The sequence below is a fragment of the Sorex fumeus genome, unplaced genomic scaffold, assembly GCF_029834395.1.
Source record: "Sorex fumeus unplaced genomic scaffold, SorFum_2.1 ptg000006l, whole genome shotgun sequence".
NCBI classification, from domain to species: domain Eukaryota; kingdom Metazoa; phylum Chordata; class Mammalia; order Eulipotyphla; family Soricidae; genus Sorex; species Sorex fumeus.
The window spans coordinates 36,843,750-36,915,556 of record NW_026606063.1 but is presented as its reverse complement, the minus strand read 5'-3'; the positions used below and the strand labels follow the sequence as shown (position 1 = coordinate 36,915,556).

At 43.5% G+C, this 71,807-nt stretch overlaps 2 protein-coding genes and 1 non-coding gene across 3 annotated transcripts in view; 1 reads left to right on the top strand and 2 right to left on the bottom strand.

Moving 5' to 3' along the window:
* Positions 1-16,561, bottom strand: part of MOB1A (MOB kinase activator 1A) — an 18,502-nt gene extending 1,941 nt beyond the window's left edge. The window contains exons 1-6 of the mRNA XM_056127456.1: positions 16,375-16,561; positions 11,907-12,073; positions 6,898-6,991; positions 5,855-5,988; positions 3,367-3,530; positions 1-2,177 (exon numbers count right to left, since the gene is read on the bottom strand). The exon at positions 1-2,177 is cut by the window's left edge and continues 1,941 nt beyond it. Coding sequence (XP_055983431.1) covers positions 2,100-2,177; positions 3,367-3,530; positions 5,855-5,988; positions 6,898-6,991; positions 11,907-12,073; positions 16,375-16,388 — 651 coding nt within the window. The 5' untranslated portion in view covers positions 16,389-16,561 and the 3' untranslated portion in view covers positions 1-2,099. The remainder of the gene's footprint in view (positions 2,178-3,366; positions 3,531-5,854; positions 5,989-6,897; positions 6,992-11,906; positions 12,074-16,374) is intronic.
* A 13,258-nt stretch (positions 16,562-29,819) lies between these two features.
* Positions 29,820-49,568, top strand: MTHFD2 (methylenetetrahydrofolate dehydrogenase (NADP+ dependent) 2, methenyltetrahydrofolate cyclohydrolase). The gene is made up of 8 exons (XM_056124474.1): positions 29,820-29,969; positions 35,445-35,629; positions 37,890-38,012; positions 38,886-39,038; positions 40,290-40,397; positions 42,733-42,825; positions 47,191-47,316; positions 49,279-49,568. Exons 1-8 carry the CDS (start codon positions 29,869-29,871, stop codon positions 49,440-49,442), a joined length of 1,053 nt encoding a protein of 350 aa, XP_055980449.1. The 5' UTR covers positions 29,820-29,868; the 3' UTR covers positions 49,443-49,568.
* On the bottom strand, positions 36,385-36,490 carry LOC130038731 (U6 spliceosomal RNA). Its single transcript, XR_008794779.1, has one exon. It is a non-coding gene; the product is annotated as a U6 spliceosomal RNA (small nuclear RNA).
* Positions 49,569-71,807: the final 22,239 nt, after the last annotated feature.

The following is a 71,807-nucleotide window of genomic DNA, read 5'->3' as shown; positions in this document are numbered from 1 at the left end:
AGTTAACATTTTAGGTGGCACATGGCGTCTGCTTCCTTGTTTGCAAATTATCAACATAAACAAGCAAATGCTGTACAGGGAACTGTTTAATATGCTTCAAGATAGACTGTGCAATATTTCAGAGGCTTTTCTTTTTCATAGTGATCCCACTCTTTATTACTTAAAGAATGATGCATGGTTTCAGTGTAAATTAGATATTTACTTTCTTTAAAGTTTGGTTTACATATTTAACAATTTATGAAATTGAGTTTAAAAATGAAGTTTTTATTTTCATGATATTCTAACAGAAAAAAAATAACAACCATCAAAAAAACTTTGAAACCTGACAACCCTTTCTCTCACTGGGATTGGAGGTCAGTGGTAGAGTGCTAAGCTTGTATGTGTGGGCCTTGGTTTCAACTCCCAGCATCACAAAATGAAAACAAACCAAACAAACCCAAAACACCCCCCACAAGCTATCAAAGTTATTCATCAAAGTCACCAGGAAGTTGGTAGACACTGCACAATCACAGCTCTAAAAAAGAGAACGCTGCTGTGCTGAAAGCTTTGTCAGTAGAGCAAGTCTTCAGTATACTTATGCCTTAATACATTTTAACTAGAGCTAGAATTTACTAAATCTTAGAAAGTAAAAATCAGATCAATTTTTTTGTTTTATCTCCCCCCCCCTATTTTGGGGCCACACTCAGTAATGCTTATGTGGCTTACTCATGGCTCTGTGCTCAGGAATTATTTCTGATGGTACTTGTGGAACCATATGGGGTGCTGGAGATCGAATCCAATCTGGGCTGGTTGTGTGCAAGGAAAATTGCCCTATCCATTGTACTACCACTCCAGTCCTAAGTTCTGTTCTTCACTAACAGTGGAGATCATTTTTTTTTTTTTAATCCCAAAAGAAACAGAATAAATTCAAGTTTTGGTATGAAAACAATCTAAAACCAGGGAAAAAGCCCAAATGGAAACTCAATCTGTCATCTGATTAATAAAAACGAGGCTTTCAGAAGTTTATTCTTCCCATTTTGTCTCATGTAAACACAGGTAAACACACTCATAAACAGGTAGCACACCAAAACTTTTAGCTGTTACATAAGTGTACACCCTTCAAGGGTTTTTTTTTTTTATTATTGTGGGTCTCCAGTCTTATGCATTATTCATGCATTTCTAAGCTACTCTTAATTCTCAAGTCACCATAAAAACAGAATAAAACTGAGTACTTTTGAGTATCTTTTTATATTCTCTTACATAAAATTTCAAGCTGGCTAAAAACCACTGTGCAAGAAAACAATGGTTTTGAGACCTAAATCTATCATAATTGGGAAAAAGTTTTCTTTTCATTTTTTTCCAGCCAAAGGCTACACATAAAATTAATCTGAATGAAACCATTTCAAAATAAAATTCTCACATGATCATTTTCACATGACTTAAAAATTATTTTACATACACACACACACACCTAAAAATTTAGACAGGTTTATGTGGGTAAGTCATTTTAGAAATAACTTCAGTTACTCCCATACTGTGTATTCATAAGATGATTTAAACAGCAATCAGGGATTTTGAAAAAATATACATATATTTTCTTAACTATAAAACCATAACATACAAATTTTAAACTAAAAGATCATCCAAAGTAACATAAATGTTCTTTACCTTAACGAAACTTAAAAATACCTATCTTATTTGTAAAATAAAAACAAGAGTAAAACAATCTGTGTTATCAGGAAAAATGCTCTGGAAACTTACTAATAAATTATTGGTGGAAATTCTTAATATTCACCTAAAACAGACTTTATCGTCTTTCTCAATAAAGAAATAAGTAAACTAATAAAGTATAGATCAGTTATTATATTTCACAACCAGGCACGACTGTGTCAGTAACAGGTGTGGTCACACAGTACCTCATACTCTTGGCTGTGTCCTCAATTTCTCTCTCTGAAGGCATTAGGCTTACCTACCTTTGAGACAACTTTATAGGCAGCCATAGACATTAAGTGTCTCTTTATCTTTCTGTAAAGTTTGTATCACTAGTCTATAACAGATTGCAATGAGATAGTTCTAGCAGTGAGTGAAGCAAGAAGATAACTGAGTTCTGGAAGAAACATTTATCTGTCTTTAGATCCAAGCTTCTCGATTAACTCCTGAAGCGGTGCCAATTCACGCCTATCAATGAGATTAAATTCCTGGGGAAAAAAAAATTTAAATCAATCTAAAATCACAATTTTGTAAATGTCATTTAGGGAAGGAACTCCGATTTTTCTGAAATCCAAATTTAGTTTTCTGAATAAGATGTAGTCTGTATTTTTTTTTCTTTTTCTAGTGAAACACCATGAGGCACAGGTGCAGACCCACAAACCCCTGTGCTTGGGCTTCCTTCACACAATGATCGAGTGCCCATCCCTCCACCAGTGCCCATCCTCCACCCCCACTAATCCCAGTATCCCTCCCACCCCCCCCCATCCCACCCTGCCTCTGTGGCAGGGCAACCCCCCCCCCCCCCCCATCTCTCCCTCCTCCTGGGTGCCTCGGCCCGCAAAAGAGGCATCAAGGAGCAATCACGTTCGGTCCACAGTCCACTCCCAGCATGCCTCTCCCATCCTGGGGGGATCCTCAACACCCTCCATCTGGTGCTCCCCTGTATATCTGGGCTGCATTTATCCCTAGAGTGTGAAGCTATGGCCTATATTTTAAAATAAGATTAACTATTACCTCCTTCACTAAAACCTGAGAATTTTAAAGCTAAGAAACTGTATGTCAGCATGTTCCTCACTTTGCTAACTTAAGTGATGCTTGAATTTATATAGAAATTACTTGAAAACTACTAATTCTAAACTTAGGCTAAAGTTGGAGCCATACCAGCTGTGCTCAAGACTTACCCCCGACTTAGCACTGAGGAATCACTCCTGGCAATGCTCAGGAGACATACAGGGTATTAAGACTGAACCCAGGCTGGCCGCATTCAAGGTAAGCACCCTGCTTGCTGTTCTATCTCTGGTAACTCAACCTGAAATAAGCCACCAATGAGGTATTCCAAATTTCTTTTCCTGGCAAAGACTTTCATGAAATAATCCAACTGCAAACATCTTCCCAAATGATTACTTTACCCAGCAGTTGCAATGAAACAGAGAAGCTAAGGTGTCCAGAGGCAGAAGGCCCAAAATATGGGCAACAGTTTTCTAGGCTGCTTTGCAAACCAATGAAATAAACATCATGCAAAGGACAAGAAAATAGAAGAGAATCCTGCTTATATTTTTCTGCATTGAACTCTACATCTAAAATTAAGACATTGCTCTTTAATTACGTTACCAAAATTAGATCTGGTCTAAGTAAGACCAAATCTAAGGCTGCAAAAGTTAACATGGTACAACATACCTGAACAAAAAAGATAAAGTGCTTAAAGGAGGTGTTGAGGTGGGCCTCCTCCTGCAGCTGCATCACAGAGTCAAAGTGCTGGTGATAAATATGAGCATAAACCCTAAAGAGACGCTTTAGGATGGTCTTTGCCACAGACATGAAGTTTTTGGGAAACGGGACACCTGTAATCAAATGTACACACACACACACACTGATTAGTCTTTAATTATACAAAAACACGTTCAGACTCTGCCACATGCAACTCCAACAATAAACTCACTCCACAAATACAGACCTGTTTTCATTTTTGTTTTGGGGCCGGCCCTGGTAGTGCTCAGGGCTTACTTCTGGCTCCATGCGTGCAACACAAACACCCTAGTCTCTGGCCCTTCTATCTCTTAAAGATAAGGAGGGCTGGGGAGATAGCTTAACATGCTGACCTGGTCCTGCAACTGGTGTTAGTTAAATCACATTCAAGTAAGCCACTGCTGGAACGTGCTGAAGTTAACATTGGAGTGCATGCTCTGCATACCACAGACCTGGGTTTGATCTCCAGCACTGCATGGTCTCCTGAGCACCACTGGGAGTGCAAACTACCAGAAATGTCTCCCTTCCCCCCATCTCCGAGGTGTGGGTCAACACATTTAAAAAAATAAAAGTAGGATTCTATCCCCTGTACCACATATGGTTCCCTGAGTTCCACCAGGAGTAATCCCTAAGCACAGAGCCAGAAGCTATGAGCACTGCTGGGTGTGACCCCCAAATCAAAATATATAAGTAAAGAGAATTCTTTCTTTTCCTTAATCTTTTTAAAAATGAAGTTATTTTCTCTCAATTTTATTTCTCTACCAGTCTCTAATAGTTTGAAATGCAGTTAATTTTACTCTTGTAAGTCGGTTTTTATGGCTTTCTCTCCAGTCTTGAGTAGTTCATCTTTTAACACATTATATTTCAGTGCTTATGGGGCCAATTCTCTGGACTGGGTCTTATATTTATGTATAGAAAAGTCTGTACATTATTTTTAGTTTTTTTTTCTTTTTGGGTCACACCTGGCAATGCACACGGGTTACTCCTGGCTCTGCACTCAAAAATTATCCCTGGCGGTGCTCAGGGGACCATATGGGATGCTGGGAATCAAACCCGGGTTGGCTGCGTGCAAGGCAAATGCCCTACCCGCTTGCACGTTATTTTTAAATGAAACTCCTTTCACTTTGGGTGCCTTATTTTTTGTAGCACTGTAGTACTGTCCTCCCATTGTTCATCAATTTGCTCGAGCAGGCCCAGTAACGTCTCTTATGAGACTTGTTACTGTGTTTGGCATATCGAGATGCTCTTGGTAGCTTGCTGGGCTCTCCGAGAGGGGTGAAGGAATCAAACCTGGGTCGGTCGCATGCAAGGCAAACACCCGATGGCTGTGCTATCGCTCCAGCCCCCTTATTTTTATAAAAGGAAAAAAAAAAGAATAGTAATAACTTGTATGAGTCTGGGGAGACAGCTAAAAAGCCTGACTATGACCTCTAGAACAGCAATAACGCTCCAAAAAACAAGCCAGGAGAAGCCCCTTTCCAGTACCACCACTAGGTATGCCTCCCACCCAAGCAACAAAATCTAAACTTTAAATAAATAAATAAAATACACACACACACACACACACACAATAACAGTTCATTACCAAGAATAATCTGTGCTAGGGTCTGCAGAGATAGTACAGGGACTAAGGAGCAGGCCCTACATGCAGTCTCCCTGGTTCAACACCCTGCTCTACATGGTCCCCCGAGCATCACTGTGTACAGCCCTGCAGATCCTGAGCTCTGCCTGGGGAATTCCCTGAGCACTGCATTCTTAGGCCCTGGCACTGGACACTAGTCTAGTTGGCTGACAATTGCAGGGAAGAGCCCCAGGACCCTGAGCACCACATGGAAGGCCCCTGTCACCTGTTGTGCATATACAGGAGGCCCAGGATCAACCCTTGGCACCACACAGTGCCCCCAGCCTGCTAGGTGTGGCCTCCCATCCCAAAGCAAACAATTTAAATGCTCATATTCTTCCACAAGGGGGAGATTTTTAATATATAGAGAAATGCATGTTTGCATCTGAACACTTTTCCAAGTTATTTAGGTTCAAACATTATTTCTGTATGTTTTGTCATAGAATACAGACTCAAAATACAATATAGACGTCAATGTACAATAAAGTTTTGGTATACTGCATTACTGTATGCTTTTGTATTTTGTATATTTTATATTTCATCATACAATATGCCATAGAGACTTTCTGAGAAAGAAAGTGAAAGGTTTAATAATAAAATTAAAAAATTGACCAAAGTGAAAACAGTATGATAGGAAAAAATGTCTGAAGTCACTTTTCCATTACAGAGAAACCCTTGTTCTCCCTTGAACATAGATCTCTCTCTCCCCTCACATTCTCTAAATAAATTCCTTAAAACTATTTTACTTCATTTAAAAAGAAAAAAAGGAAACAAGAAAAACTATCTACATCAACTTACCAATCTTAGAAGGAAAAAGAGTTTCATCATCAAGTTGATCCTGAACCCAAGTCATCAAATAGTCAATGTATTTTGGTGCAGAACACTTGATTGGCTTTTTAATATTAGTACCATCTGCCCAGTGATATTCATACCTGGAGAAAGAAAAGTTTGCTGATAAGGTTTTCTAAAATATTAACAAATGTGCAATGTATAATCAAAAACAGATTCAGAGTTTCTACTCTGTTTCACTTCTGAGTGTCCCACAGAAATTACCTAGAACTAGAAAATTAAAATTCTTCTCAAGACTAGTAACAGCTCCCTTGCAGTAGTCTAAATTCTGATGGCTATAATTAGAAGAGAAATGACCAAGGATATAATTCAGTGCTGGAATGCATGCCTCACATGGATGAGTTCCATTAATCCCTCCCTGGTATCTTCCTCCTCAAATAAATTAATTGAAAAATAACTGGAAAAGAAAAGGATGAAAACAGAGGAACACTGTTTACAACAGTCCTGGGAAAGAGACAGGGACTGCATTCCTGTCTTGTCAGGCAGAAGGTGGTGAGGACTGTGTTAGAGGCTGATGAATGCCACACACCGAGATCCCTGGTTATCAAGTCATCACCAATACAGTCACAATGAAAGTTCTATTTCTTGGAGATGGTGTTAATAAAACACCCTCAGATCATTCCCCCAGACCTCACCTTTGCTGAGCTAGAATGACTAACATGATTTACGCTAAACTTTACTGTGTAAAGAATTTAAGTAGGTATAATGTTCCTCCTTGTTTTAAGTGTTCTAAGGAATTTAATTTCTGGGCCCAGAGGATAAGGCGCTTGCTTTACATGCAGCTGGCCCAGGTTAAAACCCTTGCATCCCCGATGATCCCCAAGCCCTGCCAGGACTAATCCCTGAGTGCAGAGCTAGGAGTAACCACTAAGCACTACTGCTGTAGCCCCAAAGTCCCCCTGCTCCAAAGAAAAACAAAATATTTATAATTTTATTTATATCAATAACAAGTTTTTTTTCAATATCTCAAACCCCTATGGTAGTATATATACCGTGGCCCCGCAGACATGACTGGGCAGCTCGCTTCAGTGCAGAATTCTGTAATGGTTCCATATAGCATGTTGATTTGGTTGAAGAAATCCACAGCTAGAAAGGTAACAAGAAAACTGCAGTAAACTTTTTAAAATGCATTAAAATCGTAGCAAATATAACAATTCTTCAGACCTCCCAGTTGAAGGAAAAATGGACAATGCATGCAATCAAGTTCTTGGGTACATCCTTAGGTAATTCAACAACTCCGAAATAATGTAAATTTTATTTAAGTTGCTGCATTAAGTTAACTGTTTATAGTCACTAATAATACAGTAAGATTTTAACCAGTCTAAAACAGCATGAGAAATGAGATGTTAGATAACTAAATGATTATTACATCATTAGAATAAATGATTTTATTACATCTAAGAGAGTTGAAAAAAATCCCACAGCATTTTACAAATATGGACAGATAGCAGCATTTGTGTTAATAAAGAGAAATGTTATAAAATAAACTAAAGGGAGGAACATCAGTTATATCAAAAGGTTTTTTGTTTTGTTTTGGGGCTACACCTGCTCTGGCCCTCAAAAGATATTTTTAAAAATCTACTTCAGGGTGGCGGGAGAAATAGTACAGTGGGTAAGGTGCTTGCTTTGTACACACGGGACCTGAGTTAGATCCTCAGTATTCCATGTGGTCCCCCAAGCACCATTAAAAGTTAATTCCTAAGTGCAAATCCAGGAGTGACCTCTGAGGGTCACTGGGTAGGACTCAAAAACTTAAAACACAACACAACACAAGACAAAAAAACTACTTCAGGGGGCTGGAGAGAGAGTACAATGGATAGGGCAATTGCCTTGCACGTAGCCAAGCCCGGTCTGATTCCTTGGCACCTCTATCCTCCCCCAGCACAGCCAGGAGCAATTCCTGAGAATAAAACCAGGAATAACCCCTGAGCATCATCAGGTATGGCCCCAAACAAAAGAGAACAAAACAAAGAGAGAGAAAAAATTTGAGGTCTAATGTATACTGAAGCACATAAAAAGGCCACTGGGAAAAAAATGCTCCTTCTCTTGGGAGTCTCCAGCTGAAGGAGGGACAAAATTCAAAGAGATAAATCTTAAGACAGGATTCAAATGTGAATAGTAAGTGCTAAAGACTTAGAGAAAAGGCAACAAATTTCCAAGATCAGACAGTCATATAGAGTTTTTTTTTTTCTTTTTGGGTCACACCTGGCGATGTTCAGGGGTGACTCCTGGCTCTGCACTCAAAAATCACTCCTGGCGGTGCTCAGGGGACCATATGGGATGCTGGGAATCCAACCTGGGTTGGCCCCATGCAAGGCAAATGCCCTATTCCCTGTGCTACTGCTCCAGCCCCAGTCAGAGAGTTCTCAAAGAGCTTCATTAAGGTAAGTAATAAAAAGGAAGAGGGCAGGCAATTAACTGAATAAACCATATTACTCAGCAGAGAACTACAAACCCTTAAACTATATAAACTACATAAACGTTTTCATAAAATGAAAAGTTTTAATATATGTTTTAGTTTCTGTTTACAGAATACATAAAGTCCTCACCAGATAAATCTCTGTGTGTGTGGAGGGTAATCCAGCCCACCCAAGGAGAAATACATAAAATCAACGGAACTTTGCACAGTTTCTTAGAAATTAGAGAAACTTCCATCTTGTCAAAAAGGATTTAATACAGATCTCTTCATAAACAACTTTCCTCTTAATCACGTTTTGTTTTTAATTTGGTATTTTGGAATTTGAAAATTTGAAATTATTACATATAACGTACAAAACAAAAAGCTCTATGTGGGGGGAGAAACGTTTAAAAATTTGGGAAGGGGGTTTCATCTATACTTGGTGATGCTGGAGTCTTTCCCGGGAAACACACTCAGGGTCATTACTACCAGTGCTTAGGGGATAAAACCCAAGGCTCCTTCTTGTAAAACATGCAACTCCAGCCCTCTGCATGATCCTCTGACCTCTCATGTTTCTCAATTTTTAACTAATGAAATCCTAAAACCATCAAGTTTGACAAGAGTTAATGTAGAGTAATAAATCTCAAAGAAAATCTTTTTAAAAAAGATTCAAAGAAAAGGCTGAAGGCCTACAAATGCTTTCAGAATAACATAATTGGGGCTGGAGCGATAGCACAGTGGGTAGGGCATTTGCCTTGCATGTGGCCGACCCGGGTTCTATTCCCAGCATCCCATATGGTCTCCTGAGCACTGCCAGGAGTAATTCCTGAGCGCAGAGCCAGGAGTAACCCCTGAGCATCGCCAGGTGTGACCCAAAAAGAAAAAAAAAACCCACAAAAAAACCCCCATAAAAAACCAACAACCAGAATAGCATAGCACAGTGGGTAGGGCGTTCGCCTTGCATGCAACAACATATCCGACCCAAGTTCGATTCTTCCGCCCCTCTTGGAGAGCCCGGCAAGCTACCGAGAGTCTCTCGCTTGCACAGCAAACCCTGGCAAGCTCCCCGTGACGTATTCGATATGCCAAACACAGTAACAACAAAGTCTCACGATGGAGATGTTACTGGGCCTGCTCAAGAAAATTGATGAACAATGGGAGGACAGTGACAAATACAATTTTAAAAACAGGAGAAGTGGGGGGCTGGAGCGACAGTACATCAAGTAAGACATTGACCTTGCACGTGACCTTGCACCTTGGGTTCTATCCCTGGCATCCCATCTGGGTCCCCTAAGCAATGCCAGGACTAATTCCTCAGTGCAGAGCCAGGAGAAACCCTTGAGCATCGCCAGGTGTGACTCAAAAAGCAAAATAATAAATAGAATCTTAAAAAAAAAAAAAGCGACACGGGGCCAGAGTGGTGATAGTAAAATGGGTAGGGTGCTTGCCTTGCACATGGCGAACCCAGGTTTGATCCCCAGTACCCCATAAGATTCCTAGAGCTTTGCCAGAAGTGATCTCTGAGTGCAAAGCCAGGAGTAAGTCCTAAGCACAGCTGGGTGGGCATAGCACCCCTCTCCACAAAAAAAAAAAAAAAAAAATTTAAGCGCCACAGTGCAGATACAGAACATTTACCTGATTGCAGAAAGTTATATTAGACAGTGTTGTTTCAGAGCTAATAATTATAGGAAATAAAGGGGGGAGGGTGGGCTGATCAGTAATAGATGCCTTGGGGGATACTATCAGCAAAATTCCTATGTGGTAAACAAACATTAACCACAACAAAATAGAAAGACTTATGGAGACCGGGGTACTCAGGAGACAGTGCCTGCTCTGTGAGCCATGAGGTGGGAGTTTCATCTCTGCCACCACTCCACATGTCAAGTGCTAACCCAGTGGCAACGCTGTTTATAGTCCCTGGCAGGGCATCAAAGGATATAATCTATGGAGCACAATAACAAAAATATGCAATTCACCTACAAAGTGTATGACGCCCCCTCCCACACCCTGCAATGAGGACCACAAACAAGTGTGTGACAACTAGAAAGGATGGGGAATGAAGGGAGGGTGTGAAGAAAAGCAAAAGACTGTGATGGGAGATCTGTAAATTCAAGAAAAATTATGTACAGGCCTTACTAGGTCTTGAACAAACCACAAATTTGTTTAAGAGGAACATCTATAAGACATCAGAGAAACTATGAACATTGTGCATTTGCTGACATTAAAAAAAGGCACATATTGTCTTTTTTTTTTTTTTTGCTTTTTGGGTCACACCCAGCGTCGCTCCAGCCCCCATTATTATCTTTAAAAGGGGGAGTTCCTATCTTAAAGAGATATTAAATGCTTAAAAGATAAAAAATATATATGGAATTCTACAGGAAGATAGATTGGCCATTAATTGATCATTGTTATAGAATAGGGATATCTGGAAATTCATTGTGCTAGTCTCTCTACTTTTTTACGGTTCAAAAATTTCATTAAGTTGAAAAATAATTCCTAGGGGCTGGAGAAATAGTACAGCAAGTAGGGCGTTTTCCTTGCACGTGGCCAACTCAGGTTGGATTCCCAGCATCCCATATGGTCCCCTGAGCACCACCAGGAGTAATTCCTGAGTGCAGAGCCAGGAATAATTCCTGTACATCACCAGGTGTGACCCCCCCCAAAAAAAAATTCCTACTAAATTATGTAAAATTCCTAAAAGATTTAAACCTTATTTCCCAGATCTGAATTCATTTCAGAAAAGAGAGACTTAGGGCCAGAGCAACAGCATAGTGGGTAGAGTGCTTGCCCAGCAGGCAGGTGACCTGGATTTGATCCCTCAGCATCCCTTGAACACTGCCAGGAGTAATTCCCAGTGCAAAGCCAGGAGTAACCCCTGAGCACTGCTGGATGTGGCCCAAAATTTTAAAAAATCAAAAAACAAAAATAAAAAGTGAAAGACTTAACCGAGACAAAAATGTCTAGCCTCAGCATATGTCTATGCTGACTTCACTTCCTGAAAGTCAGAGTAACTTTCAGTTGAAGGAACCCTCTGTTTCCTCCCAATCTCTCTCAATTTCCTCTGACTACTCATCAGTCACAATCATCAAGTAACTAACCAGGTACATTACAAATGAACTTTTCTCTCTATGTAGGCAGATCGAAGGACCAGGAGCAGAGACTCTACTCTGAAGACAGATGATTCTGATCAACAATTTTTTTTTTTTGGTCACACCTGGTGATGCACAGGGGTTACTCCTGGCGGTGCTCAGGGGACCATATGGGATGCTGGGAATCGAACCTGGGTTGGCTGCGTGCAAGGCAAACGCCCTAACCACTGTGCTGTATCTCCAGCTCCTCATCAACAATTCTTAGCAGTATCTGCAGAAACTGTCCCGAAGTATTTACTATTTTTCCTCAGGTCTTGACCACATAAGCTACAAATACTCTGAAGAGAGCAACAATCAGAAATGTATTTGTAAAATACTCTATAGTTAATGTTACATTATCATGCTATACTATTATCAGAAATAACTCATCCCTGTAAAAGAAAATTCATTAAAAATATGCCAGAAGAATATGGTTCTCGTAATTCAGCAAAGTTGAATATTATTAAAAACTTACTGTTAACGGCGATCCATTCATTGAGGTCCTCTCCCTCCGGCAACATAACAGCCTGTCTCAGATTCCCGCTTCCTAGAGTTGCTTCTGCATGTTTCAAGAGTTCATACTGATGAGATCCTTCAGGGATATTCTTCTTTGGTTTGAATGTTTTAGAAGAGCGGCTGCTGCTGTTAGGTTAAAAGTTGGGGGTGGGGGAGATATATCAATATTTAGGACAAAGGCAGAATGGCTTATTTTAGGCATCTAACTTTTTCTGATACTAAAAATTCCACATAAAAAGTGCCAGGATGGTGGGGACTGGGGGTGGGTTGAAAGAAAGAGAGATGGCCACAGTAAAAGAATGCTTTAAAATGTTCTTTCCTCACAGAGAAGCAACAATCAACCCAACTGCACACAGGAGATGATTTGACTATGTTTCATGAAATAATTTACTGTAATAGAAAGGTGACTTTAAACAAAAGAAGGAAAAACCAGGATTCTAGTTCTTCTACCAAAAAAAAAAAGCTTGATTTTAAATCTGCCTCTAACTCCATGACTATGTGAGAAACCTAATCCAGTTTAGGTTTCAATTCCAACTACCAAAAAGGGTGAGGGAGATAGCCCTAGGGGTCTCACAGCCATGCCAACAAAGCAAACTACAAAAGTAACACTAACACGGGGAAAATAAAAGAAAGGGAAAATAAATGAGAAGATTAGTGATAGGAGGAAAATATGTTTTTTTTTTTTAACTTCGTTCTGGTGGGGTTGGCATTTGAACCTAGGTTCTCAATCATGCAAGGAATGCTCTCTACCGCTGAGATACTACCTCTGTCCTAAGTTTTTACTCTTATTATTATTATTTTTGCTTTTTGTGCTCAGGGGTTACTCCTGGCTCTGCACTCAGGAATTACTCCTGGTGGTGCTTGGGGGACCATATGGGATGTCGGGGATTGAACCCAGGTTGGCTGCGTGCAAGGCAAATGCCCTACCCGCTATGCTATCGCTCAGGCCCCCTAATCTCATGCTATCCACAAGGAAAATCGTCCTAACACACCACCCAGAAAAAAAAATGTATCTATAAAGCTTCCTTAACAGTGCAGAGACATCTAACAAGGAAACCACTTACAACATACATTACAAAAAATTAACTGTATAATACTCTAATCTATTAAGGAAAAAGGAGGAGCCTGAGCCACACAGCAGCAGGGAGTATGCCTTCCATGTTGCTGACCCAGGTTCAATCCCCAGAACCCTATATGGTTCCCCAAGCCCTGCCAGGAGTAACCCCTTAGCACAGAGCCAGGAGTAAGCCCTGAGCATTGCTAGGTGTGGCCAGAGAAGCAACAATCAACAATTGGCCAAAAGCAAACAAAACAAGAAAGGACACTTGAGAAAAAGGGGCAAAGGAAGAAATAGGAAACTCTTAAAAACATAATGAGTGAGGACCATCTGAAAGGTAGTCAATTAAAATTGTATTTATTGTTCCTCAATCTGAGTATCAGAAATTAAAACAAGTGTGGGTCAAGGGATAGTCTTTATATACCCTGACCCTTTAATATGTTGAGTGCATAATATTTAGGAAAATTAGTCCTCCTATATGGGTAAGAGGATACGTCTCCTATATGGATAAGAGGATGTTTTAAAAGTTTTTGTTTGTTTGGTTTGGGGTCAAGTTTAATGCTTAGGGGTTCATGTGTGCGGAGGATCAAACCCAGGCCTCCTGCATGCAAAGCAAATCGGCCCAGAGTTTTCTCTTCAGAATCTTAAGATTGTTTTAATGATGAAAAACCTGAAAACAAACCCAAAGGTGATTAGTAGAGAAATGAACTGTGACTCAGTCTCATAATGAACTACTGTCTAGTTGTGAAGAAGACATGCAGTGACACGGAAAAAGCTTAAAACACTGGACTAGGAGAAAGAGTGTAATGAGTTAGAATGTCTGCCTCCTAAGCACATGGTCTTGAGTTCAAATCCTTAGTCTCTTTTACTGTGTTAAACAAGATCCTGGCAGCTCTGCTGCCTGCGATCCTTCACGCTATAAGAGACGCCAGACGCACCATAACCAGAAGTGCGCAAGCTCCACAAAAAGGGGCATGACCCCCAGCATATGCTATGTGAGTCAGTGAGTGTGACCACTGGTGAGCTCACGAAGCATCTCAGCACCCTCCACTGTAAAAAGGAATAAGGGGATGCAGAGGGATCTAGGGCTCGATACTCAGTACACTCGTCCTTCCTGAACACATCCAGGAATAGCCTGGGGGTCACTAGCACCCCAGAGGCGGCCCTGAAACAAACCCAAATAAGCTTTCAGACAGCACAGAGTTCTTAAAACCAAAACCAAAAAGACAATCCAACTACAACATGGTGAAAGGGAGAAAGGGCCAGAGAGATAGGGTACATGGTTTGTGTAAGCAGACCTGTGTTTCATCCCCAGCACCCAATATGGTCCCCTGGGTCTCCCAGTAGTGATCCTTGGGCAAGAGCCAGAACCAAGTCCTGAGCACAGCTGGGTATGGCCAAAACCTCCCCCCACCACAACCATCCCCTCCAATAAATCACAGCAATCCTTTGCTTGCTTTGCATGACAGAGGTCTGGGTTTGATCCCTGTACCCACACCAGAAGTAGGCTCTTCAGCATTAAGCAATGCTGAATATGCTCCTAAAACAAAACAAAAAATTATCCAACAAGGATTTGGACAGACGCTACTCGAATGTAGATCTACAGTTGGCTAACAGGCACGCACGCACACACACACACACACACACACACACAAAGATGCTCAACATCATTAATCACTATGAAAATGTAAATTAAAATGTTTGGGTGACTATAACTGAAAAGACAATGATCACTTTCATCAAACACAAATGTCGTACATCTGAAACATATCTGCTATGTTATGTACCTTAAAAAAATACGACTGTGACTGCACCTTAAGGAGGGTTGAGAAACTAAAACTCTCATAGTGCTGCTGGAACTGAAAAATGGCGTGGGACTTGAAAAAAATTCAGTACTTCAAAACAGTATTAACCAAATAAACCTGCAATTCCATTTTTATGTATGTACAAAAGAAATAAACATACACATTCATTAAAAAACCTGTACATAATAGTTCACAGCAGCAGTATCCATAAGAGCCAAAGAGCAGAAACTCAAACTGTTCCTCAACAAAACAAGCACTGAAAGAAATAATACTTGGGTTTCCCAAATGCAACCACGCACCCACAGGCAAACCAGTAACTAAACATTAAGGCACTTTAAGGATAGACTGGGTGAGCACGTCATTGTTCTAGTTAACATGCACACCTGCAACTAAAATCTAAACTGCACAATCTCCTGGACAGGGGGTAGGACATGGTAAGGCTGTGCGTGTCCTTAAGAATCCAAGAGACGCTCTAATGGCAAAATACCATCAAGAATTCAAGTCTCACAATGAAAAAAAAAAAAAACGGACAGCTAAATTCTGGCTACGAACATGTCAAGTATGGGGCCACAGAGAGGGTTCAAAATTCGGGGATTGGACGGCGGGGCACATGCTTTGCATGCAGGACACCTGGAACCAAAGCCCCCCCGCACTGCATAGTCCCCCACCCAGCACAGCCAACAGCAGTCCCCACCTCCAGGCGTGGAAGAACCCCTGGGCACCGCGTGGGCTGCGGCTCCCTAACCAAACCTAATCAAGCGCGTGGGTGTCGCCGAAAACTTTTCAGTGGAAATAATGCAACGCATTTAAGCAACAAGCAACCAGAGAGGAAACAATACAAGGGGAAGAAGAGAGGCAAGAGCCAAGCTTTTTCCAATCTGTTTTTTTTTTGCGTGTGCTCCAGAAATCATCAGAGGCATCGGGACGGAGCACAGCGCGGTGGAGTGACTTGCCTTGCGGGAGGGAGGCCCTGGGGTTCGAGCCCCAGCGCAAAAAAAAAAAAAAAAAAAAAAAGGGGAGAAAAGAAGATAAAGAAACCATCAGAGAAAATTCACAAACGTTTCCAGTCTAATCGTATTGGAGGACCAGGAGTGAGAGATGATCAGAGTTATAGACAAAAGTGATTCACCGCAGGACACCCCACAGGGCGGCTTGCAGGCGCCCACGGTGGAACTGCACTTGGTGCTCCCGAGTCGGACTTTCCCGTGGGGGTCGTGGGGTCGGGGGGGAAACACTGACCGCGGACGTTCCCAAAACAGGACCCCCCCCCCAGTGGAGGGAAAGGCTCCGAGCGCCCTGAAAACCCCGGGCTCCGCCCCCCACGCCTGCCCCCCGCCCTCCGGGGCGCCCGGGCGGAAAAGTTTGGAGGCGCGGCCGGTCCCCGGGCCTGGCCGCCCCGCCGCCTTCCCGCCGCCTCCCTTCTCCCGCGACCTTCACCTCCGTCGGCCTCGGGCTCGCCCCCGCCCCGGCCCCTGGCCCCGGCCCCGCCCCCCACCCCAAGTCGGGGCCCAAGGAGCGCGCGCGACACCGCGACCCCGCAGTGGAGGCCCCCCCGCCGCACTCACAAGAGGAAGCTCATGGTCTACACTCGCAGGGGCGGGGCCGCTAACGCCCCCCCCCGCCGTCAGGGTCCCGCGAGTGGGCGCGGGAAGCAGCAGCAGCAGCAGCAGCGGCGGCGGCGGCGGAGACACTCGGGTCGCTTCGGCGCTCGGAGCTGCCACACCGGAGTCGCCGCGCCCGCCCGACCCGCCTCTCCCCCACCTCGCCGGCCCGAAATGAGGAACCAGCCAAATCTCGCGAGCGGAGGCCGGGCGCGGCTCCGCCCCCTTCCCGGGCTGGTAAGCCCCGCCCACCTGACAGCTCAGCCAATGAGCAGTCTCTAAGAAGAGACTTCCTTCTCCCGGAGGGCGGGGTCGGAGCCCCGGGCTCCGCGGTCCTCCCTCCCCCAAATCGGCCCCGCCCTGGGTCCGGTTGGCGGCTCAGGGTCTTTTCTGCCCCTGCCTCTTTGCAGGGGAGCGCATCTCTAGGAGCATGGCAACTTTTTGAACGTTTTCGTCTGACTCTGAAATTGAGATACCATTCATGGAGAATAGAGATTCACTTTTTTTTTTCCCCTTTACTTTTTTATTGAACCCTTTCAAAGCAGTTCATGATTGGATTTCAGTCATACAGTGTTTCAACACCCATGCCTTCTCTAGTGCACATTTCCCAGCACCAGTGTCCCCAAGTTCTCTCCCAACACTCCCCACCCCCTGCCTGCCTCTATGGCAGGCGCTTTTCACTTTCAAAGAACAGCTCCCTGGACTGTGGATGTGGCCCAGGGGTAGAGCACTTGCCTTGCAGCTGAGATCCTGGGCTTGTTTTTTCACACTGAAAAATAAGCATTAAAAACATTATATAATAATAATTATATATATATAAATATATGGGTAGATCTATATACGGCCTAGGTTCGATCCCCACACCACTTGGTGCCATGAGCACTGTCTAGGGTTACCATGGTACAGAGGCCAGAATACCACTGCAACCCACCTTCACTCGCCCAGCACTTGATCACTTGACTTCCCGTTAATCGTCGATTTGCTCGAGCGGGCGACAGTAACGTCTCCATTTGTCCCTGTCACGTGCTTGTGTAGCCCAATGGTTTCTGTTTGCTACGCGGTCTTTTGCCATCCTGTGGAATCCAGTCGGCAACAGCTCTAGTCCAGCGGTCGTCTTTAAATCTCATTACATGACCAGCCCATCTGATTTTTGACACCTTGGCAAATGAGACAGCGTCCCTGATTCTTGATCGTCGTCGGAGGTCGGAACTCCGGATTCTTTCTCTCATTTGAGTGAACCGTGATATTCCAAGCATAGCTCTTTCAATTCCTCTTTGGGAGACCCGAATAGCGTTCTCATCCTGTTTGCGTAGGACCCAGGTCGCTGAGGCATATGTTAATATGCCCAGCACAAACTTTAAAAAAAGAAGAAAATATAATATATCCCCAGTGCTTTTTCCTTATAGTTTCAGAGTCGTGCAAACATCGTCATTACCTAATTCTTAGAACATTGTCATCACCAAAGAAACCCAATAGCGGTCACTCCCACTTCCTTTTTTCCAACAGTTGGCAACAACTGTCTAGCTTCTTTTATTATGGGATTTGCATAACCATTATATAAATGGACTCACAAAGTGTATAATCTTGTCTTTATTTTCTTTTTTGTGTTGGGGGCTGGGCCGAGGGTTTTGCGTTCACATTCAGTCACTGGACCATACGGTAACTATATGCTTACATTTTTGAGAATCTTCCAACAGACTGTTTTCCAACCAGCAGAACTATTTTACATTTCCACTAGCAAATGGCTGCAACTTCGGATATTGCCACAGCTTCTGTAGCATTCTCTATTGTCTATCATTTTGATTATAATCATGCTAGTGGATGTGAAGTGGTACATTGTAAAATCTTAGCACACCGAAGGTTGTGTGTTCGTGGGCTCACTGGATGGCACTGTCTCACTGCCGCGTTTGGTGCTCTTGAGCTGCTGTGTGTGGCCTGGATCAGGATGGCTGTTGGCCAAGGGCAGATAGAAGAAGAAACGAGGGCCAGGCTGGTCAACATCAGTAGTAGTTTATTCCAGTCCTCTTCACTCCTATCTCTTCTCTGACTCCTTCTTTCCTGGGCCCCAATCTGGAACCTTTCTCCTTCTGGCTCTGACTCTGGATCTCTGGAGCCCGAGCTCTCTCACTTCTGACTCCACTCTCCCAGCTTAGTTTATATAGCTTAGTTTATATAGCAATCACGTAAGGCGGTGACACAAAGGTGGGTTGAATATTGACAAATCAACAACGAGAGGTAAGACCTCTCATTCAGGAGATTAACTCAAGGATAAAATCTCATCTAAAGAGATTACTCCAGATTACTAGGAGATCCGCTCAAGGGTGGGATCCTAACAAGGGTGTGTTCTTTCCTCAGCTAGTAATCTACTTAAATAGTTGTAGTAAATCTACTTCTAATATTTCTAGCAATGTTATTCTGTGTGAGCACCGTAACAGATATAAACATCTCATTCTACATTCCGCAGTCCTCAGGCCAGGTTAGTCTTCCTAGCCCCAGCAGGGTCCTAGTCTCCTTGTTACTTTTGGATCATGACAGCATTTGTCCATGATCATGCCCTCAAGTTATAGTTGAGTATTGTGGAGCTTTGGCCTGGCCCATTTTGATGCCAGGGTAGCTCACCGCTTGCCCTGGGTCCATTCAGTTCTTTGTCGGGACCCTGCTTTTGGGGTGCTAGGAACTAAGGGCAACTGAATCAAAAAAGCAGATTCCCAGGAGTAAATATTATTTGGAGTCATTCAACTCCCAAGTTACAAAGCATAATATTAACTGTCTTCCTGTGTCCATATAGAAAGGACATTGCTTACAATACAAGTTCAGTGTCCTTAGATGGGTGTGACCCGATAAACCTAAGCTACCTAAGGAAGGATAAAACCGTGTTATCCTATAGTACATCTTTGAGATTTTTTATTTCCCCATTGGTTGGTATTGAGAGCTTTTCATATATATGTATAGTTATACATATATATATATATATTTTTGATTTTTCGGTCACACCCTGCAATGCACTGGGATTACTCCTGGTTCATTCACTCAGGAATTATTTCTGGGTGCTCAGGGGACCATATGGAATGCTGGGAATCGAACCCAGGTGTGCCGTGTGCAAGGCAAATACCCTACCCGCTGTGCTATAGCTCCAGCACAGGTTTTCCTATATTTTTGACTCTTTAAACTTCCTTTAAGTTACCTTGGGCCTTTAAAGGACCATATACCTCAGAGAGGAGTTCTGGACTAGTAATAATCTTCATTTGTTCTCTCTCTAGGATACCAACAACCATTAGGTCCGCCACACACATCTGTCCAGATTCTGCAACCCATCCCCGTCCAAGAGAAATTTGTCTCACTGTGCTTAACAGTGTCTTTATTTCTAAATCCACTGGGAATCTTTCAGCCCTTATTTTATTTGCCACTTAGTTCGATTTGGCACATCTTCTCACACACCTTGTTGATCACAAATGACTTTATTTTTTGAGACTTTTTTTGTACTCCCTTATAGAAGATGGAAGTAGGGAACACTTAATAGCCACATGATCTTGAGTATTTTCACAACCTTCACCTCATTTTTCTCACATGTAAAATAGTGGCAAACTTCTAGGAGTGTGACAGTTCAGTGAGTGAATATATCAAATGCACAAATAGTTATCTGCTTAACATTTGCTTTTTAAAAAGAAAGAAAATTTGTCATGTCTTAATAGATTACCAGCTTCCTGAAAGCAAACCCCTGACTTATTTATTTATTTATTTAGGTTTTTGGGACACAACAAGTGCTACTTAGGGGTTACTCCTGGCTCTGCACTCAGGAATCATTCCTGGAAATGCTAGGGGGACCCTACAAACACTGTGGATTGAATTCGGGTCAGTCGCGTGCAAGGCAAGCATCCTACTTGCTGTACTACCACTCCAGTCCCCTTACTTATTTATCTGTATGCCTTGATTTAGGGGAGATATTCAGCAAATGTTTGTTTAATAAATTTCTTTTCACGATATTTTTCTTCAACCTGAAATATCAATGAGGATATGAAAGGCAAGGTATTTATTAGGAAAACTTTATTTATTTTTTGAGGAAAACATTTGGAGAGCAGAGGTGCTTCTCCAAAGGGCTGGAAGATTTAATGCAAGGGCCAGAGGTACTGCCAGGGATTACCCAGGCTACCTTGGTGGTGCATGGTGACATATCCAGGATCAGACCTGGTGGTAATGCTCAGGAGACCACAGGGAGGGTGCTGAGGTTGAAAGGGGGATGAAGCATGTCAGATACTCCTAAATCTCTGTACCTTTTCTCCACCTTATATCAGGGAAACATGGCAGTTAGACTTGGGGGGGGGGGGAAGCTTTTGGGATTAGGAAACCCTGCCGGGGAGTGTGTGTATGTATGTGTGTGAGGAGTGGTCTTGGGGAGGATGTCTCCAGGCAGTGCTTGGAGCCTGTGACCTCTTGCAGTGATTCTCAGTCAACTCGGCCAGCAGTTCAATGCAAAGGCCCAAGGATGTGGTGCTACTCAGGTGCTGCAGTTCTGGAGCTTACCTGGCCATCCTGGCAGTGCTCAGGGGACCAAAATTGGTACTAGGAACCAAATATCAGTTGACCTTATGCAAGGCATGCATCCTAACTCTGTGCTACACAGAGCTTAGCACTGGAGCACAACTCAGCATCCAGGCCCAGTGATGACGTCCTGGTCTTAGAGAGGCACCAGTTGCATTGTCATGTGGTACCCTAGCATGGGCAAAGCATGCACCTCAGTGTTAAGAGCTATCACTGAGGCTGGAGCAATAGTACAGCAGGTAGGGTGTGTGCCTTGCACGCGGTCCTACCTGGGTCTGATTCCTAGCATCCATATGGTCACCCGAGCACCACCTGGAGTAGTTCCTGCGTGCAGAGCCAGGAGTAACCCCTGAACATGGCCGGGTGTGACCCAAAATAATAATAATAAAAAAAGAACTATCCCTCTCACTTTCTTAGGCCACTTTTTCAACAGAATATCAGTACAGTGTCATGAGAGAACCAGATAAGACCTGAGAGAGGTAAAAAGAGAATGAGACAGAGATAGAGCTGAAATGAAGGGGTAATGGTGAGGGTGGGGGGTGGGAGGAGAGAGATAAGATAGAGCATACTAATTATTGCATAGTGATTTATTCTTCTCCAGACATAGTCTATACTTTCTCAAACAGGGGAAGCATTACGCCTTTCCGTCTTGGCTCAGTGGGCTAGAGAGATCACTGCTCACCATCTGGTCACAGCAGATGTGAAAGCTAAGTAGCAAATTATAAAGCACCATTTGTGCCTTTTCTGAACTTCTCTTCCTCACAACCCCCTCCACCACCACTCTTCACCCAGTTCCCCTTTCTCTGCTCCCTATAGCAGGATTTGCAAGCTAGCATTTTCATTCTGTGTAAGCGTTCTGTCTCACCACTTGCAAAATTCCACTTTAATAGTAATAAACCTCCTTCACCATTCTGCCTTTCCCTGCTAACTAGTTCTCTTGAGGACGCTTGTGTTTTAGCTCCTGTCACAAGTGGATGAAAAAAGATTGTCACGTTGTTAAGCTGCCCCTGCCTGTTATCTCAGGACTCAGAAGGCAGACCTTGAAAGAGAACATCTGACTTATCAGACGCTGAAAACTCAGCCAGCGAAGAAGCCAAAGCAAAGTTTCCACTTCAAAAAATGTCAAGGGCAGACCTATGCAGTCACATACACTGATGATAAAATGTATGGCCTCTGCCCTCCTTGAATTCATATTCAGTTGGAGAAGATAAGTATTCCTCTATAATTCTAGTTTCTACTAGGAGGCAAAGTATGGAAGCGATGAGAGCATTTAGAGAGGGTAGAAGGAGAGAACAGAGAGCCTGAGGCTTGGGAGACATCACTGAAGCCAACACTTCAGGAGATGAGGAAAAAAGGAAGAGGCTCTGGTCGGAGTCAAAAGCATGTGCAAAGGTTTTGTTGCAGAAATGTGTTGCTTTGCTCAAGGAACTGAAAGAAGCCAGCTTGAGAATGGAGCAGACAAGAGTGAAAGGGAAGGGAGGTGAAACCAGCCACCAAGAATCTTCGCTCTGATTGAAGTAACAAGCCCATCTCCCGAAAGGTGTGAGGATACACCCGCTGCCCAGAGTTTTTCAACATTTCACACCTATGGACCAGCAGTTGTCCTGTATATCAGTCAAAAAAAAAAAAAAAGCAAAAAAACAGAAGTTATAACCAAGGTAGTAGACCAGGGGTTTTCAACCTTTCTATACCTGCATGCCAGTACCAGTTTGTAGACTGATGCTTGAAGAGCACTGTCCTAATGCTGAGGCCACACCAAGAGATGACTCAGTGCTAGTGTAGCTGTCATGCAGCCAGGAGGATAGAGATTTAATTGCCAGCGCTGATTACATTGCCCAGCGTGATCTCTTGCTGCACAGCCAGCAACACAAGTGCGCCCTCTCTGTGCATCACAGCCAAGAGAGTGAGCACTGCAACCCAACCCCTGCTCACCGCAATGACAAATAATAACAATGGCAAAGGGGAGGACAAAAATAAAACTCAGAAGCAGTCAAGAGTCTATTAGCATTGTCTGATCAAGAGTTGAACTTGCCCTCGACTTGATTACCTGAGAGAGGTGGGTGGAACTCACGCCTTTGCCTGGGAAGGAGCAAACGGGTCTCAGTGTAGAGCTGGGAGTGAGTCAAGGCACAGTCCTGTGTTTCCAGCCTGTATGACTGCTAGCATGTTGCTCCCAGTTACTGAGATGGAAAAAGACAGAGGAAGAGCAGCTTCGGGCATAGTCACGAGGTCTGTTTTGAACGTATTGAATCTGAAAAGCCAGTCTTACAGATATACACAGATCTGGAGCTCAGAGGAGAGACCAGAATGAAGATAAACTTAGGAGCTAGCAGCATAGAGATCGTTGTAGTCACGACAGTGGATGAAATAGCCGAGGGCAGGTGCTGAGCAAGAGGTGACAGGATAGACCTAAGGAATCCTGATGCTTAAAGGCCACATAGAAAAGAAAAAAAAAACTGGCAAAGGGGATAGAAAAGGAGCGGGCAGAGATATTGGAAGGAAACTAGGTGGGAGTGTGATAAAAGCAAGAAAAGAGAGTTTAGGAAGAAGAGCGGGTGGTGGAGGGCGGGGGTAGGTGATCAAGTCTATTAAATGACCTGGAAAGTTCCAGTAAGATGAGGACTGGAGAGTAAGTTTATGAAAGTGGAGCTCAGGGGGAAATTTGACAGCGTCATTGTGCTCCTCTGTGGTGACTAAAGAGAAGCCTTTTAAAAGTCATTCATGTGGGGGAAGGGACTCAGGCAGGAACCAGATGTACTGATGAAAACCTTTGTCACCCAGCCAAGTCCTGTGGTTCACCCTGAGTGAAGACTTCTCTAAAAGAGAGCTCTTTTTTTAAATTTAAATTTTATTTATTTTTAATTTATTATTTATTTATTTATTTGTTTCGAATACCCATCTCTCCACCAGTGCCCATTTCCCACCACCATGGATCCCAGTATCCCTCCCACCCCCCATCTCCCCCATCCCACCCTGCCTCTGTGGCAGGGCATTCCCCTCTGCTCTCAAAAAGAGAGCTCTTTTTAACATTTATTTTTAATTGAATCACCATGGGATACACAAAGTTATTCATGATTGGGTTTCAGTCATACAATGTTCCAACACTCATCACTTCACCAGTGTACGTTTCCTGCCACCAATGTTCTAGTTTTCCTCCCCACCCCCACCAGCCTGACTCTATTGCAGATACTTTTCTTCTCTCTCTCCTTCTCTATCTCTATCTCTGTCTCTCTCCTTTCTCTTCCTTTAGGCTCTGTGGTTTGCAACACTGTTACCGAAAGGTTATCATGTATATCCTCTCTGCATTCAGTTCTTGTTCAGAATGATCGCTTCCAATTATCACTGGAAGAGTGCTCTTGAGTGAGAAATGGTGGGGATACTGGGCTCCTATTGCCCTCAGTCATGGAGAGACCCTAAGGAGTAAATAAATGGGGAAGGGGATACATAGTAGAGCTCTTAGACTGTGAGAAACTGTGAGTTTCATTTTCTTCTTGCCCAACCTGTGACTCCCTGTTCCTTTTCTGATCCTGCCAATTAAGGCCTCTTCTTGACATCAGGAGAAAACTGAGTTACATCTTTTTGGAGTCATAGACAACTCCCCACAGAGCCAGAGGAGTCTTTTCTTAAACAGAAGACACCACCAATTCAAAAGACAAAAGAGGAAAGCTTCGCATGCATGGGAACTGGTTCAATCTCCAGCACACCCTCTCTCTCCCAAAAAGGACAAGGGAAGACCTGGAGAAGAAACCTAAATCCTGACTTTGATGGTGTGTGCAGCATCTTACATGTGCAGAGGTGTAAAGTTCTACCCTTGAAATTCTATAGTATTGGAAACAATGATAAAACCTTTAAAATATTATTTTAAAAAGAGGAACCTACCTACACTTAAAAAGAAACAATAACCAGAATAAAAAGACACCCACACAAGGAAGAAAATATTTGCCCACCACTCATTTGATGGAGTTGATGTTCAAAACATATAATGCACTGATAGAATTTTATAATAATCAAGTAACCAATCTTATCAAAAAATGGGTGGAAGAGATGAACAGAAACTTCCTCAAAGAAGACCTACCGAGGGTTAAGAGGTATACAAGATAAAAAGTTTTACATCACTTTATTATCAGGGTGCCAAAACTAAAAAATTATTACAATTAAAGAAAGGAGCCTAAGTCTCCAAGATTTAAGGCCAATATTTTTCAAATGGAGTGATAGTACAGCAGGTAGGGTGTTTGCCTTGCACACGGATGACATGAATTTGATCCCTAGCACTTCGTATGGTTTCCCCAAATTCTGCAGGAGTGATCCCTGAGAGGAGAGCCAGGAGTAACCCCCGAGCAACATCCAGTGAGACCCTCTCCCCAAAAACCAAATGTTCTCCAACCACAGGATCCTTAACCAGTATTTAATGCAAGTACATGCACATACATGCTCAAACACCCTACCCATTGATTTATAAATAACCTATGCAATAGAAGTCTATATATGACTGAACATTTTTTCCAGCCTTCTGTATGATGTTTCTAGGAGCTGAGATAGACTATCTTGATTTTTTTAACTTTAAAACTTGAAAATCAAGATAACTTTAAAATTTTAAAATCAAGATAGACTATCTTGATTTTTTTAACTTTAAACTTTTTTTTTCTTTTTGTGTCACACCTTGGGATGCTTAGGGGTTATTCCTGGCTTTGCACTCAGGAATTACTCCTGGTGGTGTTTGGGGGACCATGTGGGATGCTGGGGATTGAACCCAGGTTGGCTGTGTGCAAGGGAAATGCCCTACACACTGTACTATCATTCCAGCCCCTGAGATGGACTATCTTAAGACTAAATAAAAAGTCTCAATAGACATCTAGTCCTCCTTTCCCCAGGGTCATAGGAGGATTCTAGTCTAAAGTTCTAAAGGCAAGGAGAAGAGCTTGTAGCTCTTGTAGCTCAGTGTAGCTCAGTGATGGAGCACTCACTTTGCATGAGTCTGGGTTCAGTACCTAGTTAGACACACACACACACACACACACACACACACACACACACACACACACACCAAGAGAGGCTTTTTCATGAGTCAGAGCTTCCGACACAAAGAGATAAGTCATATTTCTGGCTTAAATCCCCTGGGGACATTTCGGCTAACACAATTGTCCTTTGAAACCTGCTTAGGATGAGTTTCTCTCCCTGCCGCCTCTTTTTTTTTTTTTTTTTTTGGTGGGGAGTGGAGCAGTGCTCAGAACTTTTTTTGTTTTATATTGGGCCACATCTGCCAATGCTCAGTGGCTACTCCTGGGTGTGCACTCAGGAATCATTCTTGGGGAACCTTAAGGGATGACAGTGATCAAGCCTGGGAGGGCTGCGTGCAAATGCCCTACCATTGTATTATCTTTCCAGCCGCCTTGGGACTTACTTCTGACTCTATCCTAAGGGATCACTCCTGGAAGTGCTCAGGGGGACCCCTGAGGACTGAACTGGGTTGATTGCATTCACAAAGGAAGTACCTTAACTGCTGTACTATCTCTCCAGGTCCCTGAAGCTCTGAATCCAGAGTCTGCTAAGAATAAATGTCAATAAATAGTAGTTAAGATTAGAACACAGACTCTGGAGCCAGCCTTTCTGGTTCAGTCCTTCCTCTTCCCCTTATAAGGTCCCCTTGAGACCTTGGACTTACTCTTCATACCCCTGGCTCCTTATTTCCCCCACCCCCTGTAAAATGGAGAAAATAATGCTTGTTTTATGGAGTCATTGTGAGAATTAAATAGGACAATAGACACAAAGAGCTTAAAACAGAGCCTGACCTATTCTAAGTGTGTAATAAAGCTCAGATATAATTAGAGTGATTATTTGTAGATGTGTGGTCATTAGTGTGCTTTGATTAGCAGCATGATAGCCTTAGGTTAGCAGACTTTTTCCTCCTCTTGCCCCTGCCCCCAGCCCCCCATTATTGCCCATTACCAATGAACAACGTCTCTTTGGTATGGAACCCTGGCAGTTCAGGCCCTCCCTGGGATCAGCCCTGCATTGAAGCTTGAGAGAGGCAGCTTTTTCCCCTCTCCCAGAGGTCTATACTAGGGTGTGGCCTGAGTTCTTCTGTAAAGAGATGAACATGGTGCCAATAAAATATGACAAGTACAACAACAAAAACTTACTCATTTGTATGAATAAGCTGAGTCATGGTAGGTGAATTATCTTTGTTAAGTAAACTTGTCAGGGATATGATTCTGGTGTAGATGTGAGACCTTGAATGAGTGAAAGCTGTCGTTTCAAAATCTGACTCCACATACAAAGAAATAAGTTAATTAAATTAAATAAGTCCATGTAATGCTAGTAGAAATAGATAAGTGTGCAAACAATATCAAGAAGTCTCCTGAGTTTAATGTAATCCCATTTGTTTATGTTTGTTTCCATTTGCTTGGTGTTTCATCCTTAAAGATGCTCTTAGCTTCAATGTCAGAAATGGTTCTGCCTACATTTTCCTCCACGTACCTTATGGATTCATGTCTGATATTGGGGTCTTTAATCCACTTTGATCTGAATTTTGTGCCTGGTATTAGACAGAGGTAAGAAGCTTCTGCACCTCAAAAGAAACAGTGACCAAAATACATAGAGAGCCCACGGAATGGGAAAGAATCTTTACCCAATACCCATCTGAAAAGGGATTAATATCCAGGGTATACAGGACAATAGTAGAATTGTACAAGAAAAAAAACTCCAACCCCATCAAAAAATGGGGAGAAGAAATGAACAGAAGCTTCCTCAAAAAAGAAATACAAATGGCCAAAAGGCACATGAAAAAATGCTCCACATCAGGGAGATGCAAATCAAAACAACAATGAGATATCATCTCACACCACAGAGATTGGCACACATTCAAAAGAACAAAAGCAACCAGTGCTGGCACGGATGTGGAGAAAAAGGGACACTCTTTCACTGCTGGTGGGAATGCCGACTGGTTCAGTCTTTTTGGAAAACAATAGGGACATTCCTTCAAAAACTAGAAATTGAGTTTCCATATGACCTCATAATACCACTTCTGGGAATATATCCCGAAGGTTCACAAAAGCACAGTATAAATGACATCTGCACCTGTATGTTCATTGCAGCACTGTTCACAATAGCCAGAATCTGGAAGAAAACACAAGTGCCCGAGAACAGATGACTAGTTAAAGTAACTTTGGTACATCTACACAATGGAATACTATGCAGCTGTTAGGAGAGATGAATTCATGAAAATTTGCTTATAAGTGGATGGACATGGAGAGTATCATGCTAAGTGAAATGAGTCAGAAAAAGAGGAACAGACATAGAATGACTGCACTCATTTGTGGAATATAAAATAACATAATATGAGACTGACATCCAAGGACAGTGGAGATAGGGTCAGGAATATTGCCTTATAGCTGGAAGGCTGTCTCATGAGCTGGGGAAAAGGCAGCTGGAATTGAAAAGGGATCACCAAGACAATGATGCTTGGAAGAATCGTTGGGGATGGGAGATGTGTGCTGAAAGTAGATAAAGGACCAAATATGATAACCTCTCAGTATCTGTAGTGCAAACCATAGTGCCCAAAAGGAGAGAGAGAGTATGGGTGAAATTGTCTACCATGGAGGTAGTGGGAGGGCTGGGAAACACGTGCGCGTGCATGCAAACACGTGTTTGTGTGTGTGTGTGTGTGTGTGTGTAATTGGGGATATTGGTGGTGGAGAATGTGCACTGGTGGAGGGATGTGTGTTCGATCACTATGAATTTGGTCTACGTTGTGTTGGAGCAAATATGTTATTTTGCTTATGTAGTGCCTATTCCTTAATGTCTATGAAACATTTGGGACCACTTACAGTAGACACTCAGAGGTAATCTTTCTGATTTGGGGCCCAACTCCGCGGTATTCAGGGATTTCTCCTGTCTTTTTGCTCTTTGTTCAGGGATCACTCCTGGCATTGCTCAGGAGCCCATATAAGACCCTAGGGATTGAACTCGAGTTGGTCATGTGCAAGGCAAGTGCTATCTTTCCAGTACCGTTATTACTGTTATTTTGGGCTTAGGGTCACACGTGGAGGTGCTCAGGAGCTATTCCTGGGCTGGATAGTCAGGAGTTGCTTCTGAGGGTACTGGCGGGGGGGGGGAGGGGGGGGGGAACCAGTGGTTCTGGGGTCTGAACATAAGATTCCTTCATGAAAAGTAGGCACTTCAGCCTTTTGAACTCTCTGCCTGGTCCCAAAATACTTTTTTTTTTTTTAAAGTATAACCCCTTCCATCTCAAAAAATTTGTCTAGAATTCTAATTAACCTGGGCATTTTGCATTTCTGCTGGGGCCAGGAATCCAACCCACGGCTCCCACATGAAAAACACGCTTTCAGCCCTATGAGTTATCCTTGTTTTTTTTTTTTTTGCTTTTTGGGGTCACATCCGGCAATGCACAGGGGTTACTCCTGGCTCTTCATTCAGGAATTACTTCTGGCTGGTGCTCAGGGGACCATATGGGATGTGCTGGGAATCGAACACGGTACTATGAGTTACCTTTGAAGCCTTCCGCCAGTTATTTAAATCCACCTTTTCACAGTAGCTTGAAAAACCGAAAGAACGAATTCTCTCTCGGTTTGGCGGGGCTTGGGTGACAAAAGCTGCGGCTTGGCAGGGTTGCCAAGCTCAGCCAATTAGTGCGCGGATTGGAGATTTCGCGCTCCTCGAGGTCCAGGCTGCTGCCTCTGGGGTTCCAGCTACCAGCGGGGCTTCACGGGACCTCGCTGACGTTGAAGGGGGGGGACAACCAACCGGCTCCTCCAGTTGCAGCAGGGCCCAATAGAAAGCGAGTGAGGTGTTGCAGGGGCCAATAGCGGCCGCTCGGAGGCGGGGCCTGCCACGAGGCCGCGGTATAACCGCAAGGCCCGCGCGCGCGCTTCTGTCCCGGCCCAGGCACCGGCGCCGGCTATGGCTGCGGCATCTCTTTTGCCCACGTTGGCCGCTCGGCTGCTCCGGCCCGCGCCGAGATGCCGTCTCTTCTATCAGCCCTTCCACCGCTCGGCCCTTCGGTAAGAGGTTCGAGGTGCTGGGTCAGTGCGCAAAGCCGAGGGGCCCCGAGGTCATCGGGGGCCCGGCCCGGGCTCGGTAGGCATGCAGAGGCAGGTCTCAGCATCCCCACGCCGCGCCGGGGTGGCTGCCTAGGGAGGTGGTTCGGGGTGATGAGCTGCAGCCCGGCGGGGTGGGCTGGTACCCGGAGGCCGCGTTTTGGAGGGAGTCGGTGTCTGGCCGACCTGGGGCATCTCATTGTCCAGGGGCCGGTCTGCCGGCGGGACGGGCCCACGCTGCGGGAGCCCAGGCTTCAGGCGGGCCCTGGGGCGCCCCGATGCACTAAGGAATGTCCGCAGGTTACCGGCCAGTGCCTGCGGGCAGCTCTTGGCCTGTGGGGTGCCGGGAGCTGCCTTTGGTGCAGGAGCACAGTTTTGGGCGAGCGCCCGGGGAGGGCTGGCGAATGTCGAGTCCTCTCCGGGACCCTAGCGGCGCCGGGGGTTGGTGCAGTCTGATGAAATCCTTTGGCCCACTTGCTCCGCTGCCGGGTACCCACTTCCCTCTTCTTCCTGAAGGTGGGTGTGGTCCGCGCCGTTCCCTTCCCCTCCCAAGAGGAGAAGATGAACTGTGGTCCCCCAAGGCATTCGCTGCAGCCCATCCTGCGCGGCTCGGTGCCAGGTGGAGTCCACCGAGGCCCTGGCATTACGCGGGAAAAGGGAAGGGAAACCGATCTTGCGTTTTCATAGCGTGTGTGTGTGTGTGTGTGTGTGTGTGTGTCTGTCTGTCTGTGTCTGTGTCTGTGTCTGGTGTGATGTCAAAATCCTCTTTCTGGACCTCAAATCCCCCATTCTTAGGCCCAGGACAAAGTTTTGGGGGCCCTCTGATTTCCCTCTCTACACCTCTTCTTTCCTGGCAGTTTTAGAACCAGACTTAAGTCCTGCAACAGCAGGCGTTCCCTTTAGGCTGTGCGAGTTCAGAGGTGGTAAAGGACCGAAGTCTTGGGGGCACTGTGATTTCTCTCTGTGCACCTCTTCTTACTTGGCAGTTTTAGAACTAGGGACTTAAGTCTGGCAACTGCAGCCGCTACCTGTAGGCTGTGAACGAATGAATGCATTCTTCAAAGGAAGGCTTGACAAGAACGTCAAAGGTTTTTCCTTCAGTCCGACCCTGACCTGCCTCTGCATCTCCATCTCGCATCAGCCTGTTCTCCCTCTTTGTGAGTTATGGCCACCTGTACCTGTGTCTTTGATTGAAAAGAGTCTTTTTTTTGGCGTGGTCATAACCGGCGATGCTCAGGGATTCCTCCTGGCTCTGCACTCAGGAATTACTCCTGGCAGTACTTGGGGGACCATATGGGATGCTGGGGATTGAACCCAGGTCGGCCATGTGCAAAGCAAACCCCCTACCCGCTGTGCTATCCCTCCAGCCCTGAAAAGAGTCTTTAACATCTTTCTGTCCTCTACCTTTAAAAACAGCGAGAGCAGTTTGCTCCCTCTGCAGTAACAGTGCCCTGCTTTTGCTTTTCTGAATGGGCAAGTAATCTTCTAGAAGGCAATAAGTGTATTTGATATTTACAATTGCTTTTATTACTGCTGCTGGGTGGTAAATACAAAACAATAGTGTCTTTTAAAATCCTCTATTCTACTGGTAGGGTTATCTTTCTGGAAAAGCTCATTTCCTCTACATGTGAGGAAACTTGGCATTGCAATGTATACACATGTAATTCTGTATGATTTCCTTTTTGGGGTCGGGTGTGAGGATTTCAGGAACATAAACCTTTTGGTTAAAGAGATAATGCTGGGGCTGGAACGACAGCACAGCAGGTAGGGTGGTGCAAACGGCTGACCTGGGTTCAATTCCCAGCATCCCATATGGTTCCCCCCCCCCCCCCCCCCAGCACCGCCAGGAGTAATTCCTGAGTGCAGAGCCAGGATTAACCCCTGTGCATCGCTTGGGTGTGACCCAAAAAGAAAAAAAATTAAAATAAAAAATAAAGAGATAATGCTTGCCTAGAAGACTGGAGAATATAGGGAAAGGTGGACTTTGGAGGCATATTTAAGTCTGGTTTCTGTTGTCCTCAGTTTCCTGTAAAACAGGGTTATTATAAAGGCCTTGAGGTAAGGGAGAGTAAGACAATAAACTATCTACTGTTTATCAGATGTTGACTCCATCCCCTTTGGCTTTTTTCATTCATTGCTGTTTCTACTAATCAGAAGATAACATTCTTCTGTATTACCTCATTAAATTTTTTGTTTTGAGGCCATACCCTGCTATGCCCTGGGCTTGCTCCTGACTCTGTACTCAGAAATCATTCCTGGTGGGCTCGGAGAACCATACAGGGTGCTGGGAATCGAACCTGGGTTGGCTGCATGCAAGCAAACGCTCTGTCTGCTGTATTATTCTCCAGTTTCCTTCAGTGAAAGTTTTACCATATACCTGATACTAAGTTTTAATGGGAAATTGCCGCTCTACTGTAAGCTATTGATTAGGAAAGTTGCTACTTATAATTTTTATACTTACATAAAAATCATGATTTTTCAATTCATCATTTTAATTGGTCTGGAGTGATAGCACAGCGGGTAAGGCGTTTGCCTTGCAAGCGGCCAACATGGCCGACCCGAGTCCTATTTCTCCGCCCTTCTTGGAGAGCCCGGCGAGCTACTGAGAGTATCTCGCCCCGCTCGGCAGAGCCTGGCAAGCTCCCCGTGACGTATTCAATATGCCAAACACAGTAACAATTGTCACAATGGAGACGTTACTGGGCCCGCTCGAGCAAATCGATGAACAATGGGAGGACAGTGACAGTGATCGTTTTAATTACAAATTTTCTAAAAACATCTGTGAAATCATTTAATTCCTAGTAAAGTCTGGTGTTAACTAATTTAGTTCTTAAGACTTGGATTCTTTCATAGGGGGGTTCAAAATCTTTCCTTTCTGGACTTCAAATCCCCCATTCTTCAACCCAGGATGAAGAAGTCTTGGGGTCCCTGTGATTTCCTTCTGCGCACCTCTTTCCTGGCAGTTTTAGAAGCAGACTTAAGTCTTGCAACCGCAGCCGCTCCTTTTAGGCTGTATGAGTTCACAGATGGTACTGTGGAACTGAGCAGTCTCCAATTTTCATGTATTTTTGGATTATTTTATTTGCCCTTTTGCCAAAGTTGGAATGTGGGCTGTGGCTTCTCTGCCTGATTGGTTCACATTTGGCAGCGTTCTATGCAGACGCTGCTAAAACACGGCTGTATTCATATTCAAGGTTGAGCCACCAGTGATAGGTGCCAGCACCCATGTAAACTCCTGGGTTTTAGGTTAATGATGTTAACTATTTCAGTTTCATCGATTGAAATTCAGGTAGTTGGACTCAGATATGTCCCGGACCAATTTTCAAATTCCAGTACAACTGGCCTTGCTCAGGACTTGATCCTGTCTCTGTGCTCACATCATCCTGTATGTGCTCCAGGGACCATATCAAACTGGGTCTCTAGCATGCTAGGCAAACTCCTTACCTGTGTGCGATCTCTCTGGACCCAGAAGTATGGGTTTTTGTTTGTTTTGTTTTGTTTTCAGTGCATCACAAGATGCAAATACAGGTAAATATAAGGCTTAAAATAAAATGATTACATTATATATATATAAGACTAAGATTGGATTGGGGCTGGAGTGATAGCACAGTGGGTAGGGCGTTTGCCTTGCACACAGGCAACCCGGGTTCAATTCCCAGCATCCCATAAGGTCCCACGAGCACCGCCAGGAGTGATTCCTGAGTGCAGAGCCAGAAGTAACTGCTGAGCATCGCCGGGTGTGGCCCTAAAAGGAAAAAAAAAAAAAGACTGAGATTGACTTAAAGTGGGCATTTAATCATAATGCAAATGAGGAATTGATAGAAGCAGACTATTAAAGCTTTAAATTAACAATGAGATTGAATCACATCTGATCCTACAAGATATTTTTCAGTACCGTGTGTTATGCCTGAGTATTAGATGTTTTTTAGGAGGCGGGGTACACCTGGCAGTGCTCAGGTATTAATTACTCCTGGTGGACAGCGGGACCATTTGTGGTGCCTGGCTTAAACTTAGTTGGCCACACACAAGACAAGCACCTTATCTGCTGTACTATTGCACTGACCCCTTAGATTTGTTTTTTAAGTGGGAATTGTTTGAAACTACTATGCTCTCGGTCTTGAGGAACAGGATCATTGCAAGGCAATGCTCCTTATCTGCCGTAAGCATAGACGCACCAAGAATAAAGTCCAAAGTGAAAGTTTAACTGGAACTTGATTGTAATCATATCTATAGAAATAAGAAAACGGAGTTTGCACCATGGAACCTAGGAAAGCGGCAATGCATATCCTTATTGGGGAGAGAGCCTTTTCAGAGACCAGACATGGCTTTGAAAGTGAGGTTCTTCTAAATCCTGGATTTTCTCACTCTCCACAATCTCTCCTATCTTATCTTCTCCTCTATCAAGAACATGACTGCTGGGTTGTTTTTTTTTTTTCTTTCTTTTTTTGTGCTTCTGTCTTCCGCTGCTTCCATCCACTGGCCCTCCGTCGAGGGTAAGGATGTGGCTCTTGCCTGTGTGGTCTGTTCCTGTTGCACTAAGATTTTTGTACAAACTGGATCACTGGCCAGCCTAGAAATTATCCCTGGGTTCGCACACACGCTTGGGCTGTCTTGCTAGGGCTGGGACAGCGGGGTGCTGGGGTAGAACACACTTTCGCCCTAAGCTAGAACCTTTTTAATTTTCCTTCTGACTTCTGTTATCAGGAAAGCCTTTCCCCAGGAGGGGCTGCTTAGGGATTTGTGATTAGACTTGCCCAGCCTGTTGTTTTCGTTTGAATGGCGTAGTACATTTTAGAAGCACAATAAAAATGAAAGCTGTTTGACCACCACAAATGGGATTTGAATGCTAGGCTACAGAACTCAGTTTCTCAGTGATCAAGAGGATGTAGCAGTGAAGGCAGATTCGAATGACACCCAACTTCACCAGGCACTGACTTTCAGTTATTTTTCACTCTGATGGTTGTGCTGCAGTTGGTGTTAATTAGGCTATGTTCATGTGTGAGCAGCCTGTGGTTTGTGCCAGCACCGATGTAAACTCTTTGAGTTTTAGGTTACTATCAGTAATTCAGTCCGTTTTTTTCCCCCCCTTTCATTGTGGGTCATACCCAATGGTGCATAGGGGTTACTCCTGGCTCATGCACTCAGGAATTACTCCTGGCGGTGCTCGGGGGACCATATGGGATGCTGAGAGTCCTGGGTAGGTGGCCACGTGCAAGGCAAACACTATGCTATCGCTCCAGCCCCCTTCAGTCAGTTTTATCCTCTTAAACATGTGGCTAGACCCAGATTTGCTATCCGGATCCTGTCGGTTGTCCTTCAGAGTAAACATTGCACGTTTGAGTTTGAATTTCAACTCTTTGGTATCTCAGTAGCACTGCCTTGTAGTCTTTCCAAAAATTCAAACTTACTGGGTTTTTATGCCTTTGTTGCCTTCTGCAGAAATGAAGCTGTTGTCATTTCTGGAAGGAAACTTGCCGAGCAGATCAAGCAGGAAGTGCGGCAGGAGGTGGAGCAGTGGGTGGCTTCAGGCAACAAGCGGCCTCACCTGAGTGTGGTTCTGGTCGGCGAGAATCCTGCAAGTCACTCCTATGTCCTCAACAAAGCACGGGCAGCAGAGGATGTGGGTATGTGGCACTCGTCTCTCACACCCAGACTGCTGCTGAATTCAGGCTCCTGAGGCAAACTCGATTGCAGCTTTGTGATTCCTTTTTCTTGGGGGTAATCCAGCAGAGGAGGCTGAGGTGGGTGGTGAAGTGCACTCAGAACTTTGATAGAGAAGTTGGACTGCATCTACTGAGAAGGCTGATATAGACGAGGGCAGAACGAAGGCAATTAGTTGTCTTTCTTTCTTTCTTTCTTTCTTTCTTTCTTTCTTTCTTTCTTTCTTACTTTCTTAATGTAGGAGTACTGCTATTTATTCAGCCACTGATTAGCTGATTGAATTGGGCGTGAACTCCACCTTTTTAAAAAAAATTTTTTTTTATAATTTTATTTATTGAATCACCTTGAGAGCAGTTACAAAGCTTTTGGGTTTAAGTCTCAGTCATACAATGGAACTCGCATCCCTTCACCAGTGCCCATTCTCCACCCCCCCCCACACCCTCCCCCTACCTGTCGGGCAGATGCTTTCCACTTTACTCTCTCTCTACTTTGATCACATTCAATATTTTGACACCAGACCCACCATTATTATTTGGGATTTTACCCCAACACTCAGATCTACTGAAAAGGCAACAGTAGACAATTTGTTTTCTATTTTTGGTGAAGAATAACATATGATGTCGCGTGGCTGCAGTAGTGGCCACACAATTTTGAAATTCCGAAATTTTAACACTTAAATCTGGAGGGATTTCTGCCAAAACCTGCTGGGTTCCGAGATAAAAATATGGAACACCTCACGAATTTGCATGTCATCCTTGCGCAGGGCCATGCTAATTTTCTCTGTGTCGTTCCAGTTTCAGTATATGTGCTGCCGAATTGAGCACACAATTAGTTTTCTCATGTCTTCTGGATTATACGCTGCATTGTTTAATCTATTTATTTGGTTTTTGGGCCACACCTGGTGTTGCTCGGATTACTCCTCGCTCTGTGCTCAGGGTTCACTCATGGCAGTGCTTGGGAGATCAAATGGGGTGCTGGGTAATGAACCTGGGTCAGCTGCATGTAAGGCAAGCACCTTAGCCTGTTGTACTGTCTCCAGCCCCCCCTGCTATATTAGTTTAGTCTTAAGGTCAGACCAGTTACTATGAGCACAGTTCACATTACTCTCCTTAAGCAGTAATGAGTCTTTGATGGAGTTGTTTTGAGCATTAGGTTAAAGCCTGGCAGTGAGGGAGGAAGACTGAACTATCTCAGTGACAGAACGTCAGAAATGGTGAAGGACATTAGCTTCTGGGAAACAGTTTTTGTTTTTGCCACAGTGTTATTAGCTTCCGTGTGCAAAGCTGTGCACATCCACCACCAGCAGCGTGCCAGAACCAGCCGGGGGAAATTGCTCTTTATTTCTTCACCTATTCTTTCCAAAGCCAATTCATTCCTGTCTTCAAGAAGTGACTGGAGTTTCAGTGCAGAAGGCTGGGGTTCGGGGGAGGGCCTGGGAGTCTGTGTTCTAGTTCCTCCTGTGCTCTGCACTTGGCATGCCAGTAGCTTAGAAGTTGCTGGGTTCAGCGTGGCCTCTCCTTGCTGAGCTCTGGGTGTCTTTTCCTTCCGGAGGGTGAAAGGCAGCTGGGCGGTGTTACTGCACTGTAGCCCTGTGGTGGTTCTGGAGGACATTGAGGACAGAGGCCTCCAGCCTTTCTCACTGCGAAACCTGTAGAACATCAAGCACATAATACGCCATGCTTCTTTAAGACGTTGGGAAGTCGCGTGGTGCTGTGGTGAGGGCGTGTTTGCTTTCCGGAACTGGCCAGACAGACTTCAGTGCTGACTGGCTTGTGCTTTCGTTTTGCTGAGTCTCAGTCTCCTTGTCTACAGAACAAGGTCAATGAGGGTTGCATAGAATAACATGTTGAAAGAGTCGAACTAGTTTACTCTAGAATGGTGTCTCTCAGCTCTTTTCAGACTGAAGGTCCCTTCAGATCTGTTTCCTCCTGTGCCACCCCTGTACCCCACCATCCTACCAGTTGGCTGCCCCTAGTCTTGTGCCATGGCCTTCCATTTGCATTCTTTTCTCCTTGGATTATGCTGGGGGCTCTTGGGCATCGAGAGCGGCTTGAGAACTGCCACTCTAGTGTATATATTGGGGAAGTTACTATTTCAAATTTCATTTAAACTTTTTTAGCTACCAGGGTGGGCATGATAGAAGACTGTGATAAATTCCAAGACATTGCTCATTGAATGCTCACTCACTATTGTATTTTTTTTAACCATGACCTTTTCTCTTAGGAATCAACAGTGAGACAATTTTGAAACCTGCTTCAATTTCAGAAGAGGAACTATTGATTTTAATTAATAAACTAAATAATGATGATAATGTAGATGGCCTTCTTGTTCAGCTGCCTCTGCCAGGTAAGGTTTGGATATTACTATCGTCCTGTTGTTCATCGATTTGCTTGAGTAGGCACCATTAACATCTCCATTGTGAGATTTGTTGTTACTGTTTTTTGCATATCGAATAAGCCACTGGTTAGCTTGCCAGGCTCTGCGTGTGGGCTGGATGCTCTTGGTAGCTTGCCGGGCTCTCTGAGAGGGACAGAGGACTTGAACCCGAGTCGGTTGAGTGCAAATGCCCTATCTGCTGTGCTATCACTCCAGCCCACCATGTAAATGCTTTTACAGGGCCCAGGAGTATGGGCGTCTTCATGGCAGAGTGTCTGCCTTCCATCCTAATCCTTGTGGATTTCATCCTAGTGGTTGTATAGGTGGTGGTCCCCAGATCCACAACAAAGTATGTGACACCTCCTCTCCCCCTTTTGAGCAGTGAAACCAAATGTGATAACATCACAACCACAGGCAAATAATGCCAGTCTTCCAAGTACTGCCAACAACAAATGAAAGGGAATGGGGTGGGGAAGAGAAATGATTTCTGAGAAGTGGTAAGAGTTGGTTATTTATGAACTGGTTTCCTGGGTGGATATGTCTTAAAAGGGAAGTAAACTCAGGAGCATGACTATTTTCCTAGATTTGAGTGAGACCTATTCAGATTGTTCAAGTACTCCTCAATCCTGTTTATGATAGAAAGGACAGTGGAGGGAACTAGTTCAAGAGGTCATTGGCTTTGGTGTGGGCCTTTGGTTTTGTTTGCTAGGTGTTCCTTCTCTGCATAGAAATCACGGAGCACGTTGGGGAAGGGTAGACGAGGTTTTTGTAACAAACCAGGGAAGACAGCTTGAGGCTGCCAACTGCACAACACTGATTGATGGCTTGTGATTTCTGTGACAGAGCACATTGATGAGAGAAAAATCTGCAATGCTGTTTCTCCGGACAAGGATGTCGATGGCTTTCATGTCATCAATGTAGGGCGAATGTGTTTGGACCAGTATTCTATGTTACCGGCTACCCCATGGGGCGTGTGGGAAATAATTAAGCGAACTGGTAGGTATAGCCCTTAATTGTATGTCCCTATTATAGAAGGGGTACTTTAAAAATGGCAAGAGTGGATACTGTGGTCTAGTAGGAACCCCCATTCCCATGATCTCTCTCTTTTTTTTTTAATTTTTATTAGTGAAGCACCATGAGATACAGTTGTAGACTTACAGATTTTTGTGCTTGGGTTTCAGTTATACAATGATCGAACACCCATCCCTCCACCAGTGCCCATTCTCCACCACCACTGATCCCAGTATCCCACTCCTCCCGTTTCCCCCCCCCCCCCCCCCCCCCATCCCACCCTACCTCTGTGGCAGGGCATTCCCTTTTGGTCTCTCTCTCCTTTTGGGTGTTATGGTTTGCAAAAGAGGCATTGAGTGGCAATCATGTTTGGTCTATAGTCTACTCAGCATGCATCTCCCCATCCTGTGAGGATCCTCCCAACACCCTTTATTTGGCGCTCCCTTCTCTATTTGAGCTGCCTTTTCCCCTAGCATGTGCGGATGTGTGGCTGGCCTCCAAGCCATGGAGTAAATCTCTTGATACTTATCTCGGCTATTCTTGGGTGTTAGTCTCCTATTTTATTACTTTGTGTTCCCCAGATGAATGCAATCTTTCTATGTCTGTCCCTCTCTTTCTGACTCATTTCATTTAGCATGATACTTTCCTTGTGATACCACTTGTATATAAATTTCATGACTTCATCTTTTCTAACAGCTACATAGTACTCCATTGTGTAGATGTACCAAAGTTTCTTTAGCCAGTCATCTGTTCTCGGGCACTCAGGTTTTTTCCAGATTCTAGCTATTGTAAACAGTGCTGCAATGAACACACAAGTGCAGATGTCACTTCGACTATACCTTTTTGCCTCTCTGGGATATATTCCCAGGTCTCATAATCCTGCAACTCTGCTCTCTTGGCCTGTGAGTCTTTTTGCTACCATTTAATCCCACAGCCTTAGTGAAAGAAATTTAGCTTTAAGCGTGGCCTACTGCACATTGCTGTGGCATTTTGGAGCTCCTGGGGTGCGCTCTCCACTTTTCTTTAGTATCGACTCTGGATAACGAGCGATGGTGATTGCTGTGTGATTGACAAGGCAGTCAGCTTCCTGACTGTTGGGTGTCATCTAAATCAGATTCACATTCCAGGCCATGAGCCTTGCTTTCCCTTGGGCGCTCATACTGAAATAGTCTGGTGCTACTTATAAAGCAAATACATATACGTACATATACATACATATAATTGTTTTCCTCACAGGCATTCCAACCTTAGGGAAGAATGTGGTCGTGGCTGGAAGATCCAAAAATGTTGGCATGCCCATTGCAATGTTACTACACACAGATGGGGCACATGAACGACCTGGAGGTAAGGAAATTGCTTTTGTTTATTTTTTTAAACTAATTTATTATTATTATTTTTTAAGGGGACTGTCTTTTCTCTTATAGGAGAACCTTCAGGGCTGCCCTGTTGATGTTTAGAACAATTAACTTTGTTGAATTTTTTTTTCCTTTTTTTGTGGGGGGTCCACACCTGGCAATGCACAGGGGTTACTCCTGGCTCTGCACTCAGAAATCACCTCTGGCAGTGCTTGGGAGACCATATGGGATGCTGGAAATCGAACCCGGGTGGGCCGCATGCAAGGCAAACGCCCTACCCGCTGTGCTATCGCTCCAGCCCCAACTTTTTTTTTTTTTTGCTTTTTGGGTCACACCTGGCGATGCACAAGGGTTACTCCTGGCTCTGCATTCAGGAGTTACTCCTGGCGGTGCTCAGGGGACCATATGGGATGCTGGGAATCAAACCCAGGTCGGCTGCGTGCAAGGCAGACGCGCTACCCGCTGTGCTATCTCTCCAGCCCCGCCCCAACTTTGTTGAAATTTGTGTTTGTCATTTTGTTTACAGCTGTTTGGGGAGTAAATTTATGTGTGTGTATGTGGAGGGTGGAATGGGGGGGGGTTACACCTGGCAGGGGTTTCTCCTGGCTCATGCTCAGGAATCACTCCTGGTGGGACTCAGGGGACCATATGGGATGCCGGGGATTGAACCTGGGTCACTGCATGCAAGGCAAACATCCTACCTGCTGTACCATCGCTTTGGCCGCTGCAGAGTAATCTTTTGAGCAGATGAATTCAGTATCACCTGAGTGTTTATGTATACTTACTTATAGACTAATAGAAATGTGTACACATAGAAGTAAGTTTGAGGTTTAAGTAGGGTTATCAGTAATTAGAAATTTTTCAGTTTGGCTTTGATAGCTGGAACTAACAAGCTGTCTTAAAGTTGTAATCTATTCTGTGTCATTTGGTAGAAAATAATCTTAGACCTTTGCAAAGGATTGAATTGATATTGTTGTAATGGATCGTTAGGTCAAGTTCTGTAATTTGTCTGAGAGAAAAAAAGCTCATAAGTGAGTTACCATATGTGATTATTATATGATCATGGTAACAAACTGTATATTTCCAGATAATTTACTATACCTTCATTTTTGGAACCTTTAATAATTCTAGTGGTATTTCACATAGAAAAGGAAAATTCTTAAAAAGCTGTTAAGTAGGATAAGGAATGCATTTAGTTATATGTGACTGTAAAAGATAGAGATAGGATCAGTTGGTAAAAGATCCAAGAACTGAGGTATTTATTAAATTTTTTAAAATTTTATTTGAGATTACAGTAGTGTCAGTGTTCATGCGTTTTTGTATAAAAAGTTACTGACCTCCACTATAACCAAAGTGCCCAAGATCTTGTATCATCATACTTGTTTCTTTTTCTTTCTTCCTTTCTTCCTTCCTTCCTTCCTTCCTTCCTTCCTTCCTTCCTTCCTTCCTTCCTTCCTTCCTCTCTCTCTCTCTTTCTTTCTTTCTTTCTTTCTTTCTTTCTTTCTTTCTTTCTTTCTTTCTTTCTTTCTTTCTTTTAAGCTTTTTGGGTCACACCTGATGATGCACAGGGATTACTCCTGACTCTGCACTCAGGAATTACCTCTGGTGGTGCTCAGGGGACCATATGGGATGCTGGGAATTGAACCCGGGTCGGCTGTGTGCAAGGCAAACGTCCTACCCGCTGTACTATTGCTCTAGCCCCGGTCATCCTTGTTTCTTGTATTGAAAAATTTTCTTTTGTTCGTTTGCTTTTGGGCCACACCTGGCAGGGATTAGGACTTACTTCTGGTGGGCTCAGGAGAACCATATGGGGTGCCTAGGATTGAACCTGGGTTGGCTGCATGCAAGGCAAGCTCTCTATTCAAACTGTATAATCACTCTAACCCCATTTAAAGTTTTTTTTTTCTTTTTAATAGAGGGCTGGAGCAATTATATAGCAGATAGTGTGTTTGCTGTGCATGTAGTCAATCCTGATTCTATCCCCAGCAATACATATCTATGATATCTATGGTCCACTGAGCACTGCCAGGTATAACCCCAAAACAGCAAAACAAAAATTTTAAAAGATTTTCTTAAAGTGGTACCAACATTATGGCTATGTACTTGCAGTTCTGCTACACCATGCCCACCACCAGTGTGCCAAGATCCCTCTGAGGTATTTGGTTTTTAAAAGATAAATGTCAGCTGCTCAGAAAATATGGCACATGAATTTAAGTCCATTTCTTTCTTTGAAGTTTTGAATTCCTGCAGCGGTTTGTCTCGTTGAGACTGAATCCAATCTAGCTGTGACTCAAAAATCAGGGTAACTGTTTTTTAACCCATAGGTGATGCCACCGTTACAATATCTCATCGATATACTCCCAAAGAACAGCTGAAGAAGCATACAATTCTTGCAGATATTGTGGTCTCTGCTGCAGGTAAGAAAACCTGGAAGGAGATGCTGATTATCAGCACGATAGAGCTAGGACACCGCTTATAATTTACTTAGCTCAATGTAATTCCATACACCACTCAAGAGATGATGCTGTGAGTTGTAGGATAACATTGGTTTGCCCATGCGTTTGTTGATTGCTCCCCCAACCTGTCAATTACCTTTGCCTCCTGATCAGACTCTGTTGACTTGTAAATATTGTTTTTCTCTTCTCCTTAATGTCCTTTTCGAGGTTGGTTATTTCAGAACAATGACCTTTTGTATGGACACAGGAATGTAGGATGCCATTGCTTTGTCCTTTATCCCTTGCCACAAGGAACTCAGGTTTATTACAGTGCTCCTGAGTCACCTCCATTCCATTGTGTTTATCTGTAAACTCTTCCCTGTGCTCTCCTCCCCAGCCAGTTAATCAGCTTTTTCCCCTAATCAGACTCTGTTAACTTGTAAGGTCAGATTCCTCAGAAATCTGTGATTTTATATGTATGAGTGAAACATTGTCTTTCTCCTCTCCTTATATCTTATGAATAGTTTACTTTAAAGCAATGTCCTTTTTGTATAGATACAGGAAGACAGTTAACATTATGCTTTTGTAACTTAGGATTTAATTAGCTTTGAATATTATTCACTCCCGGGCATCTGCTTTCTCGACTTAAGCCTCAGTTGCCCTTAGTTCCTAGCACCCCAAAAGCAGGGTCTTGACGAGGGACTGAATGGACTCAGAGCAAGCAGTGAGCTACCCTGGCATCAAAATGGGCCAGGGCAAAGCGCCACGATTCTTAACTCTAAGTTAAGAGCTTGATCATAGACAAATCCTGTCATGGTCCAAAAGTAACAACGAGACTAGGACCCTGCTAGGGATAGGAAAGACTATCTCGCCTGAGCACTGTAGTCTGATATTGAGATGGCCCTAGGAGAGCAATTCTATAAGCTTAATGTATTTCTTATTGTGTCCATACAAAATGATTAATATTATGAATGCTTATATATTTGTTGGACAAGGAGAGGAGAAACACACCCATGGGATTCAGTTCTAGGGTGGGTCATCCTGCTGAGATAGTATCTGTCCTAGAAGTTGCTTTCCCCGAGGGAAAGAACTTTACCCCTATTAATTGTGACCACACCTATGTGTAATTGTTACCTCAACCCCTCATGGTTTGGGGATTTAACTAGACTGGAAGAGTGGGCTGGGGGATCAGAATCTAGACCCAGAAGGAGAAGGAGAAAGGAGATCCAGATTCCAGAGCGAGAAGGAGAATAAAGGGGGATTGAGGAGGAGAATGAAGTAGCATGGGGGGAGAAGAAGCAGGAGGAGAACCAGAGGAGAATGGAGATGGGAATGGAATCAACTGCAACCAAGACCAACTAACCTGGCCCTCATTTCCTTCCTTTGCCTGCCCATTGCCTTCGATCTCCCCGGGGTGGGGGAACCAGCGTGGGACTACCGAACGCAGGCAGCGGGAGAGATAGACCGCTGTTGTCTTTTTGAGTTTGCACACAGGAAGATAGTTATAGAGACGTGCTTTTGTAACTTGGGAGTTAATAGACTCCAGATAATATTACCTCCTGGACATCTGCTCTCTTGACTTAAGCCTCAGTTGCCCTTCCTTCCTAGATCCCACAAAGCAGGGTCCCGATGAGGCACTGGATGGACCTGGGGCAAGCTGTGAGCTACCCTGGCATCGAAATGGGCCAGGCGAAAGTGCCATAAGACTTACCTATAAGTTAAGAGCATGGTCCTGGACAAATTCTGTCATGATCCAGAAAGTAATAACTAGCTTAGGACCCTGCTAGGATTAGGAATGACTAATCCGGCCTGAGCACTGTAGTCTGAGTCTGTGGCAAGATGTCTCCAAGAGAGTCACCCTATAAGCCTAAATGTGTCTATTACTTGTCCATACAGAATGGCGAGTTATTAGGAAGGAGAATCAAGATGTTAAATTAAGTTACTGGTCTAAGGAGAGGAGAAACACACCTTAAGTGCTGTTTTGCCCTTGTGGGCTGCAGGTGGTCAGAGGTGGTCAGGAAGGCTTGATAAACATGTTGATTGTGCTTCCCTGGGGGTGGGGAGGAGTGTGGTTTGGGAGGCATGGTTAGAGAGGAGAGAAGAGGAGGTTGACAGAGTTGCTGGGAGCCGAGCTGGGTGCGGTAGAGGAATTGCGAATTAGAGTTGGAGAGAGGGTTGCTGAGGGCAGAATTGGGAATAAAGTGAGAGTTGGAGAGAGCTGTGGAGAAAGGTAGAGAGAGTAGTAAGGAGGGCAGAGATGGAGAGAGTTGTGGAGTGTGTTGGGTGAGAGAGTTGTGACCAGAGTGAGAGAGTTGTGGAGAGTTTGGGAGAGACGAGAGATGAAATAAACGGCAACTGATCACCAGCCAGCTTGGCCTTAGTTCCGCCTTCTTCCGCCCATGGCAACGGCCGTCCCGGGTGGGGAAGCAGTTTGAGAGAGAGCACTGAACGCAGGCGGCAAGAGAGAGCCGCCCGGAGAGCCTGAGAACATCAGTTAATGTGTAATCCCTGATAGCGTCACCTGAGCTAAGGAGTTTACACAGCTCCGAGAAAGGGATTACACAGTACAAATATGAGAGAGTTGGGGAGATGATTCAGAGGGCTAGACAAAGAGAAAATACTGTATGGTTTGTGGTTGGTAAGAGGGACTTTTCTTGGCTTCCAAAGCTATACAGGAATAAGGAAAAATTTTCTAAATGTGGGCTGTGTTTTCTAAGCAGAAGACTCTAAAAACTTGTGTCATTAAATAGCTGACTATTGTGGCACTATCCAAAATTATTCAACAAAAGCAGAATTAGGGGAACTTGACCCATTCTCAGAAAGGGGAGAAAAATCACTGTAGACTAATTCTGATGTGAACCAAATGTTAACTGAGAAAAAAACATCAAACATTTATTTTTTAAGAGCATTTAGTGATGGCGTAGGAAATATTATGTTGTAGTTCTTAGGAAATGTACTTCCAATAAATGATTGCCTATGTAGAATCTCGAAAGAGACATAAGATCTGTTTAAAGAGAACTGAGGGCCAGAGAGACAGCTCAGTCGGCTGGGCGTGTGCTTTGCCTGGTTTGCTTTGCCTGGTTTGGATCCCCAGGCCCGCATGTTCCCTGAGTTTCAATGGGAATGACCCTGGGCATAGAGCTGCGGTAGTCACTCAGCACCTCTAGGTGTGGCCCCCAAAATCAAAAAAGGAACGAGAACTGAATATCAATTTTATAAGCAAACGTCACAGTATCGGAAATTGAAAATTCTGTAAATAAGCACCACCAGGTATGGCCCCAAATCCAGCAAGAATTAAAAAAAAAACAAAAACCCAAACTAAAGAGAACTGAATATAAATCTTATAACTGAACATTACAGTATCTAAAATTAAAAAATTTTTTTGGGGGGGTCACACCTGGTGATGCTCAGAGGTTACTCCTGGCTCTGCACTCAGGAATTACTCCTGACGGTGCTCAGGGGACCATATGGGATGCTGGGAATCGAACCTGGATTGGCCGCGTGCAAGGCAAACGCCCTACCTGGTGTGCTGTGTTCCAGCCCCTAAAATTGAAAATTCTTTAGTAAATATTCACTAAGGTTGAAAATAGAAAACTTAGTCTCTCCCACATTTTGTGTTGTTTTGGTACCTTTTCAAGTGGGGTTTCTTTTCCTTGTATAGAAGTCCCTTAAATATTTCTTGACAGACCCATTTGGTGGCAATGGGTCTTAACTGTTGTCTGCAATGGTCTTTATTCCTTCTTCAGATCTGAGCCATAATTTTAACTAGAGAACTTTCCCGTTTAGGATTTTGTATATGTCATGTCTCCTGTCCTGTACAGTTTCCTGTTGAGAAGTCTTCAGGCGTTCCTCTATATGTGACTCTTTGTGTTCCTCTTAATGTTATTAGGATTCTTTATCTTTGATTTTTATTTATTTAGGTTTTTTTTTTGGGGGGGGGGTTGCATTTCAGTGTTGTTGTTTTGCTTTGTTTCTGTTCGTTTGTTGATCTTGAGTTACTCCTGACACTGCATTCAGGGATTACACCTAATGGGCTTGGGGAGGATACTATGGGACAAACAGTTGTGGGATCAGTCTCCAATCAGGGAATGAATTGATTGAACCCGGGTGGGCCACATGCAAGGCAAGTTCCTTACCCACTGTACTCTTTCCAGTCCCAAGGGGCTCCGTTGGCAAAGGTGGCGGTGTCTCTTCAGTCCATCTGGTGCTCCTGTTCTTGTGAAAGCTTTGTTTGCTTGGTTTGTCAGAGTTTCAGGTAGAGCAAGTTCTTCCTGTTCGCGCAGTTGGACTCCACCCTCCCAGAATCTACTTTCCAGTACTAAATCGCCCATTCCTGTCTCTTTCCAGGCATTCCAAATCTTATCACAGCAGATATGATTAAGGAAGGAGCTGCTGTTATTGATGTGGGAATAAACAGAGTTCAAGATCCCGTCACTGGTAAACCCAAGTTGGTTGGAGATGTGGATTTTGAAGGTAAATGGAATTTAGTTTTTAAAATATGTAAACTTAGTAAATACCGCCTTAAATGGACATTTAGGGTAGATTATTTACTTTTTCCATAACTTTTCAAGTTATGTCACTGCAGGTAAAATTTTAAATGCTTTCTAAAGAATTAAGATAAATCTTTTTTTGGTGTTTTGTGCCCATACCTGACTCCATGCTTAGAGGTTGCTTCTGGAAGTGGTTGGGGGACATAAAGTATCAGGAATTAAACCTGGGCCTCTGTTTTGTTGTTGTTTGTTTGTGTTTTTGGTTTTGGGGACTAAACCTGGGCCTTTGGCAGACAAAATTATATATTAGCCTTTTTTTTTTTTTTGCTTTTTGGGTCACACCCGGTGATGCACAGGGGTTACTCCTGGCTCTGCACTCAGGAATTACCCCAGGCGGTGCTCAGGGGACCATACGGGATGCTGGGAATTGAACCTGGGTCGGCCGCGTGCAAGGCAAATGCCCTACTCGTTGTGCTATTGCTCCAGCCCCTATATTAGCCCTTTGAGTTAGCTCCTGGTCCAAGAGAAAAATTTTTTTCTTTTCTTATTGCTATATCAAGCAGTCCTTCTGGTTTTATGCTCAGGGGTCATCTTTGCAGACTTGGGTGACCAATGGGGGTGCTGGTGATAGATCCTAGATTGGCTGTGTGCAAAACAAGTGCCTTCCCTGTAATGTAATGTAATGTAATGTAATGTAATGTAATGTAATGTAATGTAATTCTCTGGCCCCAAGAGAGATCTTTTAAAAAATTACAACCGTTCTTGAATTATTGTAGGTGTTTGTATTATAAAAATTTTGGTGAGAAGAGATATACTTTTCAGGGAATTATTTTTCCTTAAGGTTATTTAATAAATTATCTTATGGCTTTCCACAATTTTTAAAATGTGATGTTGTGATTTTCCTAAGTTATTGAGCTTCTTAAAAGTTGTAGGGGCTGGAGCAATAGCATAGCGGGTAGGGCGTTTGCCTTGCATGCGGCCAACCCTGGTTCAATTCCCAGCATCCCTGAGCACTGCCAGGAGTAATTCCTGAGTGCAGAGCCAGGAGTAACCCCTGAGCATCGCCAGGTGTGACCCGAAAAGAAAAAAAAAAGAAAAAAAAGCTGTATAGGTTTCTTATTTTCAGAGTAAGAAGAGAGATCATAACTGGGAATATACTATGCCAAACCATAAAATTTCCATTATTACTGGAGTGTTTATAAATGATCCAAGTAAAGGTATAGTTGTGAAATTATGTAATATGCTAATAGTTTTTTTCTCCCCTTGATACTTTCCTCAAGGTGTCATGACTATCTGAATCTTTTGCTCGTAGTCCTATTTTAGCTTTCTATTTGTATTGAAAGAATCTGACTCAAGCTTAGTATTTAAGCCATTCCTCTTTTTCCATTATGGTGATGAGGGGCTGGAGTGATAGTACAGAGGGTAGGGCAGTGACATTACAGAGGATAGGGCTTTTGCCTTGCAAGTGTCTGGTCTTAGTTTGGTCGCCAGCATCCCATAAGGTCCCCTGAGCACCACTGAGAGGGAAGTAAGTCCTGAGTGTAGAACCAGGTATAACCCTTGAGCGTTGCTGGTGTGGTACCAAACCAAAAAGCAACAAAAAAAGCCTTTCTTCTTTTCATTTTTTTGGGTATCACCCGGCAATGCTCAGGAGTGACTCCTGGCTCTGCACACAGGAATTACTCCTGATGGTGCTGGGGGGGCGGGGGGGGCATAAGGGGTGCTGGGCATTGAACTCGGGTTGACTGCGTGCAAGGCAAACTCCCTACCTGCTGTACTATTGCTCCGGCCCCAACAAAAAAAGTCTTTACTCTTGAATAATCCTATCTTATTTTTCATGAGTCTTAGCTTCCAAAGGGGCTTATGCATTTTATTGATTTTCTTCAAATGCTTCTATGTGTTCAAATACATACCATATTCCTCTGCATCTTTTGCTTCTTTGTAGGTGTCAGGAAGAAAGCTGGCTATATTACCCCAGTCCCTGGAGGTGTTGGTCCCATGACAGTGGCAATGCTAATGAAAAACACCATTATCGCTGCAAAAAAAGTGCTGAGACTTGAAGAACGGGAAGTACTAAAGCCCAAGGAGCGTGGAGTGGCGACTAATTAACTGTTGTGCTTTTTGCCTTGTGAACAGCACTCGCAGGCGGCTGAGAAGCATAGCAGACGATTAGGAATGCAATATTTTTTATTTATTCTACTGAAATGGTTTTTAAAATAAATGCTTTGTATTTATTGAGAGCTTCAGAGGGTGGGTGTTTGCACATACAGCTCTGTAGTACCTCACCTGGAGGCTGCCAGTTACTGTGCTGGCTCATTATCTTGCCAGAAAATCCAGAAGCCTAGTGATTCACATGGGGACAATAGAGTCAGGCTGCCCATGGATGCGGAACTGTGTCAAGCTACTTCCCGTACAGTTAGCCTTTTTGGAGGATTGCATTTCCCAAGTGCTGTTCCAATTGGAGTTGATACTCATTTTCGGTTTCAAACCTCTTTGAGTTCAACTGATCAAACCAAAGGAAAAAATGTTGCCAGAGAAAATTGGGGGAACAGGTAAAGAAACAATGGCAACTGAGTAGAAAAGGTTTTACCCTAATTTATAAAACCCGAAGAAAAACTACACAAGCAACATGTCATTGGTGTTGTAAGCTGTCATTTTATAGCTTAGTCATTGGGAAGGTGTTCCGGGTTGTTCTGTTTGCTGTTAGCTCTGGTTTACATACATATCTTATCATATTTGGGGACGCTCCATACCAATATCTTAGGATTGAAAGGCTTATTTTATAAATGATTCGTGTTCAGTGTAATACTTGGCTTTTCCTCGATCTTCACACTTCATTTTTGTACTGTTGGAGGTGGTGTCTGTATGGTTTCTTTGCTGTATTTTGAGACCTGTTTTTGAAAAACAAATCATGGACCTGATAATCATCAGGGCATCTTGTATACGTATGCAACTCACTTCCCACCAAAGACTTGTCAGCAGCTGTGCTTGCTTTTGTCTGATGCACCTGTTGGCTTTTCCTCAATATTGTTTTTTTGAGAGTTTTAAGTTAATATTGAATTTAGTCAGATTTTCTGATTAAAGTTTTTTTTTAAATAAAATACTTTTGACAAATGTGGAATGAGTTTCTGAAGTACTATCTCCCTGCTATCACGTTTTAGTTGTTAACCTATCCATGTTTAATTTTTTCCTGTCTCTATGATGAATCTAAACTTTTATGTTCGGTAAGACTCAATCTTACGCCTTAAACACCTTGGTTTAAATAGCTGTGCAGAAATCAGCCTGGCTCTTTCAAGTCTCATATCCCAATCAGCTATGCCAAGTTAGGAGTGTTTATAAGAGAAAAGATTTTCTTATATTTAATTGAATCTGGGTGTGAACTCTGGTCATGGAAGGGAGGACAACTCTGTTGAAAAAAAAAATCTGCCTGAATCATAATGTATGCGTCTATGGCCAAGGGCCAAAGTGTGTTCTGCTGAGTCCAACTGATGATGCCCTCCCACAGTGAAGCGATGGATAGGCAGATTGGGTGCTGTGTTCCCTTCGGGATGACCGATGAGGTCTAGGAGAAGTTACACCTTGAGTGGCCCACCCTCAAGACCCATACTTGTCCCTTTGACTTGAACCCAATACTCTGCACTGCCTGGCACTTTCGCTACGCTGAGTGTTTATTTGTGACTGTATGACCTCGACATTGGGTGCCCACATACGCTGTCCTGAGATTTGGGCCTTGGAAACATGAATACTTTAATGTAGAAAATCACTGAATGCATGGAATGAGAGAACAACAGGTATGTCAAATTTTAGGTCAGGGGTTTTATTTATTTATTTTATTTTTTATTTTTTTTTGCTTTTTGGGTCACACCTGGCGATGCAGAGGGGTTACTCATGGCTCTGCACTCAGGAGTTACTCCTGGCGGTGCTCGGGACAATATGGGATGCTGGGAATCGAACCCGGGTCGGCTGTGTGCAAGGCAAATGCCCTACCTAATGTGCTATCGCTTCAGCCCCTCTTATAGTAATTTTCTTAAAAAATTTTTGTTTTGTGTTGTTTTGGGGCCACGCCCAGCAGTGTTCAGGGATTGTTTTGGGCTGTGTGCTCAGGGACCATTCCTGAGGGGCTTGTGGAACCATATGGGGTGTGGGATTGAACTCAGCTATATGCAAGTCAAGAGCCTTACTCTCGTCCTATCTTTCTGCTCCACCCCCCATTTTCATATGAGATGTGTCATATAAGTTTTCTTTCTGAAGCTACATTTGTGGTGATAAAATTGTTTTTCTACAAGGATGAGTTTTGGCATAAGAGCTTATCATATAATACACTCTTACTCTCAAAGGACCCTCATCACATGTAACCTTGACCTCCACAACCCCATGCTTTAAAACTGGTGTAAACATTGCACTTGGGATAGCATGCTGATGCTCTAGAGACGTTATAGTGTTGATTTCTTCCAGATGCCTCCTCAATAACATTAAAAGGGCTTCCTGGAATATATAACTGGCCAATTTATTATAGGAAGCCAGGGTTCACTCATGCTAGGGTTATTGTTTGTAATAAAACAGCAGTGTCATAGAAACTCACAATAGGACTCACAGTTTGGCCAGGCCTCAGGAAGTGATCTTAACAACAGAAGCAGTCCACAGCCTCTCACGGTTCCTTGCCTTTTTTTCACCCTGCTGTCTCCCAGCTAACCTCTCAACTGTAGCTTGCTTATGCCCGTCATTCCCGATGATCTGCTCAGCAACACAGTAAGTCTGAGTGTTCTAGATTCTCTATTCTAAACTTCCCAAAGAGGAACTATGCTTCACCCAAGACATATGTTGACTGATTAGAAGGTAGAGAAGGAACCCTTCTTGGTCAGGAACTCAGGTATGGACTCACTTGGGATCATGTGGTATGTAATTCATTGTTCCTGCCCACCCTGCAGAGGCAGAAAACATGACTGGCAATGATCCCACATTAGCTTTGGCATATATATAGCCAACTCATTGAAGGGGGTACCCTCCTACCATATTCAAGAGAAATCCCAAGGAACCATTGGGAAGTTCACTCATATCCTACTTAATGGGAGTAGTGGGGACATGAATCATGCTATGCACTGGGAAGAGAGAAACAAATAGTAAAGACAGTTCCTTTGCAAGGGCTTTTTGCTAGAGTGAAAGACGATTGAGATTTACTGTCAATGAAACATATCTAGATTTTGAAATTAGATGAAACTGTTTTTCCCTTCCAGAATAGCAGTAACAACTGTGTCTGGAGAACTAGGATGAGAACTGAAAAGATAATGGATTTGAAAATTAGGCAGGCTGAATAATGGCCCCTGGTGATAGCCAGGCTTAATCCCTAGAACCTGTTTTAGAAAGAGACTGCAGATGCAATTATATTCAGGAATTTGAGATTACGGAAACATCCTAGATTATGGGAGTGGGTCCTAAGTACAGCGACAGGAGGAGCTAGAGACCTAGTACAGAGGGTATGGTCATGCCTTGCACATGGCTGTCCTGGGTTAAATCTCTAGCACCCCCAGTAGTTACCCAAACGCCACCAGGAGTGACCCCTAAATGCAGAGCCAGGACTAAGCTCTTTGAGCACTGCTAGGTATGCCTGTCTCTTCCTCCTAATAAGACACAAACAAAACCGAAATGCAACCACCAAACAAAACAAACTGTCCTCCCGTTGTTCATTGATTTGCTGGAGCGGGTCCAGTAACATCTCCATTTTGAGACTTGTTGTTACTGTGTTTGCCATATTGAATATGTCACACGTAGCTTGCCAGGCTTTGCCGTGAGGGCTAGATACTCTCGGTAGCTTGCTGGGCTCTCCGAGAGGGGCGGAGGAATCGAACCTGGCTCGGCTGGGCTGGCTGCGTGCAAGGCAAATGCCCTACTGCTGTGCTATTGCAACCACCAAAGTCTTTGTAAAAGGGAGACAGAGAAAGACTTGGGCATAGAGTGAGAAGAGGAGCTGTGACAATGGAGGAAGTAAGAGACTTGGTTGGACTAACACTGGAAAGGGCTCATGAGCCAAGGAATGCAAGAGGACTCCAAAAGCTAGAAAAGACAAAGAAACAGATTCTCCCTGGAACTTTCTGAAGGAAAAAAAAAAATCTAGCCTTGTGAAACTGATGGACTTCTGGTCTTTAATTCTGGAAAAGAGTAAATTTGGTTAAAACAGCAAAAGGAAATTATTGGCTGAAATAGAATATTACTGATGCATGGAAGAAAGGGTGGGGGGGGGAACTCTTCATTTTCAGAGTTTAAATTGAGATCTGTTGGAGGAAGACATAATACAGAGTTGATTGGCTGCTTACCAGGCCTGATTTGGGAAGGTCATAATTTATATGTAGCTGAAACAGGAAGATTTTTCTTTTTCCCATTTTTTTTAATACAGTTACAAAACATTTGAATTTCAGTCATACAATGATCAAACACCCATCCCTCCTCCAGTGCACATTCTCTACCACCATTGTCCCCAGTATACATTCCCCCCCCACCCCCCGCCTTCCAACTCTCCCCCTGTCTCTGACAGACAATTTACATGGAGATTTTTCAATAGAAGTTTATATTAACGGAGCAGTTCAAGGACAGTAGACACAAGGGCCAGGATATTGCTCCATAGTTGGAAGCCTGTCTCATGAGCTGGGAGAGAAGGCAGCTGGAATAGAGAAGGGATCACTAAGTCAATGATGGTTGGCGGGATTGTTCGGAATGGGCGATGTGTGCTGAAAGTACACAAAGGACCAAACATGATGATCTCTCATGGGCATTATTGCAAACCATAATGCCCAAAAGTAGAGAGAGAGAGTAAGGGGAAATTGTCTGCCATAGAGGCAGGGATGGAGCGATAGCACAGCGGGTAGGACGTTTTGCCTTGCACGTAGCTGACTTGGCTGACCCAGGTTCTCCACCCCTCTCAGAGAGCCCGGCAAGCTACCTAGAGTATCTTGCCCGCATGGCAAAGCCTGGAAAGCTACCCATGATGTATTTGATATGCCAAACACAGTAACAAGTCTCACAGTGGAGACGTTACTGGGCCTGCTCGAGCAAATCGATGAACAACAGTGCTGCAGTGCTACGGAGGCAGGGGAAGGGTTGGAAAGGGTTGTGTGTGTGTAATACTGGGGACACTGGTGGTGGAAAATGTGCACTGTTGGAGGGATGGGTGTTTGATCATTGTATGACTGAAACTCTCATCCTTTTCAGTGCTGAGAGTTTCAAATGCACAAATGCTGGCCGACTTTGACCGTGAGTGTGGAAAAGGTAGGACTACAGCTGAATCTTACGAAGACAATGTTTATGAGAAACGGCCTTGTTCCTGATGCCCCATTCGCTCTCAACGGAACGACCATCTCCGAATATAACAGCTATGTGTACCTAGGTCGAGAAGTCAACATGACAAATGACCTGGCACCCAAGCTGCGCAGGAGGAAGAGAGCGGCTTGGAACGCCTTCAAGAACGTCGAAGAAATAGCTAAGAGGACGAAGAACCTCCGGCTCCGGGCACATCTCTTTGATTCCACTGTTCTTCCTGCATTAACATATGCCTCAGAGACCTGGGCCCTACGCAAACAGGATGAGAACACTATTCAGGTCTCCCAAAGAAAAATAGAAAGAGCTATGCTTGGAATATCACGTTTCACTCAAATGAGTGGAATATCACGTTTCACTCAAATGAGAGAAAAAATCCGGAGTTCCAACATCCGTCGACGATCAAGAATCAGGGACTCTGTCTCATTTGCCAAGGTGTCAAAAATCAGATGGGCTGGTCACGTAATGAGATTTAAAGACGGCCGCTGGACTAGAGCTGTTACTGACTGGATTCCATGGGATATCAAAAGACCGCATGGCCGCCCACCTACCAGATGGTCAGACTTCTTCGTCAAGATCATGAACGATGGGTTTGAGGCTCTTCATGTTCCCAGAGCAAACAGATGCCATTGGGCTACACTAGCACGTGACAGGGACAAATGGAGATGTTACTGGCGCCCGCTCGAGCAAATCGATGACTAACGGGAAGTTAAGTGATTAAGTGATTAAGTGATGACTGAAACTCAAACATGAAAGTTTTGTAACTATCTCATGGTGATTCAATTAAAAAAAAAAGGGTTTGAACCAGTTTTTTTTTTTTTTTGCTATTTTGGGTCACACCTGGCAATGCACAGGGGCTACTCCTGGTTCATGCACTCAGGAATTACTCCTGGCGGTGCTCGGGGGACCATATGGGATGCTGGGAATCGAACCTGAGTTGGCCGTGTGCAAGGCAAATGCCCTACCCGCTGTGCCATTGCTCCAGCCCCGGAACCAGATTTTTTAAAAAAGAAAAATCACTACTTTTTCTCATCTCCAACATCCCTCATCCTCATAATTTAATAGTTGCTCACATTATTTTAAGTTATTGTCACTCTGCCCTGTATCCTCCCCATAACCTCTTCACAGTCAGAAACATCTGAAAGAAAAAAACCTGTCAGTTATTTGTGTATTTCAGATTCCTTCAGACTCTGTCAGTTACAAGCAAAACCCCAAGTTCTTTCAATATAAATTAAGTGTCTTCCAGAACTGTAGGATGATGAGGAAAAGGGACCGAAATATCCTCATTTGGGTCTTGGGCAGGTGGCACAGAGGTAAAACATCTGCCTTGCAAAAGCATTCTGTTTCTGGTGCAATAGAATGGAGACGGGAAATGTGACCATGTTATATTTTTCTTCTTTAAACACCTAGAACAATAAATTTTCAAATAAATGAAGAAATTGATATTTGGGCTTTGTCTGTTTCTCATGGATAAGAGGATGTTCACAAGCAACAACCCAGTATGGTGAATTTATATCACATCATTAGAGCTAGAAATAAATTTCCTAGAATTCCTGCCTACCTAATTCCAGGATAGAGTGGGATGCAAGATACATTATGCTGAAGATCCTGTAGGCTGACGTGAAGCAGAAATAAAGCAAAAGGCATACTTTCTTTTTCTCAAATTCTTAGTTCAGGATTCTGCTGAATATTGCCATTCTTTTTTTTCTTTTTGGGTCACACCTGGTGATGCACAGGGGTTACTCCTGGCTCATGCACTCAGGAATTACTCCTGGCAGTGCTCGGGGGCCATAGGGGATGCTGGGAATTGAACCCAGGTCGGCCTCGTGCAAGGCAAACACCCTACCCACTGTGCTATTGCTCCAGCTCCAAATATTGCCATTCTTTTGCTCCTTAACCTTGCTGGCAGGAAGAGCAGTGGGCCTGCAATTTCTCTAGTCCCTGCCTACTTTCAGCCGTTCTGCTTTCCAAATTAATTTGTGCGAAGTTCTGTGATGATGAATGTCAACTTTTTCTGCAGCATATCCATATTATGAGACTGGAGACTCCAAGAGACTGACTTCATTTCCGTTTATCCTGCCCTTCACACTTCATGACAATATTTCTAGAGGGATCTTTTAGATTTCTCTAGCAGGGATCACCTTTAGCAGGATGGTGCTGGAACTTTGGAGTGGGTGTGGTGAGTCCTTTACACACACACAGAAGTGGTTAACTCCACTTCTGAATCTATAGTATTGTAAACCAATCATAAATCAATAGAGGAAACAACTACTTCTTTTATGAAACTGTAACATTATGTATTGAAACAAATTACACTTATCCAAAGAGTTAAAGTAAGCAGCTGAAAAAAAAAAAAACCAAAAAACAAACCCTCTATACTGTAGGACTTCTCACCTTTTCCTTCACATTTGATTATTCTACTTGTTAAAGGTTTTCTCAAGTCTGTCTCAGCATTCACTGCTGCTGTCACACATGAGGGCTTCATCGTCTCATCGGCAACAGCCTCCCCTCTGAAAAGGTCTCCCCGACTCCCTGCCCTTTCACACCATTCCCATTCCCCTGGTCACCTACTTCAAATCTCCAGTCTAATCAGAAATCTCACAAATTCAATATGACTCTCCATGGCCTAGCATGGTAGTAGAAATCCTACATGTTCCTATCTATTGTAGCCATATACATCCAAATTCCATTTTGTCTAGATAACAACATGCCCTTGCTTACAAGCACCATTTCTTCATTTAGATCTTAGAGCATGCCTTTCATTTTTACAAAATGAATGAAAAATTTCCTGGAGAAAATGGCATTTGAGTTGAGTCACAAAGGGTTAGTTACATAAGAAGGGAAGTTATACAAGATAGTAGATAGGGATAGCTGCAGGGCTTTCGCTGCTACGTGTTCTAGTTTGGTTTTCAAAAATACCTTTGTGAGTAATTCACACACACAAAAAATGACACGCCACATGAAAAAGAACAACCAGTGCTGGCGCAGATGTGGAGAGAAAGGTCTCTTTCACATATGGTGGGAATGCCGATTGGTTCAGCCTTTCTGAAAAACAATATGGACATTGCTCAAAAAAACTAGAACTTGAGCTTCCATGTGACCTTGCAATACTGCTCCTGGGAAAACACCCTAATGGCCCAAAAGCATAATGCAGAAAAGCTACATGCACTCCTATATTCATTGCAGCACTATTCACAATAGCCAGAATCTGGAAACAATCCAAGTACATGAGAGCAGATGAATGGATAAAGAAATTATTATACATCTCTGCAGTGAAACACTATGCAGCTGTTAGGAAAAGCGAAGTCACGAAATTTGCTTAGGCACAAATGGACAAGGACAGTATCATGCTGAGTGAAATGAGTCAGAGGAAGAGGGCCAAACATAGAATGATTATACTCATTTGCTGGATACATATTTAAAAAAAATCCTATCATGGTATGTGCATAATATTCAAAGCCAGTAGAAACAAGGGCCAGGAGGACTGGTTCATGGTAGAAAGTTTGACAAAAAGGGAAGGTAGAGTGCAGTTAGAACAGAGAATAAGACAATGATAGTTGGAAATCACTTTGGTCAAGATCTGAGTAATGAAAGGAGTCACTGTCACTGTCACTGTCCGCCCGTGGTTCATCGATTTGCTCAAGTGGGCCCAGTAACATCTCCTTTATGAGACTTTGTTGTTACTGTGTTTGGCATATCAAATACATCACGGGTAGCTTGCCAGGCTTTGCCGTGCAGGCGAGATACTCTCGGTAGCTTGCCGGGCTCTCCGAGAGGGGCAGAGGAATCGAACTCGAGTAGGCTATGTTGGCTGCGTGCAAGGCAAATGTCCTACCTGCTGTGCTATCGCTCCAGCCCACTGAAAGGAGAAAAAATGATATACATGATACCCTTTCAGCAGCAATACTGCAAACCATTGTGCCTAAAAGGAAAATAAGAGAGAGATAGAGAGAGAGAGAGAGAGAGAGAGAGAGAGAGAGAGACGCTTCTTTCTTAGAGGCAGGTTGTGGGGGTGGAAGTGGGTAGGAGGGAAACTGGGAACATTTATGGTGGGAAATGTGCACTGGTGAAGGAATGGGTGTTCGAACATTGTATGAATGAAACTCAATCACGAACAATTTTGTAGCATATATCTCAAAGTGATTCAATAGAATTTAATTAAAAAGTTTAAAAAAAAAGACTGGATGACATTAAAAAAAATAAAGAAAATAATAATGACATTTTTTTTCCAGGAAAAAATTCACTATTCTCTTCCACTTCTAATTCCTCTCCCCACACCATGTTTGTATAGCATTATAGTGTTTGCATTTGAATTATAATTCACATACCATACAATTTACAATCTAAGGTGTTCAATTTATAATGGCTGTAATAGTCACAGAGTTTCATTCCCAGTGCTACAATTTTAGAACATCTAATCACCCCCCAAATATCTTTTTTTTTTTTGGCTTTTTGGGTCACACCCAGCGATGCACAGGGGCTACTCCTGGCTCTGCACTCAGGAATTACTCCTGGTAGTGCTCAGAGGACCATATGGGATGCTTGGATTTGAACTTGGCTCAGCCGCATGCAAGGCAAACGCCCTACCCACTGCGCTATCGCTCTGGCTCCCACACCCCCCAAATATCTCTAACAGTTCCATCCCATTTCCTCTTACATCTTCTCCAATCCAAGGCAGCGATTAATCTACTGTATACCCCTATATATTTGTTTACTCAGTACTGTCACTGTTCTCCCATTGTTCATTGATTTGCTCAAGTGGGCAGCAGTAATGTCTCACAACAAATTATGAGACTTGTTGTTACTATGTTTGGCATATTGAATACGTCATGGGTAGCTTGCCAGGCTTTGCCATGTGGGCGAGATACTCTTGGAAGCTTGCTGGGCTCTCCGAGAGGGGCGGAGGAATCGAACTTGGGTCGGCCATATTGGCTGCGTGCAAGGCAAACGCCGAACCCACTGTGCTATCGCTCCAGCTCCCACCCCCCAAATATCTTTAACAGTTCTATCCCATTTCCTCTTACATCTTCTACAATCCTAGGCAGCAATTAATCTACTGTATGCCACTATATCTTTGTTTACTCAGTACATTTAATATAATTAAAATCATATAATATGTGATCCTTTGTGACTTATTTCTTTCACAGCATAATTTTGTCCATGTTCATCCTTATAATATCAGTATTTTATTGCATCTTCTTGTTGAATAATAGACATTTGTGTTAAGGTATACTACATTTGCAATACTGTATCCATTTATCAGTTGAAGGACATTGGAGTTATTTATCTATTAGAAATTATGGATAATGCTTCATAAACACTTTGATTATCATTTAATGTGTGTGTCTTAGTATTGCTATGTTTATATTTGGCCTGTGTCTGTTTTATCACTTGAATATAAACTTCTTATGTATCATTAATTTCCACAAAGAAAGTACTAAGTAAACATTTCAGAGGAGGATGGATGGGATGAATCAGGATGAAAATATTAGTGAACCCAGTACTAACTCAGGAATGGACCCAGTAAATGTACCACATAAATCATAATATTTAACAAAGTGGTGGTTATTAAATAAACTTTAATCTCTGCACTAATTCTTGGAACTCCATATATGGGAACTCTGTGTATCCATTATTTCACAGAGGCATTTCTTTTGCTAATAATAGTCGTGAAGTAGCTGGATAGGATCCTGGAAGATGTCAGGATCTTTTCCTCCTGAGTTGGTTGCAGAATATCTTGTTACTCTTGGCTGAGGTTATTTTATCTCAAGCAGTGGTCTCTTTCCTGGCTGTACATCCAAATCCTTTATGACACCGTCCCTTTCCCCGGATGGGAGTCCCTGACACAGGATACTCAGGGTGGCCACACTGTGGGCAAGACTGGCACATAATCTCAGTCTTGAGCTTGTAAGGCAGCAGTCATGGAACCATCTTCTGGATGCCTCTTGGAACTTTTTCAAGATAAACATTGTTTGGGTCCTGTCTCTCGGTTTAGGACTCAGTAGCTTGGGTAGGAATCCAGAAGCTCACATACTCTAAAATCCCTAGAGTTTTCTGCTGTCTAGCAAGCTGAAGAATTGCTACTTCAAAAGGTTCTTTGAGAATAAAAAGAATTAATTTGAGAATAAAAAGAATTAATTCGAGACCTCCAAGCCTACTCAAATTGGAGTCGAGCATCTTCCACCCAGATCCTCCAAATTCCAGTAGGCGGGGGTCACACCCACCACCTGGCCCCCTGGCGCCGTGTAATCCCATCAGCGGCCAAGACTCAGAGACTATAAAATCCAGATCCCGGAACCGCGCGGCCGCATTCGCGGCCGCGCGACAGCTTAACAGAACTTTTTTTTATGACATCTTATTGTCTTATTCCTACTTTGGACAAACTTGCAGGCTATCGAATGTAGCCTGCCCACAGGGCAGAGTCTGGCAAACTCCCCGTGGCGTACCAAATATGCCAAATACCAGTAACAATGATGGGTCTCATTCTCCTAAATAGCCTTGAATATAATCTCAGGGGTAGGATGAAGGAGACGTTACTGGGGCCTGCTCGAGGCAATCGACGAATAACAGGATGATGAAATGAAAATGAAATGAAATCTTGGGGATGTAAAGACAATAGAGGGGTTAAGGCACATGGCTTGTGTGTGGCCAACCTCTGCACCATATGAATCTCCAGCATCACTGGGTGCAGCTCTAGAGGCCCCCAGTCACTGCTGTGACCTGAGTGAGTCTTGGTGTCATGGGGTTCAAGAGCACTTTTGGGCCCTCACATTGAACTGCTGACCATTGGAAGCCCCTCCTTTCTCCCTCCTAAAGAATTAACCTCCTCCCACCCTGTGCCCCACCCCTCCCCTCCTCCAAGCTTCCCTCACAGCTTTTTGGGCCACACCCTGCGATGCTTAGAGGTTACCCTGACTCTGCACTCAGGAATTAAACTGGTGGTGCTCAAGTCAGCCACATGCAAGGCAAGCACCCTAAATGCTATACTAGTTTCTGGTTCCCAAAGAATTAATTCTGTAGGAATTGTACAAGTACATTACTCCTGAATAGTATTTTACTCATTCTAGCATTAGGCGCATTAATACCATCTAACATGTGTAAGGCACTTTTATCTTGTTTGTTTGGAAAGAGCTTTGCAGTTATTTTTTATTAGCTTAGCTTGCAAGCTGGTTGACCTTCTGCAAATCCCATAATCCCTTCATGTCTTACATTTCTTCAAATGTAAACCATAGGCAGCCATACTGACTCTCTCTCAAGTAGTTTTGTCAAGAATAATGGGGAATATAAGGCAGACAGAAAGCACAAACATATTATACCCATGTTTATTAGATAGGCATGAAGTCTTAGTCATAGTCTTCTGAAAGTAAAATGTCACAGTCTTCTACCAAAATAAACTCTGAGGGAAACCTTCCCCATCATTTGAAGAAATCCCATTAAAAATCGAACACTAAATCCTTGTTCTGATAAACTAATACACAAAATCTTTAGCAACTAAGAACTAGTAATGATTGCAAATAAGTATACAAAATATCTCTTAAATGCAGTTTTGTTTTGTTTTGGGGTCATATCTGACAATGCTCAGGGGTTGCTCCTGGCTTTGTATTCAGGAATCACTCCTGGCGGTGCTAGGGGATCATATGGGATGCCAGGTTTAAACCTAGGTTAGCCGTGTGCCAGATAAGTGTCCTACGTGCTGAACTATCTCTTTGGCCCTCTGAAATATACTTTAACTTTCTCTTATTTATCATTCATCATGCAACTAGAAATTAAATCTACAAACAAACTCTTCTGAAATATATTCTTTTTTCTTTCTTTTTGGGTCACACCCGGCGATGCTCAGGGGTTACTCCTGGTTCATGCACTCAGAAATTACTCATGGTGGTGCTCAGGGGGTCATATGGGATGCTGAGAATCGAACCCGGGTCGGCCGTGTGCAAGGCAAACGCCCTACCCGCTGTACTACCGCTCCAGCCCCTCTTCTGAAAAATATTCTAAGAAAACAATTGTTCATGTTCTCTAAAAGTCTATAAGCTGACTCCAGCTATACCTTTCCTATAAGAATGCTGAACACCCTGAACAAACATGATGACCTGATGACATCTTAGTACAGAGAGAGAGAGAGAGAGAGAGAGAGAGAGAAGGAGAAAGGTGCAGAGAGAGAGAGAAGAAAGGTGCAGAGAGAGAGAGAAAGAAGAAAGGTGCCTGCCATTGAGGCAGGTAGGGGGGGATAAGAGAGTGGTGGGAGGTAAACTGAGGACATTGGTGGTGGGAAATGTACACTGGTGGTATGAATTTTGGAACACTGAATGACTGAAAAGAGAGTCTCCTGCCCCTGCGCCTGGCTGTCCTCGCCGGGGCCCCTTGGAGGGGAGCGGGTTGAGTTTTCCTCCCGGCCTGACCAGGGCTTCGGCAGCCAAAGACCTCCAGAACCAGCCACCATGCTGAGACCACTCTCCGCACACATGAAGGCACCGGCAGAGGAACAAAGGCATGCGGGTCCCGGGGCTGAGATCTCCAAATCTACTCGGATTGGGGCTGAGCATCCTCCACCCAGATCCTCCAAATTCCAGTAGGCAGGGATCACACCCACCAACTGGCCCCCTGGCGCCGTGTAATCCCATCAACGGCCAAGACTCAGAGACTATAAAACCCAGCTCCCGGAAGCGGCCGCACGACATCTTATCATCTTATTCCTACTTTGTATAAACTGGCAGGCTACCGAATGTAACCTGCCCACACGGCAGAGTCTGGCAAACTCCCCGTGGCATACCCAATATGCCAAATACCACGAACAATGAAGGGTCTCATTCTCCTAACTCTGAAAGAGCCTTGAATATGGCACTTAAAAAAAAAAAATCTCAGGGCTAGGATGAAGGAGACATTACTGGGGCTGCTCGAGGCAATCGACGAATAACAGGATGGTTGTGATTGTGATTGTGATTGTGAATGACTGAAACCCAATCATGAATAGCTTTGTAATGGTCTATCTCATGGTGGTTCAATATATTTTAAAAAAGAAAATTCTATAAGCTGATGCTACATATCATTGATGCTGTTTCCTAGTTTGTTGATGGTTTCTGCTTGTCTATGTTTGTAAGTCTCTTCTCATTTCCCTCAAGTGGCTGAAAGACTGTGTAATCAAAATGAGAACTTGGGCTCTGTCACAAGTTGGAAAAGGGTGAGAATATGGAGGCAGAGGAAGAATTTCTGACATGACCAGGGACACGTCCACTCAGACCAACAATTTAATGCTTGCTTGCATTGCATTTTCAGGTTCTTAGAAAGGGGAGAATAAAACAGATATGTTTTTTTTTTTCTTTGAAAGGGCTGAGAAAGTTTTGAGGGCCAGGTCCATTTACATATTCCAGATGATCTATAATTGGTTTCTGTGACTCTGAATGAGAATTAGGACTCTCCCACCCACTTGTAGCTGATTGGAACCATGAATCCTAAACAAGCATGACTATTTGATTTTGACTATGTTCTTTGTTTTTTGGACTCCTGAAGGTTTAAATTCTATTGCCAATTCTATTTAAATTCTGTCTTCTTTGTTCAAATTCAGGATATATTAACAATTAAAATATATTTGAAAATATATTTGACTCGGGTTGGCCATGTTGGCCGCTTGTAAGGCGAACGCCCTACCCGCTGTGCTATCGCTCCAGCCCTTTAATTTAATTAATTTAATATTTGACTAACATCGATTGAGTCCTTATATATTTGTTGTAATTCTTGTACTTGTATACTGTCATATCTTCTGGGGAGGCTACCAAAAATTCCTTAAGACATTAACAGGGTTGCTAGAGCTCAAGTGATTTGACTTAACTTCTATGGGAAAAAGATGCCTGGTCTGATTGTTTCAGTCCATATCAGGAAAACAATCAGTTAAAATAATCATTTATTCAGTTATGCAAGCTCAAAAATATCTGGTGCTTTCTGCACCATGCCTTGCCTCTATTCACTCTCTGTACCTTAATTACAATCACTCCCTGCCAAGTTCACCTCTGATTCCCACAGTTACTGGTCTATAAAACAGTTGTTTGCCTCACATTCTAGTTCAAGTAGCCTCTTGACAGGGGGCGGGGGAGGGGAGGGGCGGGGAAAGTGGTGACAAAGAAAGGAAGAAGGCTCCTCAAGACTATCCCGGGCAGACCTTCCTCTGAGTTCTCTACTCAAAACCAGTGTATTCTTAAATTATTGCTTTTACTCTATTGCCTAAAATATCATGCTATTTAATTCTTTTACCACCACCATTGGGGCTTTTGAAATCTGGGTCCAAGGGAATCCCTAATATCCCTTCATCAAAGACATTGAGGTCCTGAGTCAGGACAAGACCAACAACCTCCCTATTGAGTCTCTCAGGGTTTGGTCAGTTGGAATGGTTTTCTGTAGAATTCTAGACTGACCTTTGAAGTAAATGCTAAGCTGATACACCATTAAACTTCCTACACACCACTTTCTACATACCTAGCCAGAAGGCCTTCAAAATAACCCACAAAGTAGGGAGTGTGATTGGTTGGGAAAATTATTTACTATGACTAATTGTAGCTTTTAAGTAAGATTAATTTCAGGGACTGGAGTGATAGTCCAGTGTGTAGGGCACTTGCCATGCATGCAACTGACCCAGGTTCAATCCCTGGTACTTCATATGGTCCCTTGAGTCCCGCCAAGAGTGATTCCTGAGCACAGAGCCAGGAGTAAGCCTTGAGCACTGCTGGTTGTGACCACAAAATAAAACAAACAAACACGTAAGGTTAATTTCAGCATATTCCCACCTCAATATTCTCTGTGAATCTTGGCACTATTTCCCTGAAGATTTTAAATGGAGGAGCCATATATTTTTTAGTAGGAGAAATTTATATATTTTGGTTCATATATTCATATGTTGATGCAAGTCTTCAATAGGATTACCTTTATCCTGAACTTTGTTAACATAAAAAAATTCCTAGAAGTGTGCATTAGGAATTGTTTCTTATAGGAAATGGTTAGAATATGTACTGTCCAAGTCCTTCAGAGTTCTGTTTCTATGGGTATCTTATGGTAAGAGCACCCTTGTTCTGTGGAGCTAGCAGCTAAGACACGCTGACTTCATTCTTTACCTTTTTCAGTGAAGTTCTGGCAACTCTGCCTGTGTGTGGGTGTTACAGCCTGTTGTTTTCCTTGAAATCAGATGAAAATCATGGCATCTTAAGACAGTGGAGGAATCAAGTACAATTTTCTAAAGATTTCACAGGGGCTCTTAAGATCTAGCATGAAATTAAATAATTTTGATAAAACTTCTCTTTCATCTTCCTAAAATTAATGGAAAAGAAACCCACAGAGTAGCACTCAAACAGTTTACCCGTGAATCTCTATAAAAATCTCATTAAAGATTGTCCAGGCAAAGTAGAAAAAGGCACTAGATGATGGAGAAACAAATAGAATGTTGTGTGTTGGCTGTAGAATTTCTAAGTAGCGCATTTTGGCAGCTTTACAATTGCCATCATGCAATTGCTGCTGAGATAATCGGGGGCTGTTACATCCTTGGTTGTGAAGCTTGCACACCTTGTGGTGTGCAAGGGACAGTGCAGCTGGGATTGTCTTTGGCATGTGGGGTGGTACTGAAAGTTAAACTCAATACTGCACACAAGCAAGGCATATGCTCTACAGCTGAACCACATCTTCAGCCCAAGCAGTTCATCACGATCATGACCATCCTGTTGTTCGTCAATTGCCTCGAGCAGGCCCCAGTAACGTCTCCTTCATCCTAGCCCTGAGATTTTTTTTTAAAAGTGGGTAGGAGAATGAGAACTTTTTTGGAAAAAAATGAGATTTTTTTTCTTTCAGGGGTAGGAGAATGAGACCCATCATTGTTACTGGTATTTGGCATATTGGATACGCCACGGGGAGTTTGCCAGACTCTGCTGTGTGAGCAGGTTACATTTGGTTTGTCCAAAGTAAGAATGAGATAATAAGATGTTGCATGGCCGAGAATGTGGCCGCGCACTTCCGGGAGCTGGACTTTGTAGACTCTGGGTCTTGGCCATTGATGGGATTACACAGCGCCAGGGGGCCAGTTGGTGGGTGTGACCCCTGCCTACTGGAATATGGAGGATCTGGGTGGAGGATGCTCAGCCCCGATCTGAGCAGGCTTGGAGAAGCAGTTCATATTAATGGTATTATTACGGGTACATTTGTTCTCAGATTGCATAGGTTACTTAAATATGAATAAAACAAGCATAGGGGAAATTATCGAAAACAAGCAAGCAGCTGTCTAAATAACAGAATGTGACTTATTTCTGCTTTTATGGAGAGTAAACTAGATCAGAACTTGAAAGGAATGCCTCTGCTGCTGAAGTCCATGGTGTGCACATGGAGAGGAAGTACTCCCTGAGACACACTCTGTTTGCTCAGCATGCAATAGCCACGAGATCTATTTGTATGACGGTCTTATAAATGCTCAAACTTTAAAGTGACCACAACAACTACACTTGTGACTGGAACCAATCTTTCCTTTTATTCCCCACCAGTACAAAACAGTATGTTAGCATATATATTTTAATTTTATGAAGTAATAGTATATTGATAACATTAATTAATATTAAAAACATATGTTTTATTATATGTATGTGTATATATATACATCTCTCTCTCTCTCTCTCTATATATATATATATATATATATTTCCTCTTTGTTTATACCTGGAAGCAGTTTTAACCCTGGTCCTTGGAAAGCCACTGTGGCACTATGGACCAAAAGCATTCTGCCAAACATTTGTTCACAAATCACAAATCATCCTGTTAATCGTCGATTGCCTCAAGCAGGCCCCAGTAACGTCTCCTTCATCCTAGCCCTGAGATTATATTCAAGGCTCTTTAGGAGAATGAGACCGATCATTGTTACTGGTATTTGGCATATTGGGTACGCCACAGGGAGTTTGCCAGACTCTGCCGTGTGGGCAGGCTACATTCGGTAGCCTGCCAGTTTGTCCAAAGTAGGAATGAGATAATAAGATGTCATAATAAGATATCATAGTGCTTAGTGGGCCACTTTTGGTAAGCAGAACTGGCGCTGCGGGATGAAACATTTGTTATTTGAATAAAATTAAAATTTTGGCTGCCTCAAGAAGAAAGCATGTAATCTCTACTCTCTTAATATTAAATATAAAGACCACAAGGAGAAATATAAATTTGCCATGAAATATAAACAAATAAAAAACACTTGTGGGACAGCATGAGTGACAAACGTTCTACTGTGTAAAGTTAAAATGAGACTAACTTTTCCCTCTTTCTAGTCTGGCTTGCCTGAGGTCCACCATGTCATCTCAGTAGCTGCGATCTTAACAGGCTGTCTCTGTTTCACTGTTCACTTAATGCCCTGAGTTCAGTAGTGGTTTCATCAGCGGTACACATTCAGAGAGCAGTTCAGCAGCTCAGTATCTCTTTAACAGAAGACAAAGCCAGACTCAATCTGATAAGATGTGTGGGTTGCATTTCCTTTTTGCTGACTGCAAATGTTTCTTGGTAAGCTTATTGTGACTGAGCCACATCCCTTTCTCGTCATCACCCAGCAGTAACCTCAGCAAGCACAGTGGCCACTTCACATAGAAGACGGCTATCCGCTGTGACACGTTGGTACCATAAACTTTCCTAAAGGAAACTGCTTCATTGATGATAACTTTAAGCTCAGTCTCAATATTCTCTATGTTCTTAACTCATCTACTGCTGTTTTGTCAGCATCTCTGTCTTCTGTTTAATAGAGAGAACCCCCCAAGATCACATACTGGAGATCCAGAGAGATAGTACAGAGGGTAAGGCATTTACCTTGCATGTGGCTGACCCAGATTTAATGCCTGGCACTCCATATGGTCCTCTAAGCATCATTGGGAGTGATCCCAATGCATAGAGCCAGGATTAAACCTGAAGCACCACAGAGTGTGTTCCCCTCATGGTTCCCCTCCTCAAAAAATCACCTACTAGGCTCCCACAGTGTTTTGTTTTGTTTGGGCAGTTGACAGTACCAGCACTCCTGGCTCTATGCATGAGATTTTTCTCCCAGAGGTGCTCAGAGAACCAAGCGGGGGCCTGGGGGGGGGGGTGTGGGAATCAGCCCAGAACACCTGATGTAAAGCTTGCACTGCAATCTATTGAGCTCTCTCTCACCCTCTAAAACATTTTTATAAGCAAACAAAGGGAAGATTTCTCTTTTCATTGACTAAGTCTGCTCCTTGCTGGCTTAGGACTTTGTGCGGGCTGCTGTATCGAAACAGCACAGCCTGTGCTGTCACTTTCGTCTTCCTTACCAGAGAGTTAATTTTCACCCATGTCTCAATGTTCTGTGTCCAAAGTGATTGGGTCTGATGTGCAGGGACTCAGCAGCCTTAAGAGGGCGGGTGGCATTAGTGATGGCTAGAAACAGACCGAGACCATCCCTGGATGCAGCTGCTCAGGCTATTGAGGTTTAAGTGTCCACTCCAAGTCTAGTAGTTGTGTCTTATGAGACACTGCTGTACTTCAGAGCCAGAGACACAACCCTGGTTCAAAGAGCTTCTTGATGAGAGAAACTTCAGGCGTGATGGTGGTAAACGGTGCAGGTTGGAAGCAGGGGTCTTTACCATCTGCCTCCTCCTAATACTCAAAAAATGTCAATATTGTATTAATGACTGTGCATACTTTATTGCATTAATCCTCACAGTAAATGTATGAGGCGGATTATACCCACAGGAAAATAGATTTGAGCTCATCTCTGTGTGACTCTTCCTCAGCCCAGACTCCTAAATGTTATGCTATTCTATTAAGAAGACTTGAGAACTTCTTTTGGGCTTAATTCCTTACCTTTCCTCTTCCTTTTCTTCCTCTAACTCCTTATTTTTTAAATTTTGGGGTCACTATTGGCGGTACCCAGGGTTCAGGCATCACTCTGGGGTGTTCAGCAAACCATATGGGGTATTGGGGATCAAACCCAAGTCAGCTGTGTAAAGGGCAAGTACCCTTTCAACTGTACTGTAGCTCTAGCCAAACTATTCCTCTTCTTGTATAAGTAACAACATAGAAGAAAGTTCTGGATATGCTTATGATAAAACAGTGAACATTACAGTTTGGGTGGGTAAGGGTAGAGTTAAGGAACCATACTCAGAGTCATCTACTTTACTATACCTTAGCTGTTCCAATTTATTTTCTGTGACTCATGAGAATTTTATAAATAAATATTCACAATAATAAGGCAGTGTAAAAATGTTTGTAAAGCCAACATTAACAGCAACAGCAACAGCACCAGTACCAAGCAATTATAGGTGAGGATGTCATTGTTTTTTCCCCCCCACAAAGAGGGAGCACCTTACTCTGCCGAGTGGTCCACTGAATATAGCAGAAGACAGGTCTTGAAATGTATTGTTCAAAATACTGAATTTTCAGTCAACTGTTCGTAAGTGGAAATAGTGAGATGGTAAAATGGTAAGTATAAAGATGGTATACAGCTGACCAAGATGGGAAAAGAACCAGAAAACTTTGCCTTTCATGGAAAAAACATTTACTTGATGCAAAGCTTAAATAACTACAATATTCTGTGACTCTCCCAAGCAAACATCTATATGCTTATAGGTGCCAGTACCTATTGTTTCCTGTCCTTTAGTATGCCAGCATTGCTCACCTCCATTTCACCTTTCATCAATTCCCATCTTTAATCAAGCTTTTTTTCTTGCAAAACCCACACACAGAGTCTAGAAGTCTGGTATGTTGCAGCAAACAAAGTTAATGAGTTACAAATGTTGGACGCAAAGAGCGGAAACAACAAAGCTTAGGACTGGTAGAACCTGATGAGAGAGCCAAGTCACCCACAGAGAAGCCCAAACATCATATATTCATTACGATACTTTCACATTATAAGAGCACTCGTACACAAGCCCTGGCAGTTTAGAATTACCAGGGCAACCCCCAGAAGAGACCAAATATATTTAGAATCTAGGGGGTGCTTTGAGAAATCACCATCTCCAAACCTCCTTCTTCTCTGAAATCTTATGTGTATTCTGTCCCTTTGATCTTTCCTTTTGTATACTTATGTAGCCTAGAAGTTTTTGTAGAAATGGCATTACGCTCTCTAGACGATTCCTGCACTCTGACCCTGGTGTGTGCACGCTTGCTTTTAATAAATGAGCTTGTCTTAGTTAGAAACAATCCTAAGTGTATTTATTTGACTTTATCTTGAATTCATTCCTGGGGCAAAATCAAGAATTTAGGCTGTAGACACAGAGCTAACAGCTTTAAATCAATTAATTAAATTACGGTGTTGTTGGGAAAAGTCCGTAATTTAATTAATTGATTTACATGCCACATAAAGTAAGTGGGAACCATCCGAACATTTTCATAATAATTTTTATCTACCCCTGGTGGCTCTGTGGCCGTCATCCTCCAGAGGTCATTGGACAGTCAGATTTGGGCCAGCAGTGACGAGACATGTGGGGCCTCTTGGGATGGGGGTGAAGCCGGTCCTGTCCTCCCCACCCCAACAAGACCCCAAGTCATTGCTCACGAACATCCTCTCTGGCTCCTGATCAAGCTGCTTAATGGCCATGATCCCAGAGATTCAGAAACAAATCTCGAAACCCAGTGGCTTTTGGCAGAAATGTGTTCTGACCCTGCAGTAGGTCACTGTTGCCAGGCCACCCCAGGCGGGAAAGGGTGCTGTCCCTCCACCTGCTCCCCCTTGGTGGTTCGGTGGTTGCCATCCTCCAGAGGCCATTGGACAGTCAGGCTTGGGCCCGCAGTGACGAAACTTGTTGGGCCTCACGAGATGGGGGTGGAGCTGGTCCTGTCCTCCCCACTCCAACGAGACTCCAAGTCATCGCCCACAAACGGCCTCTCTGGCTCCTCATCAAGCTGCTTAACGGCCATGATACCAGAGACTCAGGAGCAAATCTTGGAACCCAGCAGGTTTTGGCAGAAATCCCTACAGATTTTAAGTGTAAAAATTTCGGAATTTCAAAATTGCGCGGCCACTACTGCAGCCACGCAACATCATATGTTATTCATAACCAGCAATAGAAAACAAATTGTCTACAGTAGCCTTTTCAGCAGATCTGTGTGTTGGGGTAAATTCCCAAATAATAACGGTGGGTCTGGTGTCAAAATATTGAATGTGATCAAAGTAGAGAGAGAGTAATGTGGAAATCATCTGCCCCACAGGTAGCG

Coding starts and splice junctions, on each gene's coding strand:
- MTHFD2 (XM_056124474.1), top strand. CDS start 29,869: ATGGCTGCGGCATCTCTTTTGCCCACGTTGGCCGCTCGGCTGCTCCGG. Junction 38,013..38,885: donor TGTTCAGCTGCCTCTGCCAG/GTAAGGTTTGGA, acceptor TTTCTGTGACAG/AGCACATTGATGAGAGAAAA. Junction 39,039..40,289: donor GGAAATAATTAAGCGAACTG/GTAGGTATAGCC, acceptor TTTTCCTCACAG/GCATTCCAACCTTAGGGAAG.